Source organism: Aegilops tauschii, chromosome 4 (genome assembly GCF_002575655.3).
Source record: "Aegilops tauschii subsp. strangulata cultivar AL8/78 chromosome 4, Aet v6.0, whole genome shotgun sequence".
Classification (NCBI taxonomy): domain Eukaryota; kingdom Viridiplantae; phylum Streptophyta; class Magnoliopsida; order Poales; family Poaceae; genus Aegilops; species Aegilops tauschii.
The window spans coordinates 247,570,152-247,642,240 of record NC_053038.3 but is presented as its reverse complement, the minus strand read 5'-3'; the positions used below and the strand labels follow the sequence as shown (position 1 = coordinate 247,642,240).

General features: G+C 44.7%; 2 protein-coding genes across 2 annotated transcripts; both read right to left on the bottom strand.

The window, feature by feature from the left end:
- Positions 1-30,520: 30,520 nt before the first annotated feature.
- On the bottom strand, positions 30,521-31,038 carry LOC141021798 (uncharacterized). Its single transcript, XM_073497647.1, has 2 exons — positions 30,965-31,038; positions 30,521-30,863 (listed from the first exon to the last, which is right to left on the bottom strand). Exons 1-2 carry the CDS (start codon positions 31,036-31,038, stop codon positions 30,521-30,523), a joined length of 417 nt encoding a protein of 138 aa, XP_073353748.1.
- Positions 31,039-43,120: 12,082 nt separating this feature from the next.
- Positions 43,121-44,312, bottom strand: LOC109774640 (uncharacterized). Its single transcript, XM_020333385.1, has 3 exons — positions 44,030-44,312; positions 43,643-43,697; positions 43,121-43,550 (listed from the first exon to the last, which is right to left on the bottom strand). The coding sequence occupies exons 1-3, from the start codon at positions 44,310-44,312 to the stop codon at positions 43,121-43,123; spliced, it is 768 nt and encodes a 255-aa protein (XP_020188974.1).
- Between the last annotated feature and the right edge of the window lie 27,777 nt (positions 44,313-72,089).

Genomic DNA, 72,089 nt, shown 5'->3' with positions numbered 1-72,089 from the left:
TCTTTTTTTATATTTGATGGTGATGCAACTTATGTGTGGATGGAGGGTATTGTGGGTAGGGGTGTCGGACTGCTTTGCTCAACTAACAGGGCTGCATTCTTCATTTTAGCCATACTGCAATGGAGTAGAAAGAGAACTGCATTTCAGAAATAAGAATACTTCGTGCTTCCACATGATGAACTGCATTGTTGTACGTGGCGGACTGCATTTGTACGTTGACTTCGGGCTTCTTGCGTTTTATTTATTAGAGCGAACTGTAGTTTCTGGCAGTTCCCACGCATATTTGTTGTTGTTGTTGTTGTTGTTGCTGTTGTTGTTATTCATTTAAAAAATGTTTCTCATTTTTCTTTGATGTTTTATTTTTGTACTTCTTGTTTTTTTAGTGGGCTGTGTTATTTTAACTACTCTAGTGTTTGGGGCCTGTGTTTGGGGAGTGAAGACGCATTCGGCCCAAGTCAGCCTGTCAGCACGGCTGGTTCCCGGTGCGCTGTGTGTGCGCCCTAATGTTTGGTCGAACCTCGCCTACGGAGGGCGCGCTCGACCTGTTTATAAGCGCTGGCGAGGCATCCGTATCGAACTCCTCTAGTTACTTCTTTGGGCGCTTATAAACGGCGCTCGCTGCTCTATGCTCTCTGACCTGTGGGCCCATGTGTGCCCGGCCCCATGCATCGTGGCTCAGAACGACTCGCCTGCTGTGGGTGTAGACCTACTACGAGACTGGCTGGGGCCGGTTGCACCTGGGTGGTCAATTTTTTTAATATTTTCTCTCAGGTATTTTTCCAATGTAGGGGCGTGCACTTCTTAGTAAATCATATTGCACTGCATTCATCAGGTTTCTGTACTGCATGTGCACACATTCCGCACTACACATGTTTGCGCTACATTTTTGTGCACTGCATGGGTCTCATTTTTCTTTATTGTTTTTCTTCTTACGTATCCTTTTTCTAGTGTACGGGTGTGCACTGCTTTGTTGGGTCTGTGTGCACTGCATTCATCATAGTCCTGTGCTGCAGGTGTACACATTTTACACTACGTGCATCCTTTTTTGTGCCAAAGTTGTGACTGCTTATACCAACGTTGCGGACTCCATGACTTACATTTAAGGACTGCATCAGATGCACTACTTCTGCGTTGTGCACTGCGCGAAAGTGCTTCTCTTGTGCTTCATTTTGAGCATGTACAGCACTTCATGCACACATATTATGAACTTCCTGATATTACTTTGGAGAACCGCATTCACTTTTATTTAGAATGGTCTGCGGATTATAATTTTTTAGAAATAATTATTTAATGATCTGCGGTTAGTTCGTGGGAAATGCTGCAGTCAAAGTGCACCTTTTTTTGGGTACTTTTTCTTTGGTAACATAAGCCTTCATTGATTGTCCTTCATTCTTGGTAACATATTTTTCATTAACTCCCATTTAATTTTTAGTTTTGACCTTTTTGCATTCCACTTCTATAAATCTAGGCCAACTTCTACCCTTCCTTTTCAGTTCATTTCTCCTCTAGCCGCAACTTCTCTCCTTTCTCCAGCCTCTCTTTATTTTTTTCCTTTTCTTGGTTTTTGTTGCGATGGCTCCAAGCCCCTCCGCGAATCTCTCCTCCTGCCGCCATGATTGTGGTGTGCGGACGCACTGCGATTGCTCAGCTTGCTCGCAGGCCCGTCGTGCTCGTCGTGGGGGCAAGGTCTTGTGCTGAGCTGGGCGAGTGGAGCAGCTTGAATATGGCACAGTATTCACGGAAGGATTGGATATGGGCCACATCAACATTGCTGCGTTCTATTCCGCCCTGCTTTGCCGTGGCCTTGGCCGCACAAGTCCTTTTGTCCATCAGCTTACGCCAACAGATGTGGATACTCACTACAAGATGTTATTTTTTGCTTGATCTGATTTTTTCTTTGTGTTTTCTATTTTTTTGTATAATTCCATACTAGCTTGAACTTCTAGTTTTTTAGGAACACACTTATTTTGTTTTATTGAAGTGTACTGCACTGTGTACTTATATCTTGTTTTTATTTTTTTGCTTGTGTGCATGGAGCTCATGTTTTAGTTTGCATGGTTAGAATATGTGAACTTCTTAGATATTAGATGAGCACTACTAATTTGCACAATTTTCCCCGCTTGTACGGTGTGTACTACATGCAGGTAGCCTCAAGAACTTCATGATAGTTAGAAGCGTACTAAATATTTGCAAGTTCCGTACTTCATATTAGATTGCGTTTAACCTTTACTGCTTGTTGGACTGTTGTACACTTCATCTAGCTCGTGTCTGTACTGTGTGTAGGTTTTTACTGGTCTGTGCAAAGTATGAGAATTGTACTGCTAGTATCATCACCAAACAATTTTTTTTGCAGAAAATCCCCCAACGAGCTGTTAGGTATCTCCAGCTCAAGAAGAAGGGAATTATCCAAGTTGTTCTTGGTAATGGACACCTGAAACCAGCCAAGCACCGTGTAGGCGTTGACGGGCGGCTGTGTCTGCAGAAAGGCTGGAAGGAATTTGTCATTGATAGTGGCCTTAAGTCTGAGCAAGTTGTTGTCCTCAACTTGTTTGAACTCGAGGATCGTACGGTTAGAATCATGTTTGACGTGATTGGTTAAGGTTATGAGGTGTAATAAGTACTTTTGCGTGTCGAACGCTTCATCTTTTGATGTGTTTTGTAATAAGTACTTTTGTGATCTGAACCGCTTGAATTATTATTGAGAGCTTCGTGCTGGCAGTGAGCTAACTGCATTTTTTCATGGGTTGTGGATCAAAATTTGTCAATGTTTACTATAGACTGCTATATATATGGTATACACTATACATTATTTCTCTTTACATGGTTTAGTTGAATTACTCATAGTCAGCAGGAAATTTGTGTTTACACAAAATTTAAACTGATACATAAGTCATTCAGATAAGCAAACTTCTATTTATATGATTAATTTATTGAAGTTCATCTATTTGGTCGTTAACCTGCTGCTTCTTCGCGGTGACTGGAGCGTGTCTAATGTCGAACTTTCTTTTGTTTTCTATGGCGGTGTTGCTGGTTCTTATTTCCGCATCGTTGTGTTTGTAGCCCCTCGGGTGCTGGTTGATGGCGACTTTCGTTTTCCAGTGATGTGAACTGCATCCTTCTTTGCTCCTCGTGTGCTGATTGATGGCGGCTTTCGTTTTCCAACGCTGTGAACTGCATCCTTCTTTGCTCCTCCCGTGCTGATTGATGGCGGCTTTTCTTTTCCAGCGCTGTGAACTGCATCCTTTCGTGCTCCTACCTTGTTTTTTGAACGTGGTTTCGTTGTCGGTTGTTTTTGTATAGCAGCATTCCCTTGTGGTGGTCTTGTGGGCATTGTTTCTTCATGTTCTTCGTTGTCTTCACTCTCTTCACTCCCTTCTTCCTCCTCCTCCTCTTCTTCATATGCTTCTTCATAAGCCACTCCTTCAGTTTCTTCATGTTCTTCATCCTCTTCACTCTCTTCTTCCTCCTCCTCTTCGTCATCTGCTTCTTCATAAGTCATTTCTTCTTCAGTTGTGTCACCATCTTCTTCTTTGATTTCATCTTCTTCGTCTTCCTCGTTTTCTGATCTTGTTCTTTTGGGGCAGGTTCTTGAATTGTGTCTCTTCCTCTTTTTGCAGATGCTACAACGTCTCGGTTTTGTCCATTTCTTAGTGTTGTGAGTGGAATATATGTTTGGTTCTGCATCGCCATGTCCTCGGTTTTCTTGTTCATTTCTTTTTGTACATGTCCTCGAATTGTGGCCGCTGATTTCATTACATGTCTTGCACCTTCTTATTCCCAGTGGGTGACCATCACTGTCCAGCTCAGGCTGTGGCTTACTGTTTTTGTCATCATTTTTCTCCTTGCGTGCAACCTTTTTCTGGGTTGCGTCGCCCCCTTCCTTCTTTCCTCTTGTGTTTGAAATAGGAGGTGGAAGAATTGTTTCTTTTTTTATAGCACCAGGTGCGCTGTGTTCGGTATTTTCTACTTGCTCGGCATTATTGTCATGCTGGGATTTCTCTGGTTGCTTTAGTTTTGCTGCTGCTTCTTCTTCTTCTTTGTTGAGCACATCAACTTCCTCGATCAGTGCCCTCATACCAGACAAAGATCTGTGGCACCCAGCGTCGGACCTTGTCGCTCTGTTTGCAAGCTCCATTGCTTTTTCTGTCAGCTGTTTTCTACGGCAAAAAAGCGAGCTTCCATCTGGTGCTGTTTGTTCGTAGTCTCTTCTGTCAAACGTTGCATTTGATCTTGCATTCCGAGTGTATCTTTTCATGATGTACACCCCAGGAGTCTTGAGTACTCTCAAATGAGAAAGCATGCATAACACATGGACGCAAAAGAGCCCTGCAGACAACACATGATTTCTTTGTTTTGTAAGTGAACTTCATGAAAATAATAAACACATATTTTTTCGTTATTTGTTCATTTTAAGGAAGTGAACTTCACTTGGTTTTGTGAATTACTCATGCATGTGGACTTTTAAATTTCAGTAAGTGAGCTTTCGTGCATGACTATCACAAATTAGGAATTTTTTTGCTAGCGAGTCGCACCTGTGTATGTCCAGAGTTTGCACTCACATTCGTAGACACCTTTCTGTTCATCGGCGACCACTTGGAAATTATGCCTTGCCCAGTCAAATGCATCCGATCTGTTGTAGTGGTGTACGAGATACTTTGTCGGATTCTCAGGGCACCGTTCTGCTCTGAATGCAGTGCTACGGTAGAGTGTTTCTTTGAAATATGCAAACACTGCCCTTGTATACACTTTTGATAGCTGAACTTCGAACCCAAACTGGGTTGTTGTCTTTACCTCTGACTGCATGATCAAAATGCACTTTTACAAACCAGAGAAATGAAAAATTTGTTTGATTTTGTAGTTATATTTTAGCAGTTTTTGATGGACATTTTCTTAACCTCGTTTGCTACTGTCTCTGCGTGCCCGACGGCCTTCTTGGTCTGAATGCACTTGTCCACCTGCTGAGCAAATAGATGGAGATCATGCTTCTCTTTGACAAAGTTTTTCTTTAGTATGCGGTTCATGCTCTCACTTCTCTGCGTGGAAGTCATCCGAGCACAGAAAATTTCCTTGTAGTAAGCCGAGATCCACTCGTGCTTGTCATCCCATAGCGAATTCATCACTTTGTTGTTTTGCAAGTTGTATTTCTGAATGAGGTCCTTCCATGCTCGTTGAAATTCTGACGGCATTAGTGGGTGGTTCAGCACCGCATTGAGGTCATCCTTGAGTTTCTCGTGCGCCTTATACAGCAAGCCGAGGTGGTCTTTGTACTTCTTCATGATATGCCACCGATACAACTTATGTAGTGTATCTGGGAGGATAGTTTTTAATGCTGCCTTCATCGAAGAACACTGGTCTGAGAAGGAACAAATAGTGTTTTTTATTAAGTTGTGTGTGTGTGTAAGATAGATGGAAGAAATATAAGTGTACCAAACAAACGTAAGTATACAGGTGTTGTTTTTTTGTACCTGTGGGCATGCAGATTGGCGGCTTGTTGTTCATACACCTCAGAAATGTTTTGAAAACCCACTCGAACGACGGTATTGTTTCATCTCACACGAGGGCAACAACAAATATGTTGCTCTGTAGATGATGGTTCACTCCCACGAAGACTCCCAGCGGCATGTGGAATTTGTTAGTTTTATATGTCGTGTCAAACGTAACGCAGTTTCCAAAATCTTCATACGATCCTTTGCAACTTGCGTTGTCCCAAAAGACATTTCTTACACGGTTATTTGCATCAACGTCATAATCATAGAAGAATTCTAGGTTTATCTTCTGCATCTTCTCGAAGAAATCAAGAAGTTTCTTGACGTCATCTTGGGACTCTTCTCTGGCAAACTTCTGTTTCCTGCATTTCAAACGCAATGCAAACTCATCTCATGAAACAAGAAATAATTACCGACAAAATGCTCAAATGATATGCTCTGTGACATGCTTACTTGTTTACCCAGTCGCAGCTAGTATGTCCCATGTACTGCAGACCACCGGACATACGCGGCAGCGTTGACATCATCTAAGCGTGTGTGTGGTTGTCCAGTTGCATGTCCTTCACTAACTGGTCAATCAAAGGATCGTCTCTTTTGTGCGATCGCATGTGCAAAAGCATCCCGGGGCTTTCCAGCATCTTGTGATTGTGGTTGAGTTCGACCATTTCTATCAAAAATTTGCCATCCTTCCTCTTTTTGACTCTAATTTTTGCCTTGCAGTCAAACCTTTTTGATGTCTTGTGACGTTTCCGGTTATAATCTGACACAGTCTGCTTGTGCGACCCTTCTCTTGAGCAGACAGTGTAGGCATTTGTCCTGTGTTTTGCCCTCTTGCGTATGCCAAACCCTGCACATCTTGCATAATCGTTGTAAAAGTCCCATGCCTTGTCATACGTGGTGAACTTCATTCCAGCGGTAGGTATGAGGTTTAGCGGCATGTTTTTATCCTGCATTAAGTGCAATGCTCAATGAGATAAATTGTTATGTTATGTTTTTAAATACGAGGAGTGCATACGAGTTTAATAAAGCATTGCAATGTTCCTAAGTTTTCAAAAGAATCGACTGTATTAGATGTTAGGTCAAACTCACAAGAAATATCAGTGTCCACTGCAATGTTATCTGAATGGACTGCAAATATTTTTTTTTCTTAACATAAACTTACATGTGTGTAGAGTCATTCACCCCAGGTTGTATTGGACATGGCGGGGTTATAGCAGATCTGTGTAGTTGAGGATCTCGCGGCGGCAATAGTGAGGAGGATTTGTACCTGCCGTTGACTTTTGACCGAGGCACCCTTGGTGGTCGCAGTGTCGAAGTTGATGCAGCAGGTCCACTTGGAGCTCTGTTTTTAGGTGCAATAGGTGGACGCTGTGCTCTGTTTTGGGGTGCAGCAGGTGGACGTGGTGGTAATCCAGTGTTGTGACGATGACTCAGTGGATTGGTTTGAAAATTTTGTAGCGGTGGCACATCATCATAGTCATAATCATCATCTGCTGCAACATCATGTTCAACTGCATCATCATTGTCTATTCGGACATGCTGTCCAAATGTAGTGAACTCGTGCTTATACTCTGGGTTGAGAGCTGTTATTGGCTCATCTTCATCATCCCGTTGGTGAGTGCCCTCCCACATGAAGGTGACGTCATCGTCATCTTCGACTACCTCTTCTTCCTGGAAAAAATCCTCTTCCGGAGAGTATTGCACCCTGTTTGTTGTCGTGAAGAATCCTCGAGTAATCTTAGGGGTAACCCAGCCAGTATCTCTTTGAGAAGAAGCTTTACTCCTCTGAAAGTTGTTGTTCTCAGTGTTGTCAATTATGTGTGGCATTTTGTATCTGATGAACGTCATTTCCTGGACAAAATGACTGAGCTGCATTGTCTGGTTAAATGAACTGAATCGTGCGAACTGCAATGTGTTTGAAAGGGTACTGCAAAGTATTCCACACTGACTGCATCACCCCGCAATGTGAACTGAAGCAACTGCACCGCATCGTTATCCGTAATGAACCTATACAAGCGTACTGCACAACCGAGCAAGTGTCCTGCACAACCGAGCAAGTGCACTGCATTTTTCCCCACGATGAACTGAAGCAACCTCACTGCATCGTTTTTGGAGGCGTACTGGACTGCGTGCATGGCTTGGTCTGGAATAAGTAAACTGAGATGGTTGAGGAAGTGTACTGCTTACCTCGTGTTGTAGTGATTTTGTGACGCCCAGATAATTAGGATACAGTAATCCCCCGTTAATGATGCCACGTCACCTGTGTCACTGTAGTTAATCTCGGGTTAGTTCGAAGACCGATTCAAAATTCAAATTCAAAATCAATTCAAACAATTAAAGTTTTGAAATATTAAAACCTAAAATGTTCGGAATGAGCCAAATAATGCATAAGTAATTATGGTGGAGAAACCATAGTTTCATAAAATGTTCAAATGCTCAAATGGGAATGAAACAACGGCGTAGCCAATTTAATAAATGCCTTTTGTTAATTATAAAATGTTAAAATATTTTACTTAGGGATTTAAACTTTAGTAACAGAGATATAATTGGTAATACTGATTTTGGTACTACTTTTATGTTTTTATAAATTAGATAAGATGAGACTAAAAATGAAACAGTAAAGGTAAAATAAGTAAAAAGAAAAGAACAAAATAGAGAACAAAATAAAAGAAAAGGACCCCCACCTCACTGGGCCAGATGGCCCAGCTGGCCGGCCCAACCGGCCACCCCCACCACTACCTATACCCCCCCACCATGGTAACCCTAGCTCACTACTCCACCACTCGCACCCCCACTCCCCACGATCCCCTTTTCCCCATCCCGAACGGGATCGAGATCGGGCCAACGCCCAGTCGCCGCCGCCCCCAACGCCGTCACTCCCTGGCCGCCGCCGCCCTCCCCGTCGCTGACCACCGCTGACTGACGTCTCCGCCGACGCCGCCATCGCCCCGCGTGCCTCGGCCTCCTCCTCGTCCCATGCCGAGGCCGCCGTTCCTGCACCGCGCCCTCGACCCCGTCGCCTCGCCGGCGACCCGGACGTCGCCCCTTCGTCGTCCTCCTCCCGGTTCATGCTCTCACTTCTCTGCGTGGAAGTCATCCGAGCACAGAAAATTTCCTTGTAGTAAGCCGAGATCCACTCGTGCTTGTCATCCCATAGCGAATTCATCACTTTGTTGTTTTGCAAGTTGTATTTCTGAATGAGGTCCTTCCATGCTCGTTGAAATTCTGACGGCATTAGTGGGTGGTTCAGCACCGCATTGAGGTCATCCTTGAGTTTCTCGTGCGCCTTATACAGCAAGCCGAGGTGGTCTTTGTACTTCTTCATGATATGCCACCGATACAACTTATGTAGTGTATCTGGGAGGATAGTTTTTAATGCTGCCTTCATCGAAGAACACTGGTCTGAGAAGGAACAAATAGTGTTTTTTATTAAGTTGTGTGTGTGTGTAAGATAGATGGAAGAAATATAAGTGTACCAAACAAACGTAAGTATACAGGTGTTGTTTTTTTGTACCTGTGGGCATGCAGATTGGCGGCTTGTTGTTCATACACCTCAGAAATGTTTTGAAAACCCACTCGAACGACGGTATTGTTTCATCTCACACGAGGGCAACAACAAATATGTTGCTCTGTAGATGATGGTTCACTCCCACGAAGACTCCCAGCGGCATGTGGAATTTGTTAGTTTTATATGTCGTGTCAAACGTAACGCAGTTTCCAAAATCTTCATACGATCCTTTGCAACTTGCGTTGTCCCAAAAGACATTTCTTACACGGTTATTTGCATCAACGTCATAATCATAGAAGAATTCTAGGTTTATCTTCTGCATCTTCTCGAAGAAATCAAGAAGTTTCTTGACGTCATCTTGGGACTCTTCTCTGGCAAACTTCTGTTTCCTGCATTTCAAACGCAATGCAAACTCATCTCATGAAACAAGAAATAATTACCGACAAAATGCTCAAATGATATGCTCTGTGACATGCTTACTTGTTTACCCAGTCGCAGCTAGTATGTCCCATGTACTGCAGACCACCGGACATACGCGGCAGCGTTGACATCATCTAAGCGTGTGTGTGGTTGTCCAGTTGCATGTCCTTCACTAACTGGTCAATCAAAGGATCGTCTCTTTTGTGCGATCGCATGTGCAAAAGCATCCCGGGGCTTTCCAGCATCTTGTGATTGTGGTTGAGTTCGACCATTTCTATCAAAAATTTGCCATCCTTCCTCTTTTTGACTCTAATTTTTGCCTTGCAGTCAAACCTTTTTGATGTCTTGTGACGTTTCCGGTTATAATCTGACACAGTCTGCTTGTGCGACCCTTCTCTTGAGCAGACAGTGTAGGCATTTGTCCTGTGTTTTGCCCTCTTGCGTATGCCAAACCCTGCACATCTTGCATAATCGTTGTAAAAGTCCCATGCCTTGTCATACGTGGTGAACTTCATTCCAGCGGTAGGTATGAGGTTTAGCGGCATGTTTTTATCCTGCATTAAGTGCAATGCTCAATGAGATAAATTGTTATGTTATGTTTTTAAATACGAGGAGTGCATACGAGTTTAATAAAGCATTGCAATGTTCCTAAGTTTTCAAAAGAATCGACTGTATTAGATGTTAGGTCAAACTCACAAGAAATATCAGTGTCCACTGCAATGTTATCTGAATGGACTGCAAATATTTTTTTTTCTTAACATAAACTTACATGTGTGTAGAGTCATTCACCCCAGGTTGTATTGGACATGGCGGGGTTATAGCAGATCTGTGTAGTTGAGGATCTCGCGGCGGCAATAGTGAGGAGGATTTGTACCTGCCGTTGACTTTTGACCGAGGCACCCTTGGTGGTCGCAGTGTCGAAGTTGATGCAGCAGGTCCACTTGGAGCTCTGTTTTTAGGTGCAATAGGTGGACGCTGTGCTCTGTTTTGGGGTGCAGCAGGTGGACGTGGTGGTAATCCAGTGTTGTGACGATGACTCAGTGGATTGGTTTGAAAATTTTGTAGCGGTGGCACATCATCATAGTCATAATCATCATCTGCTGCAACATCATGTTCAACTGCATCATCATTGTCTATTCGGACATGCTGTCCAAATGTAGTGAACTCGTGCTTATACTCTGGGTTGAGAGCTGTTATTGGCTCATCTTCATCATCCCGTTGGTGAGTGCCCTCCCACATGAAGGTGACGTCATCGTCATCTTCGACTACCTCTTCTTCCTGGAAAAAATCCTCTTCCGGAGAGTATTGCACCCTGTTTGTTGTCGTGAAGAATCCTCGAGTAATCTTAGGGGTAACCCAGCCAGTATCTCTTTGAGAAGAAGCTTTACTCCTCTGAAAGTTGTTGTTCTCAGTGTTGTCAATTATGTGTGGCATTTTGTATCTGATGAACGTCATTTCCTGGACAAAATGACTGAGCTGCATTGTCTGGTTAAATGAACTGAATCGTGCGAACTGCAATGTGTTTGAAAGGGTACTGCAAAGTATTCCACACTGACTGCATCACCCCGCAATGTGAACTGAAGCAACTGCACCGCATCGTTATCCGTAATGAACCTATACAAGCGTACTGCACAACCGAGCAAGTGTCCTGCACAACCGAGCAAGTGCACTGCATTTTTCCCCACGATGAACTGAAGCAACCTCACTGCATCGTTTTTGGAGGCGTACTGGACTGCGTGCATGGCTTGGTCTGGAATAAGTAAACTGAGATGGTTGAGGAAGTGTACTGCTTACCTCGTGTTGTAGTGATTTTGTGACGCCCAGATAATTAGGATACAGTAATCCCCCGTTAATGATGCCACGTCACCTGTGTCACTGTAGTTAATCTCGGGTTAGTTCGAAGACCGATTCAAAATTCAAATTCAAAATCAATTCAAACAATTAAAGTTTTGAAATATTAAAACCTAAAATGTTCGGAATGAGCCAAATAATGCATAAGTAATTATGGTGGAGAAACCATAGTTTCATAAAATGTTCAAATGCTCAAATGGGAATGAAACAACGGCGTAGCCAATTTAATAAATGCCTTTTGTTAATTATAAAATGTTAAAATATTTTACTTAGGGATTTAAACTTTAGTAACAGAGATATAATTGGTAATACTGATTTTGGTACTACTTTTATGTTTTTATAAATTAGATAAGATGAGACTAAAAATGAAACAGTAAAGGTAAAATAAGTAAAAAGAAAAGAACAAAATAGAGAACAAAATAAAAGAAAAGGACCCCCACCTCACTGGGCCAGATGGCCCAGCTGGCCGGCCCAACTGGGCAAAGGCCCAACCGGCCACCCCCACCACTACCTATACCCCCCCACCATGGTAACCCTAGCTCACTACTCCACCACTCGCACCCCCACTCCCCACGATCCCCTTTTCCCCATCCCGAACGGGATCGAGATCGGGCCAACGCCCAGTCGCCGCCGCCCCCAACGCCGTCACTCCCTGGCCGCCGCCGCCCTCCCCGTCGCTGACCACCGCTGACTGACGTCTCCGCCGACGCCGCCATCGCCCCGCGTGCCTCGGCCTCCTCCTCGTCCCATGCCGAGGCTGCCGTTCCTGCACCGCGCCCTCGACCCCGTCGCCTCGCCGGCGACCCGGACGTCGCCCCTTCGTCGTCCTCCTCCCGGTTCATGCTCTCACTTCTCTGCGTGGAAGTCATCCGAGCACAGAAAATTTCCTTGTAGTAAGCCGAGATCCACTCGTGCTTGTCATCCCATAGCGAATTCATCACTTTGTTGTTTTGCAAGTTGTATTTCTGAATGAGGTCCTTCCATGCTCGTTGAAATTCTGACGGCATTAGTGGGTGGTTCAGCACCGCATTGAGGTCATCCTTGAGTTTCTCGTGCGCCTTATACAGCAAGCCGAGGTGGTCTTTGTACTTCTTCATGATATGCCACCGATACAACTTATGTAGTGTATCTGGGAGGATAGTTTTTAATGCTGCCTTCATCGAAGAACACTGGTCTGAGAAGGAACAAATAGTGTTTTTTATTAAGTTGTGTGTGTGTGTAAGATAGATGGAAGAAATATAAGTGTACCAAACAAACGTAAGTATACAGGTGTTGTTTTTTTGTACCTGTGGGCATGCAGATTGGCGGCTTGTTGTTCATACACCTCAGAAATGTTTTGAAAACCCACTCGAACGACGGTATTGTTTCATCTCACACGAGGGCAACAACAAATATGTTGCTCTGTAGATGATGGTTCACTCCCACGAAGACTCCCAGCGGCATGTGGAATTTGTTAGTTTTATATGTCGTGTCAAACGTAACGCAGTTTCCAAAATCTTCATACGATCCTTTGCAACTTGCGTTGTCCCAAAAGACATTTCTTACACGGTTATTTGCATCAACGTCATAATCATAGAAGAATTCTAGGTTTATCTTCTGCATCTTCTCGAAGAAATCAAGAAGTTTCTTGACGTCATCTTGGGACTCTTCTCTGGCAAACTTCTGTTTCCTGCATTTCAAACGCAATGCAAACTCATCTCATGAAACAAGAAATAATTACCGACAAAATGCTCAAATGATATGCTCTGTGACATGCTTACTTGTTTACCCAGTCGCAGCTAGTATGTCCCATGTACTGCAGACCACCGGACATACGCGGCAGCGTTGACATCATCTAAGCGTGTGTGTGGTTGTCCAGTTGCATGTCCTTCACTAACTGGTCAATCAAAGGATCGTCTCTTTTGTGCGATCGCATGTGCAAAAGCATCCCGGGGCTTTCCAGCATCTTGTGATTGTGGTTGAGTTCGACCATTTCTATCAAAAATTTGCCATCCTTCCTCTTTTTGACTCTAATTTTTGCCTTGCAGTCAAACCTTTTTGATGTCTTGTGACGTTTCCGGTTATAATCTGACACAGTCTGCTTGTGCGACCCTTCTCTTGAGCAGACAGTGTAGGCATTTGTCCTGTGTTTTGCCCTCTTGCGTATGCCAAACCCTGCACATCTTGCATAATCGTTGTAAAAGTCCCATGCCTTGTCATACGTGGTGAACTTCATTCCAGCGGTAGGTATGAGGTTTAGCGGCATGTTTTTATCCTGCATTAAGTGCAATGCTCAATGAGATAAATTGTTATGTTATGTTTTTAAATACGAGGAGTGCATACGAGTTTAATAAAGCATTGCAATGTTCCTAAGTTTTCAAAAGAATCGACTGTATTAGATGTTAGGTCAAACTCACAAGAAATATCAGTGTCCACTGCAATGTTATCTGAATGGACTGCAAATATTTTTTTTTCTTAACATAAACTTACATGTGTGTAGAGTCATTCACCCCAGGTTGTATTGGACATGGCGGGGTTATAGCAGATCTGTGTAGTTGAGGATCTCGCGGCGGCAATAGTGAGGAGGATTTGTACCTGCCGTTGACTTTTGACCGAGGCACCCTTGGTGGTCGCAGTGTCGAAGTTGATGCAGCAGGTCCACTTGGAGCTCTGTTTTTAGGTGCAATAGGTGGACGCTGTGCTCTGTTTTGGGGTGCAGCAGGTGGACGTGGTGGTAATCCAGTGTTGTGACGATGACTCAGTGGATTGGTTTGAAAATTTTGTAGCGGTGGCACATCATCATAGTCATAATCATCATCTGCTGCAACATCATGTTCAACTGCATCATCATTGTCTATTCGGACATGCTGTCCAAATGTAGTGAACTCGTGCTTATACTCTGGGTTGAGAGCTGTTATTGGCTCATCTTCATCATCCCGTTGGTGAGTGCCCTCCCACATGAAGGTGACGTCATCGTCATCTTCGACTACCTCTTCTTCCTGGAAAAAATCCTCTTCCGGAGAGTATTGCACCCTGTTTGTTGTCGTGAAGAATCCTCGAGTAATCTTAGGGGTAACCCAGCCAGTATCTCTTTGAGAAGAAGCTTTACTCCTCTGAAAGTTGTTGTTCTCAGTGTTGTCAATTATGTGTGGCATTTTGTATCTGATGAACGTCATTTCCTGGACAAAATGACTGAGCTGCATTGTCTGGTTAAATGAACTGAATCGTGCGAACTGCAATGTGTTTGAAAGGGTACTGCAAAGTATTCCACACTGACTGCATCACCCCGCAATGTGAACTGAAGCAACTGCACCGCATCGTTATCCGTAATGAACCTATACAAGCGTACTGCACAACCGAGCAAGTGTCCTGCACAACCGAGCAAGTGCACTGCATTTTTCCCCACGATGAACTGAAGCAACCTCACTGCATCGTTTTTGGAGGCGTACTGGACTGCGTGCATGGCTTGGTCTGGAATAAGTAAACTGAGATGGTTGAGGAAGTGTACTGCTTACCTCGTGTTGCAGTGATTTTGTGACGCCCAGATAATTAGGATACAGTAATCCCCCGTTAATGATGCCACGTCACCTGTGTCACTGTAGTTAATCTCGGGTTAGTTCGAAGACCGATTCAAAATTCAAATTCAAAATCAATTCAAACAATTAAAGTTTTGAAATATTAAAACCTAAAATGTTCGGAATGAGCCAAATAATGCATAAGTAATTATGGTGGAGAAACCATAGTTTCATAAAATGTTCAAATGCTCAAATGGGAATGAAACAACGGCGTAGCCAATTTAATAAATGCCTTTTGTTAATTATAAAATGTTAAAATATTTTACTTAGGGATTTAAACTTTAGTAACAGAGATATAATTGGTAATACTGATTTTGGTACTACTTTTATGTTTTTATAAAACTTAGATAAGATGAGACTAAAAATGAAACAGTAAAGGTAAAATAAGTAAAAAGAAAAGAACAAAATAGAGAACAAAATAAAAGAAAAGGACCCCCACCTCACTGGGCCAGATGGCCCAGCTGGCCGGCCCAACTGGGCAAAGGCCCAACCGGCCACCCCCACCACTACCTATACCCCCCACCATGGTAACCCTAGCTCACTACTCCACCACTCGCACCCCCACTCCCCACGATCCCCTTTTCCCCATCCCGAACGGGATCGAGATCGGGCCAACGCCCAGTCGCCGCCGCCCCCAACGCCGTCACTCCCTGGCCGCCGCCGCCCTCCCCGTCGCTGACCACCGCTGACTGACGTCTCCGCCGACGCCGCCATCGCCCCGCGTGCCTCGGCCTCCTCCTCGTCCCATGCCGAGGCCGCCGTTCCTGCACCGCGCCCTCGATCCCGTCGCCTCGCCGGCGACCCGGACGTCGCCCCTTCGTCGTCCTCCTCCCCGAGCCCGCTGCCTTGACCCCACGACCGTCGGTGAGGCCCCCGGCCCCTTCTCGCCTCCTCCCCGCGCCGAGCCTGGACCAGCGCCCCGCTCGCGGCCCCGCTGCTCGCCCGCGCGCATTGTTCCTCCTCGCCAACGCTGCTGTCACCTCGTCGGCCCGCGCGCCCGTGAACCCCCGCTCCGGCTCTACCCCTTCCTGCCCCACCATGGCCTGTGCTGCCGCCTCCTTGCCTCAGCTCTGCCACCCCCCTCCTTCTTGGTCTGGCCGCGCGCTGCGCGCGCCGCTCTGCCCGCGCGCTACCTTCGGCCGCTTCGCCCGCGCGACCCCGCCACCACCTCCACCGCTGCAGCTCGTGCCTGCCAGCGTGCGCCTCCTTCGCCCAGCCAGCCCCGCGCCGTTCCGCCACAGCCGGCGCCCGCCGCCGCGGTCGCGCGCCCACCCTGGCCGGAGTCCCCTTCCCGGGTAGACTCGGGCGCGCACCCGCATGCCCCTAACCGTCGCGCGCTCACCCGGGGTCGCCCTGATAGGCGTGTGCCCGCACCCGTGCCCAAAACCGCTATGGCCCCCCAGGGCCAATGACAAGTGGGGCCCTGCCCCTGGAACGTTTAAAAAAATGAATATAAAAAATTAAACCGTAATTAGATTAGTTAAACCATAATTAGACTAAATAGTCAATGACGAACGGGACCCACACGTCAGTTGACCAATCAACGCCTCTGTTGACTGCTGACATCATGCTGATGTCAGCGTGCACTGTTCTGGATAATGTTGGATTAAAATAATTAAACAAATGCTAAAAAATGATTTAAATCTTTTAAAATCAATATAAAATAAACCGTAGCTCGGATGGAAAAACTTTGTACATGAAAGTTGCTCAGAACGACGAGACAAATCCGGTTACGCAACCCGTTCGTCCACCACGCATCCCTAGCATAGCAAACACACAACTTTTCCCCTCCGATCCATCTGTTCGAAAACGTGAAACACCGGGAATATTTTCCCGGATGTTTCCCCCCTTCACCGGTATCACCTCATACCGCGTTAGAACACGTCTAGCTCTGCCTGTTGTCCTGTTATGCAGTTGCTTGCTATGTATTTACTGTTTCTCCCCCCTCTTCTCTTTGGTAGACCCCGTGACGATGCTGATGCCCCTGTGGTCGACTACGTCACTGATGACCCCTCCTTCTTGTCTGAGCAACCAGGCAAGCCCCCCCCCCTTGATCACCATATATTGCCTATTCTTCTCTATACTGCTTGCATTAGAGTAGTGTAGCATGTTACTGCTTTTCGTTAATCCTATTTTGCTGCATAGCCTGTCATTCTTGCTACAGTTGTTACCCTTACCTGCAATCCTAAATGCTTAGTATAGGATGCTAGTATTCCATGAGTGGCCCTACACTCTTGTCCATCTGCCATACTATACAACTAGGCCGTGATCACTTCGGGAGGTGATCACGGGCATATGATATATACTTTATACTATTACATTACTTATGATACTGTTCAGAGATGGGGGCTGAAGGGGCAGGTGGCTCCATCCCGGTAGAGGTGGGCCTGGGTTCCCGACGGCCCCCGACTGTTACTTTGTGGCGGAGCGACAGGGCAGGTTGAGACCACCTAGGAGAGAGGTGGGCCTGGCCCTGGTCGGCATTCGCGGATACTTAACATGCTTAACGAGATCTTGGTATTTGATCTGAGTCTGGCCACTGGCCTATACGCACTAACCAACTACGCGGGAACAGTTATGGGCACTCGACGTCGTGGTATCAGTCGAAGCCTTCGTGACGTCAGCGACTGAGCGGCGCGCGCTGGATTGGACTGGAACGCCTTCTAGGCTTGGTCTGCTTCCGGCCGCCCTCGCAACGTGCATGTGTGCAATGGGCGATGGGCCCAGACCCCTGCGCCATAGGATTTAGACCGGCGTGCTGACCTCTCTGTTGTGCCTAGGTAGGGCTGCGACGTGTTGATCTTCCGAGGCCGGGCATGACCCAGGAAAGTGTGCAAATGGGATCGAGCGTGTTGGGTTATGTGGTGCACCCCTGTAGGGAAGTTTATCTATTCGAATAGCCGTGATCTTCGGTAACAGGACGACTTGGAGTTGTACCTTGACCTTATGACAACTAGAACCGGATACTTAATAAAACACACCCTTCCAAGTGCTAGATATAACCCAGTGTTCGCTCTCACACAGGGCGACGAGGGGAGGATCGCCGGTAGGTTTATGCTATGCGATGCTAATTGGTGAACTTACCATCTACTCTCTTCTACATGTTGCAAGATGGAGGCTGCCAGAAGCGTAGTCTTCGACAGGACTAGCTATCCCCCACTTATTCTGGCATTTTGCAGTTCAGTCCACCGATATGGCCCTTTACACATATACCCATGCATATGTAGTGTAGCTCCTTGCTTGCGAGTACTTTGGATGAGTACTCACGGTTGATTTTCTCCCTCTTTTCCCCCTTCCTTTCTACTCGATTGTCGCAACCAGATGCTGGATCCCAGGAGCCAGACGCCACCGTCGACGACGACTCCTACTACACTGGAGGTGCCTACTACTCCGTGCAGGCCGCTGACGACGACCAGGGGTAGTTTAGGAGGATCCCAGGCAGGAGGCCTGCGCCTCTTCCGATCTGTATCCCAATTTGTGCTAGCCAGCTTATGGCACATTGTTTAACTTATGTCTGTACTCAGATATTGTTGCTTCCGCTGACTCGTCTATGATCGAGCACTTGTATTCGAGCCCTCGAGGCCCCTGGCTTGTATTATGATGCTTGTATGACTTATTTTATTTTTAGAGTTGTGTTGAGATATCTTCCCGTGAGTCCCTGATCTTGATCCTACACGTTTGCGTGTATGATTAGTGTACGGTCGAATCGGGGGCGTCACAAGTTGGTATCAGAGCCGACTGCCTGTAGGAATCCCCCTTTCCAACTCCTTGGCCAAAGTTGAGTCTATCCTGAGAAAAATGTTTTACTAACTTGGCTGTGTGGCTTACGGGCCCACGTCGCCATTGGGTGGTAGTAGGATCTTTTATTCCTCGACCTATACTCTGGGACTCTGACATCTCTTCTATTCGGGTTAAACAATTTTCCTAGCTCTGACTCTAGGTTCTCGATAATACTTTCTCCCGGAGCGCTATACATTCCAGATGATCGCCTGCTTTATCAGAAGACTCCGAAGATACTCTCCGATGTTCTACCGAGAACTTGTGCTCATCGCTTTTGCAATTCCCCTTGCACCGCCAACCCTTATGGATAACTACATGCACTTGCCATTATTACGTTCATCCCCAGTTGGTCTTGTTATTACAAGATACTCGTCGTTGTTCCAAGAATCCCTTGTGCCACTGCCTTGCGGTTCCTTGCCGCAAAAATATTCCTACGATTTGTTTCTTCACACTTATCGAGGAACCGTTCATTACTAGTTGTTCGTAGGATTCACTAGATGCATTGAAATACTACCCGATCTTCCGGTACTCCTTTGCCAACTATTGCTCTGCAAATACTTGTCTTCTTGTAGTCTGGACAATTCCATTTGTCAAGCAATAACCATTAAAATCGTTGTGATTGACATTCTGATCCTGTTGATTCAACATGTGTGTGAATGCACGCAATCATCAGTTATTCCCTGAAAATTATTCTTCCGGCTCAGACATCATTTTAAAACGTGAGCTGGTTCTCAACCAATCCAATTGCCGTCGATTGTACCCCTAAGGCTATTCAACTTATCCATCCCTAATCAGAACATTGCTTCTGATCCCTTGATTTGAAAATCATAATTGCTTTACATTTGGTCTCTGGATTAGCCAGTTGTTTCTATAATCCAATGCCTTTGCATTGTTACTTCCTCTGGTTGTGTGCCGATGCTCACATCAGCTCCGTTATGGACCGGCAGATCCTTTAATGGATTTTATCCGACAACATCCTTCATATTCAATAACCTTGTGAGCCTTCCCTCGGATACATAATGCCTTTGGTAAATTGTATCCTCTGCTTTCTCAACCTTGCTCTGCTTTCGAGCTGGTGATATTTACTCTTGAAGCTTGTGGTATATGTTTCTAAGATGCCCCGATGGGCTGAACCTATACCTTCTCTAAAACAGTGTGAACCCGAAAGTTTTCACGAGTCATACTCTACTGTTGTTATGTCAGATAACATTTCAACACAACTTTGTTGAAGGCGAGAAGTGAATGAAAGGTTATGCATTAGAGAAGTGGGAGTCGACCTTGAACTTTGTGTTCATGCCCATGGACACGATGTAGATCATATCATGGAAGCTTCTTGTAATAATAACTATTTCCTTGATAAGTATCATCTGGTATCTGTGAATTGACCCTTTGGAACCGTGGATCTGACCATGATTGTTCTCCTTTGATTCTATTTCTCGGACAAGTTAAAGTACTTGCCTTCTGCAGATCAGTACGCCTTCCCAACCTCTATTTTGTCTACCTTCAAGTATTACCCCATGGTATCTCGAGGATATCAACCCATTGCACTTCATCTTATGAATTTCTGATGAAGTAGCACCCTTCCCCATCATAGTCACTCCACGGGTTCTGGTTGTCGTCAACCGAGAACACCGATTTGTGAATCGAATCAACACTTAGATTTAGTACTCTCAGTACTTTGTTGTTGAGAAGCTTAATACTCCATCATGTCACTCCTAGCCTGATCGGCTACATCATTATCGTGCTAATTTAACTATGCTACCTGGTCCTTAATCCCGGAGCACAACTTTCGATGATGAGCTAAGCTTACGTCGATTTCCTCGTCTTATCATTCCACCTCGAACAACAAGCTTGATTCCAAGTTGGTGTCGTATCCGTGGTTCAAATAATCTTTTGCTGCATCAGTCCTTTTACTTGATGTAGTCGATGTTCGAATGCATCTTCATGGAGCCTCCCGACAAAATTTGTCGTGATCATCATCAATATTTTGACTCCTTTCAGGATGTCAATTGAATTCATGATGAGACATACCATCCTTACCCCTTGATGGTTTGCGTTATCATCGACAACTTTATTGCCTTCCCACCAACACAAGCTTGTTCCTGTTTGGTGTTATACCTTGAGTTCCTTGCTATCCAGCAATTGTTCTTCTTTACCTTGGAACATTACCATCTCTTATGTCATCCATGTTGTGAGGGTTTCACCACCTCTTAAGAATTCGTGATACAGTGATGCTTCTCGCCATCACCATTCTTTTCTTGGTCCCCGTGTTGAGTGAACTCTGTTTTGCAAATTTAATATCTCTAGCAACCCTATTGCTTCAGAGTTATTGGACAATAATTCCAATTTGGTGTGTTGGTTGCCCAATCGCCATTCCGACGTTGGTCATGCAACCCAGCCCATATTTCGGGTGCACCTTTCAACCAATGTTTAATTGTGTATGTTTTCGTCCAGCATACATCATTAAGTCATTTGATCTGGCTAATGTTATCTCCTTGATCCCATATTTGTGGAAATCCATCTTTTTGGAAATCTCAATGGATTGTCGCTGAGTCAATCAGTCACCTCCTCACCTCTCCTTGATTTAATGATGAACTCTTGTTTTGGAACTCGCTTCCATGGTTTAATTCCCGAGAATCTTACAAGGTCACCTCGACAATTTGTGTTGCACCTTTCTTCTCAGGCATCCTGAGTCTAAGGTATCCTGACACCAATCAGATCTGAATCTCGGTCAGATATGATGGTTGGAACATATTTTCAAGAGTTATAACATTGGTCCATATATGACCCGGTAAGGTGATGTCATGCCTAGCACACCTGGCCGGAGGACCTATTGTTATAGTATCCTTTTTAACAAGTTTAGCCATTCTTTCATGAGGAAATTGTAAGACTTATTCTATAAGTTGTTCCTGATGGATCCTTTGTGAATCAAAAGTCTGATCTTTACCCAATGACCATGTCAATGCTATCTCGAAGCATGTCTGTGGTACTCCAGTTTTCATTAAAAACATTTGAAGCACAATGCTTAATTTCCTTATCAATTATCCAAACACTGTTGTATGGGTAATGTCATGAAGTTCCTCTCCCCATACCTAAAGGGTTTTCTACGTTATATCCTGTCATGGATATCATGCTCTGCTTGTACTTGGGAAGGGAATACCCCTAGTATATGTGTAAACACATTTTCCTTTCCATTGTTCTGTTTGATCTGATGATCACATTTTCCTTCCATTGATTTGTTTAACCTTCCTTGTGATCCATATGATCTAAGCAGTAATATTCTTCTGCTTATGTAAACACCTTGGTGTACAACCGTGTCAGTAAGACCCAGTTGCATTTGTCGATAGCATTCCGGTAACCACCAATGGATGAGAACTTTGCTTATTGGTCCACCTCGTTCAACAAGCAGGAAAATGGTTCTCTTCGTCCCTCGCCCTTGGTATCGAATTGTTGCCGACATAACTGACAGGCTACCCTCTAACATGCCTTGCTATCGTGACCGTGCAAGATGTCAGCCCCTTTCTACTTTAAACCACATGGTGGGCCCATAACCCGCAGTTCCACACGATCGAAACCCGACTCTCCTGTAGACCTTATTGCCAAAGTTATTCCTCGAGCTTGACTTCATATGTAATTCACGGGCCACCTGCCTAGTGATCTATTCTGGTATCAGACGCAATACTTATTCTCGTGCCCTGAAACCCATTCACCTTCTAATTGGGCATCGAACGATTGCCTATCCGCTTGATACTTCTTACTATACCTTCTTGCTTGGCTCTCGATCTGTATCATTTGACCAACTCGAGAGATACCCCTATGTTCATTCATGGGATAACCCCCAATGGTTAACCCTTATAGCATTCTATCATTGTCAAACTGCCCCTTACCTATTCGTAAGTACGAGACACACCCTGAAGAAAGGATGCGACTTCGTCAAGATGACCTGAAGTAGGGAAATGAAGACATCAACGACAGGGGTCAACTTCTTCACGAAGAGCAAGCCGGGATGAGAAGACCCGCTAGATTCGTAACCAAAACCGTTCCCCCTTTCACTACCTCTTAAATCTCGGGACGGGATTTCTTGTAGTGGAGGAGAATTGTGACGCCCGAATAATTAGGCTACAGTAATCCACCGTTAATGATGCCACATCACCTCTGTCACTGTAGTTAATCTCGGGTTAGTTCAAATACCGATTCAAAATTCAAATTCAAAATCAAGTCAAACAATTAAAGTTTTGAAATATTAAAACCTAAAATGTTCGGAGTGAGCCAAATAATGCATAAGTAATTATGGTGGAGAAACCACAGTTCCATAAAATGTTTAAATGCTCAAATGGGAATGAAACAACAGCAAGCCAATTTAATAAATGCCTTTTGTTAATTATAAAATGTTAAAATATTTTACTTAGGGGTTTAAACTTCAGTAACAGAGGTATAATTGGTAATACTGATTTTGGTACTACTTTTATGTTTTTGTAAAACTTAGATAAGATGAGACTAAAAATAAAACAGTAAAGGTAAAATAAGTAAAAAGAAAAGAACAAAATAGAGAACAAAATAAAAGAAAAGGACCCCCCCCCTCACTGGGCTAGAAGGCCTAGCTGGCCGGCCCAACCGGCCACCCCCACCCCTACCTATACCCCCCACCACGGTAACCCTAGCCCACTACTCCACCACTCGCACCCCCACTCCCCACGATCCCCTTTTCCCCATCCCGAACGGGATCGAGATCGGGCCAACTCCCGGTCGCCGCCGCCCCCAACGCCGTCACTCCCCGGCCGCCGCCGCCCTCCCCGTCGGTGACCACCGCTGCCTGACGTCTCCGCCGACGCCGCAATCGCCCCGCGTGCCTCGGCCTCCTCCTCGTCCCATGCCGAGGTCGCCGTTCCTGCACCGCACCCTCGACACCGTCGCCTCGCCGGCGACCCGGACTTCGCCCCTTCGTCGTCCTCCTCCCCGAGCCCGCTGCCTTGACCCCACGACCGTCGGTGAGGCCCCCGGCCACTTCTCTCCTCCTCCCTGCCCCGAGCCTGGACCGGCGCCCCGCTCGCGGCCCCGCTGCTCGCCCGCGCGCGTTGTTCCGCCTCGCCGACGCTGCTGTCAACTCGTCGGCCCGCGCGCCCGTGAACCCCCTTTCCGGCTCTGCCCCTCCCTGCCCCGCCATGGTCTGTGCTGCCGCCTCGTTGCCTCAGCTCCGCTGCCCCCTCCTGCTAGGCCTGGCCGCGCGCTGCGCGCGCCGCTCTGCCCGCGCGCTACCAGCGCCCATCCCGCAAGGCCTTCACCCCGCTTCGCCAGCGCGACCCCGCCACCACCTCCACCGCTGCAGCTCGTGCGTGCCGCCGCGCGCCTCCTTCGCCATGCCGGCCCCGCGTCGTTCCGCCACAGCCGGCGCACGCCGCCGCGGTCGCGCCCCCACCCTGGCCGGAGTCCCCTTCCCGGGTACACTCGGGCGCGCACCCGCACGCCCGTAACCGTCGCCCACTCACCCAGGGTCGCCCAGACGGGCGCGTGCCCGCACCCGCGCCCAAAGCCGCTATGGCCCCCCAGGGCCAATGACAAGTGGGGCCCAGCCCCTGGAACGTTTAAAAAAATGAATATACAAAAATAATTAATTTATTAAGTTAATTAATCCTATTTAATTAATCTAATTAACTAGTTAGTTTAATTAAACAATAATTAGACTAAACAGTCAATGACCCCGTGACGATGCTGATGCCCCTATGGTCGACTACGTCACTGACGACCCCTCCTTCTTGTCTGAGCAACCAAGCAAGCCCCCCCTGATCACCAGATATTGCCTATTCTTCTCTATACTGCTTGCATTAGAGTAGTGTAGCATGTTACTACTTTTCGTTAATCCTATTCTGCTGCATAGCCTGTCATTGTTGCTACAGTTTTTACCCTTACCTGCTATCCTAAATGCTTAGTATAGGATGCTAGTATTCCATCAGTGGCCCTACACTCTTGTCCGTCTGCCATGCTATACTACTGGGCCGTGATCACTTCGGGAGGTGATCACGGGCATATGATATATACTTTATACTGTTACATTACTTATGATATTGTTCGAAGATGGGGGCTGAAGGGGCAGGTGGCTCCATCCCGGTAGATGTGGGCCTGGGTTCCCGACGGCCCCCGACTATTACTTTGTGGCGGAGCGACAGGGCAGGTTGAGACCACCTAGGAGAGAGGTGGGCCTGGCCCTAGTCGGCATTCGCGGATACTTAACACGCTTAATGAGATCTTGGTATTTGATTTGAATCTGGCCACTGGCCTATACACACTAACCAACTACGCAGGAACAGTTATGGGCACTCGACGTCATGGTATCAGCCGAAGCCTTCGCGACGTCAGCGACTAAGCAGCGCACGCCGGATTGGACTGGAACGCCTGCTAGGCTAGGTCTGCTCCTAGCCGCCCTCGCAACGTGCAGGTGTGCAATGGGCGATGGGCCCAGACCCCTGCGCCATAGGATTTAGACCGGCGTGCTGACCTCTCTGTTGTGCCTAGGTAGGGCTGCGACGTGTTGATCTTTCGAGGCCGGGCATGACCCAGGAAGTGTGTCCGGCCAAATGGGATCGAGCGTGTTGGGTTATGTGGTGCACCCCTGTAGGGAAGTTTATCTATTCGAATAGCCGTGATCTTTGGTAACAGGGCGACTTGGAGTTATACCTTGACCTTATGACAACTAAAACCGGATACTTAATAAAACACACCCTTCCAAGTTCCAGATATAACCCGGTGATCGCTCTCACACAGGGCGACGAGGGGAGGATTGCCGGGTAGGTTTATGCTATGCGATGCTACTTGGTGAACTTACCATCTACTCTCTTCTACATGCTGCAAGATGGAGGCTGCCAGAAGCGTAGTCTTCGACAGGACTAGCTATCCCCCAGTTATTCTGGCATTTTGCAGTTCAGTCCACTGATATGGCCCTTTACACATATAGCCATGCATATGTAGTGTAGCTCCTTGCTTGCGAGTACTTTGGATGAGTACTCACGGTTGCTTTTCTCCTTCTGTTCCCCCTTTCCTTTCTTCTCGGTTGTCGCAACTAGATGCTGGAGCCCAGGAGCCAGACGCCACCGTCGACAACGACCCCTACTACACTGGAGGTGCCTACTACTCCGTGCAGGCAGCTGACGACGACCAGGGGTAGTTTAGGAGGATCCCAGGCAGGAGGCCTGCGCCTCTTTCGATCTGTATCCCAGTTTGTGCTAGCCAACTTATGGCACATTGTTTAACTTATGTCTGTACTCAGATATTGTTGCTTCCGCTGACTCGTCTATGATCGAGCACTTGTATTCGAGCCCTCGAGGCCCCTGGCTTGTATTATGATGCTTGTATGACTTATTTTATTTTTAGAGTTGTGTTGTGATATCTTCCCGTGAGTCCCTGATCTTGATCGTACACGTTTGCGTGTATGATTAGTGTACGGTCGAATCGGGGGCGTCACAGATTTCTTGCGTTTGCAGGAGGAAGTTCCCTTCTTGTCCATCTGCAGAACTTTTACATTCACGCGTGTAGTCCACTTGCCCTTCAGAAGTTCATGAGCGGTCTGGACGTTGCTCAAGGTGAACAGAGATGGAGGATTTGCTCTGAAGGTCGTTGCAGATTTAATCCAAGAATCTGTCGTGGATAAAGGAACCTTGCGCACAGTCCTCCTTGCTCGAATTGGTTTGATGTCGAGGCAGCACCAATCCACATCTGATGAAGTACAGGTAATTGAAGGCCCGGAGGAGTTCGGTGGCGGTGCTACTAAGCGGCTGCCGCGGAAGAACGCCGATATGCGAGCGGGGGAGGCCTTGCTCGGTTGCTGCCGATGAAGAAGGCCGAGAGGCTACGGGCGGCGGCGCTGCTTGGCTGCTGCCGCTGAAGAAGGCCCGGAGGGGAGGGACGGCGTCGCTGACGGTCGCCGCCGCGGAAGAAGGCCGGGAGGAAAGGGGCGGCGCCGCTCCTAGGCCACTGCCACGGGAGAAAGCGGGGACGGGAGGGGCGGCATCACTCCCAGGCCGCTGCCGCGGAAGAAGGTTGGGAGGGGAGGGGCACCGGCGCTCCCAGGGTGCTGCCGTGGAAGAAGGCGAGGAGGGGAGGGGCGGCGGCGCTCCCAGGGTGTTGCTGTGGAAGAAGGCAGGGAGGGGAGGGGCGGCGGCGCTCTGGTAGGGGATGTGCAGAATAAGGTAGGTATTATTAGAATAAGACTCTTAAGTGGTGTTATCATAATAGACCCACCCTATTCTGCTAATATTAGCAGAATGGTTATTCTGCTAACACTTCAACACTGCACGCTCAACGGAAGCGAACTGCATCCTTTGTACGATGAGCACTGCAATGCTTCATGGGAGAACTGCTTCATTTTCTGGCGGCCTGTCCGCGTTTTATTGTGGAATCGGGTGTTGCAGGATGATTTAATTTGTTTCTAGATCTCATTTGACCTTTATTCTTTGTTATTTATAGGAAAAACGACTAGAATCTTTGCAAATCGAGCGATTTGGCGGACGAGCTTTCTCTGTTCATTCGTGTTCGTGTCGGATGTGACTTCTTCGTGCTCCGATGTTGTTTGTTAGTAGGAATTCTTTGATTGCGTTCGTTTTAGTTGGTCCGTGTACTCTACAATTTGTCTAATTTTTAGGAGTTAGTTATCAATTTCTGCGAAATCGATTGTCTGGTCGTGTGAGCTTCGTCAGCTCGTCTGTTCTTGTTGTTTTTTTGGATTTTGTGCGTCGATGCGTTTTTGAATCTTGTTATTAGTTTCTCTTTTTCGTTTGAATTTACTGTATTGCCCATCTAATGTTCGTCTTTTTGGTGTGCATTTTTAAAGAATAGCTCATGATGTTCATCGTAGAGGCCGTTGGTTTGATGTATTTTTTGGTGGGTAATTGTTCAAATTTGAGTGGTTGCGCAATGTTTTGGCCACTTATCGAACTGCGAGTGGAATTGCACCTCTATTGGTCTCCTACATGTCTGGATCTGTACTGCTTTGATTTTACTGATGCAGTTCTAGCATATGTTTTTAGTGTGCTGCATTTTGTTATGTAGTGGACTTCAATGTAACTATATTATAGTGGGCATGATAGCTTATGAGATAATTCTTTTTCTTACACTACATTCTGTATTTTAGAGAACTGCATAGTATGCACTTTCGTACTGCATTAGCAGGATAGTTATACTGCTATTTCTTGTATTTTATGTCAATTCTTCTGAACTCCATAGCATGAGAATTCTGTTGAACAGCATATGTTAAGTACAAAGTTTTTGACCATTGGCATTGCATTGTTATTGTTCAGAGTACTGCAATTTTTCATATAAGGACTGTACTATGTGTATTAGAGAACTTCATTTCTGTCAGCAACAACTTGTCTAAGAAGAGTGATAAAATGATGCAGATGAGGTTGCATAATTTAAATAGGCATTGTTCAAGCCTTCTAATGGACATAATTTTAAAAGCATACAACATAAGCAAAGCATTTATGCCACTGATAGCTTTAGCTTTTATCCTAGACAACCTATAGTGCAAATATTGGAAACTTGAGGGAGTCTTCTTCTTTGTAGACAAACACCATGGCCACTTCTCCAGCCTCAAAGCCTTTCTGGGAAACAAAATCATTCCAGCCAGTAGTTATGTTGATGCACTCTTCAGAGTCAATGTGGTAGTCAGCTTGCATGTCTGCATACCCATTCTTGTGTTGTATCTCCAAGGTAACCATCCCTGAACTCGGAGCAGGAAATTTTATTGTGGATGGCAGTTTCTGCATTTTGGAATGGATGGAAAAAGAATGTTTATTAGTAAACAACAAATGTTTTTCGTTATACTTAGGATGGCATGTTTATGTTGACTTAAATATGTACATATATATGACTATTATTTTGGTAAAGTAGTTGCAACATATGCACAAACTTATATACGACATTGACCTCCAGTTTTACTAGGATATATATTATACTGTAACATGTTTGTACTGCAAGGTCATTTACAGTGTACTGCGCTAGCATGTTAAGAGAACTGCAACACTGATCTATTGACCCTCTTTCTTGTTCGTGTGTTGGGGTTCTGATCTAACTAGTGTCGATACCTGGTGTGGTACTGAAGAAAAATAGGTGGAAGCATCTAGTCTTAATAGCTAACAAATCTGAACAACAATACAAATTTTGTTTGTATTTTTTACACTACTGAACAAATTGATGGAACTATATATACAGATGTGGATTTGCAGCCTGGATTATGTCGAAAATTGTGAGGGGGGAAACATACCCAACTTCCTGCATATCTGCGGGTGTGAGGCGATGAAGAAATGGTGCACGAAACCCCCTGTTGGGTATCATCGGGCACCCGAGCATGCGGCTCCAGTCGGTGTTGGTGAGCTCTAGACCCTCTGCGTAAACGCATGTGTCGGCTACCGGTGCCATCCTTGCTAAATACCTGCACTTATAGTCCATGGCGGGTTCAGTGGAATTCCAGAGAACAGTTGTGGATGGGATGAACCCTAGATCTATGATTTGAAGAAAAAGAGGAACGGGGGGAGGAGTTGTGTCAGTCTGGAGCAGAAATGAATAGGTTTTTATGCAACCAATTGAGAAACGGAAGTAATAAATGTTGTGGTTGGTGTTAGGTGGTGGATTGATTCTGATTCAATGTACGCGAATGCATTTGAGAAGCAACAAGACTACTTACTTGAATATAGCGAACTGCATTGTCATATCACAACGAACTGCGGAACGCGTGGTTGGACCTGTGTTTGTGGAGTGGCATGTGGGATTTTTTATTTTCAGCAGCCTCTCTTTTGCTTGTTGGGCCTGTGTTTGTGGAGTGAAGAGTTATTCGGCCCAAGTCGGCCTGTCAGCACGGCTGGTTCCCGGTGCACTATGTGTGCGGCCTAATATTTAGTCCCACCTCGCCCGCGGAGGGCGCGCTCGACGTGTTTATAAGCGCTGGCAACGCAGCCGTATCGAACTCCTCTGGTTACTTATTTGGGCGCTTATACACAGCATTCACTGCTCTATGCTCTTTGACCTGTGGGCCCATGTGTGCCCGGCCCCATGCATCGTGGCTCAGAACGACTCGCCTGCTGTGGGCGCAGATCTACTACAAGACTGGCTCGGGCCTGGCTGCATGAGGGTGGCCAAATTTTTTTCTTTGAATTTTTTGTCTTGCATATTTTTTCAAATGTAGGGGCGTGCACTGTAAATCATTCATGCACTGCATTGATCATGTTTCTGTACTGCATGTTGACATATTCCGCACTACATGTACAGTTCATATTTTCTTTTCGTGTTTTTGCTCTTATGTATCTTTTTCAAATGTAGGGGCGTGCACTACTTAGTAAATCATTTGTGCACTGCATTGATCATGTTTCTGTACTGCATGTTCACATATTTCGCATTCCGCACTACCTATACATGTCGCATTTTTCTTTTCGTGTTTTTGCTCTTATGCACTGCTTTGCTGGGTATGTGTGCACTGCATTCGACAGAGTCCTGTACTGCATTCATACACGTTTTGCACTGCATGCGTCCTTTTTGCACACTGCATCTTCATCTGTTTTGTGCACTGCTCGAATCTAATGATACATAAGCAAACAACAGAAAACAAATGATCACAAGCATTCTGTATGACAAGTTCATCCTCAGCAAACTAAGTTCAACAGAAAGCAATCTAACATAATCAAAGTTCATCATTACAAGCGATTCTGCATGCCAAGCAAACTAAGTTCAGCAAAAGCAAATGATCACAAGCAAACTAACGATACATAAGCAAATAACATAAAGCAAATTTGATGATAATTCTAAAACGATGCTAGCATTGTTGGCTCTTGGTCAGCAACATCTGCTTCTTCACCAGTTAGCATCTCCCCATCCCGAGCTGCTCCTGGTGCGCTTGTTGGGGGCTGCTCCTTCTCCAGCATTGCACGGCGAAGCCCGTCCTAGGTGAGGGTGATGCGGTTCCATATCTCGTATGTTGCGTAGGCGTCCTTTGCCGCATACTCGATGTGCCTCATGGACAGAGGGAGGGTGGCCCAGCGCCTGTGTTCGTCGTCGGTGATCTTCTTCTTCATGTTGTTGTAGTAGTCGTCGATGAGCATGTCGGAGACGTCTCCGAGGGAGTCCAACTCCATGGTTGCCTCGGGCACCCTCCACTCCTTCTGGATGTCGACGAAGTTGGCGACCTCCAGATTGATGCGCTCTAGCCTGGTTTGGTCGCCGTTGATGGAGAAGCCTGCAAAGGTGTACCTGGGGTCGGCGACGAAGTTGTCGAAGACGGTGCACCTTTCAGTGGCACTCAGTTGGAAGAGCAGCACCAGCTGAGTCTTGCCGACGGAGAGTTGGACGGGGCGGGTTTCTGCATCGCTTCTGGCTCGTTGTTGTACTCGAGATCAATACCGATGATCTTGTGGCGCTGGAGGCTGAGGTGGCGCTCGTACTGCGCGAGGGAGATCACCATCTGCTTCTTGTCGTTGGTGTGGATGACTTGCAACTTGGTGTTGCCGTGGGCCTCCACGCCCTTGTACTCGTGGAGAACGCCATCGCCGGTAGTAGGGCTTGGTGTTTTCTGGTGGCAGCGCAATGGATACTTGTGTTGTTGTCGATGAGAAGGCCTTTGGCAGGGGTCTAAATTTAAGGGGAGGGGCGGGGTGGCATGGCCACATCGGATGAACTACACGATCTCGCTGACGATGCGGTTGTGCAGATCGTGGGTTGGTGTTGCGTCTGTGATCGTGGGTTAGTGGTGATGGAACCGCCTAGATTGGGTGGTTCTATGCGAACGTGGTTTTATTTTATTTTTTATCAGTAATTTTTTTAACCACCACTTTTTGTGCGAACGGGCATTTGTCACGTTTATATGTATCCTACGTGTTCACGGAACTGCATTGGTTATCATACCGCACTGCATCGTTTATCAAACAGAACTGCATTTTGTCTATAGGTGCGTACTGCACCATTTTTTGCATGTCCTTGATGTAGCCCCTGGAAAAAAGTACAATGTATTCCGGAATTTTACAAGTATTTCGCTGTGGGCTGGACCGTGTATTTATTCATGTAGGTAATCCGAAACTGAATTGCATATTATAACGTACTACTTCATTTAACCAAATGCACTGCAATTTTCTAGAGCTGCGTACTGCATCTGTTTTTGCGTGTACTTGCTGCAGTCCCTAGCACAGGAGGGTGGGTTGGGGGCCCCCCAACATTTTTTTGTCGTGTCACTTATTTGAAGGTAGACTTTTTTTTCGGATGCGTTCTCTTAACACGCACGTTGTTTTTTAATTTAACTCTTTTGCGAACTGCATGTATTTTATTTTGTTTTACTGTCTTAACTTCATTGTTCTTCACAGAGAACTACATCATGTGCGTTTCGATGTAGTCCGTCTTATTTAGCCAGGCCGTTTTGGGCCGGCCCGTTTTATGTAACCCTTTGCCACGCGGGCCTCCTACGTGTCCCTCCCAGGCGATCCCGCGCTCCGCTGTCAGGGAGGGAGACCGAGAAGAATCCCCTCTCCTCTCTCCCTCGAGCAAAACCGCCGTCGCCCGCGGAACCACTGCCCTCAAGAGGTCCTTATTCCTGCATTCCGCGTCGCCGTCCGCTCCGCCAGCCCTTCCCGCTGCGCTCCCGCAGCCCTTTCCCGTCCGTTCCCATCGTCCCCCTCCACCCCCGCCGCCGTTCGTCCGCTTTTTTGTGGTATGTTCCCCTTGTCCACGGTCTTGGTCATCCCCATTGTATAGTTTTGTGATTCTAGTAGTTGCTGTTGCGTTTTTTGCTTATGTATTTTTTCCCTAAGTAGGCGATTTTATCTTGATTTTGAAGTCGATACTCGTGTGTGCTCTGTAGGCAGTGCAAGGTGCATCTAGGGTTTCGTCAGATTTCGCCGATTTTGTTGCTTATATCTGTCAGTTTGTTCTTGTGGTGCAGGCAAACGCCATGTCTTCGCCGAGCAGAGTGGGAGGAGGAGTTCAGGGTATGTGGAGTGCTTATTTTTGGCTTTGTTTATTTTGTTTGATGTTTATCTATTTTCCTAATTCATCCTGCATTTCTTATGTTGTGTTAGTTGTCAGCGTTCCTTTGCATTATTTGTCATGTGATGTTTTATAATTTCTGTTTCTGTTTTTTTAATCCAGTAGGTTATTGTAGTGGTCATAATGATAAACCAATTGGCTCTCGTTGTCCTGGTGGTAAGGATCATGTTGATGAGGGAGGACATCAAATGAATTCGCCAATTGAATCTTCTCCCATAAGTGTGGCCCCTCCTTCTGGTATGTGAATGTTTTGTTTATTTCGTGTATGGTGCTTACTTGATGTTGTACAAATTGGCGTTGCCTTGCTGTATCTAGTGCGGCATTTTGTTGGGAACAAACATGAAGTTAGTGTATGCAGCACTACATTTATTTGTATATGTGAACTCCACTATATGTATGTGTGAACTGCATTGTTGTTTTATTCAAGTTTTTTGTACAATGCATTGATTTTATTTAGCTTATGATTGGAGCACTGCATTTTATATATCCAAGTGTACTGCATTTGTTCTTTTTGTGCACTTTTTAACTACCATAGTTAAACTTCATTTTTGACGCAGTGTCTCTTTTCTATGCTGGGGCACCTGGGTTTGAGGAGGTTACTCAATTTATTGACCATTATTTTGCAGGTCTCGTCTTGTCTGAAACACAATCGCAGTCTGTTGATGGTACAGAGGAAGTTACACATGAGTGGATGGTCTAAGAACAGCTTCGTGCATATGAATTGAAGCAAAGCAAGAAGAAGTTGAGGTTTGAAAGTGACTCAAAAGAGTTTGCGGAGAAGGAGAAGCAGAGGAGAGCTGCAGATGGTGCCAAGGGTGCCAAATTTGTTAAAGTGAAGCATCCTGCTTTGCAGAAGAAGAGGATGAGTTATGTTGCTGAGGAATGTGGTACTCCTCGGCGGAGTCCACGTGTTTCTGACATGAACAAGAATCTTGGTAAGAGAACTACTGAAGCTGGTGGAAATGATCCTCAGCGCAAGCGACTACATGTCAGTGAAGGTCCCAACTCTGACGATGACGAATTTATGCTTGCTGATTCTGTGAGGGATGTTCATACTAGTAGATACAAAGACTGTGGTTCAACTAAGAGTCTACCCAAGCGTGCTCGTGATGATGGCGATGAATGTGTTGGTGCTAACTCTGGCGAGGAGGCGGATGTTGTTCCAAGGATTGTTGAAGTGGACTGCATTTGTTTCCTTCATTGTTATTCTATGTGTGTTTTCTCTGTCTCTTTTTTATGGCTAATCTTCTAATGTGGACTGCATTTTCCTTTACACGGAGGAAGAAGTCTAGTAAGAGCAATGCAACTGAAGATGATGCCGAGGGATATGATTCTCGATTTACCAAGACCGTACGTTTGTCGCTTCCCACTGTTTGCAAGGTTGCTGCTTTATTGAAAGACGCACACTGTAGCCATGTTTGGGATGCTGGATTCAATGTTGTCTTTGAATTGACAGTAAAGAAAAATGTGTTGCGCATTCTTATGTGCTATCTGATGGGAGTGATTGACCCTGCCACCATGATAATGGACTTTGGGAATGGCAGGGTTCTTGAAATCAATCGTGATGCAGTTCATCACATTTTTGATTTACCTATGGGACGTCACACTGCACCCATGCCTGCTGCCAGCGGCCATGATGACTCGTTGACCGCCCTCAAGGATGAGCTTGGATTTGACCTTTCAAAAAGTATAGGTGTGAAGGACTTGCTTGAGAAGTTGAAGGTGTTGGTGGAGGAAGATGATCATGTGACTATTGATCTTGCTGTGAAGGTGTTCTTCCTGATAGTTTACCAGAATTTGCTGTGCCCCGGGCCTGCAGTTCGTTTGGGTAGAGTTGCTGCAATGGTAGAGAACATGGATTATGCGGCTATGGCGCAAATGGACTTTTGCCAGCTTGTTGTTGATGAGTTGCATGCAGCTGTGGTGAGGTGGCAAATAGAAGGCATCAAGCAGAATTGTGCATAGCATTGTGCCATTGTCCCCCTGATTATGTATCTTGATTGCTTGAAGCTTCACAAATTTTTAGTTATGCACACGTTAACGCCACGATTGTCATACCTGACGACCAAGGACCTGATGAAGTTATACAATGAGGATGTGCTTGTCAAGGCAAAGATTTACTTGGAAACTGACAAATTTGGGAAGCTGCCGGTTAGTGCTTCTGAGTTTTGAATATCTGATTTAAAAAAAGGTGCATTCTTTATAAATCTGAACTTTCTAGTACTCACATGTGTACTGCTCTTCGCTTCTTGTCTTTTTTGCAGTGGAAGGCGTCAGGTGATATTGTGTACAACCGTCCTGCTGCAGTTGTATGTGGCAGCTCTGATGCGGGGCCTAGCACTCATGCTAGGTTTTATGAGCCTATCTGTTGCCAGCTTCCTGCCTGTGATGATGAGGTGCCACGTACTCGTGGTTTCATGGCTCGTCAGATGTTTGATAATAGAAGCTCTTCTAAACAGACATTTGTTGGCGGCAAAAAACACGAGGAGATTGGTTAGCTTCTTCTGAAGGTTTTGAAGTTGACTGAAGATTTGCCAACCTCTGGTGACAGGTTGAGGATAGTTGCTGGTTTTTTCCCTGATGGCCATGGCCCATGGGATGAGATATTGTTGCTGCTCACAATTTTGATTGTGGCATGGTTGAAAGCCTGAAGATTGCAGTGACGAATATTCGGTCTTCGTATGCTCAGTTGAGACATTCACAGGAAGAAAAATGCGGTCGATATGAGAAGGATGTTGAGCATATTTTGGATGAAATGAACCGTCAGGACGCTGGCGTCGGCGCTGATAATGTATGTTCTAGTTTTTTTGTGCCTTTGAATCTCTTTTATGTATTATGTGGACTGCTCATTACTATTTTTGTTTTTTGTGATAGGCTGGAGTGGAATCTTCTGGTGTCCATGGATCTAGGGACGATGGAATTGGTCAGGTACAAGTACTTCTGCCATGTCTGTTCTGGCATACGTCCCTCTTCTTGAACTTGCATTTTTTGCTTTCCGTTTTATTGTATTTTTTGTCTACTTCATGATTTGTAAAGTGTGTACTGGTTATGCATAGTTGAAGTTTTTTTTTCTTTTTTGGTCGTTACCATCTTATTTTCGTTTTTGGTTTGTTCTATGCCTGTAGACTGGAGTTGCTGCTTGTGATGTGCACAAAGATTACTACGATGGCTCTGGGAAGGATGAGGTCTTGGCTGATGCATCGTCCCCTCCGGATGTTGTAGCTGATAAGGTATAGTTGAATTAGTTTTTCTGTTAGTGGGTTGTAATATAATTTTTTGTTGTTGATATAAACTTGATGTACGCTGTTATGTTCACTCGTATGCATTTCATTTTACATATGTGAGCTGCAATAGTTTTACATGTGTGAGCTTCAGTCTTTGACAGAAGTGAACTGCAGTACTTTTCGCATGCGTGGTCCATAGTCTTTTACATACGTAAGCTTTAGTATTTAACATAACTGAACTGAAGCGTTTGAAAAGTGAACTGCAGTTCTTTTTACATATATGTGGGTTGAAGTTGTAGTTGTTTTGACACATGTGGGTTGCAATTGTTTTGCATATGTGGACGGCAGTTGCTCTGCGTATGTTGTCTGCAGTCTTTGACATAAGTGACTTGTGTGTTGTTGTGTTAATTATCCCCACGCTTATTTGTGTTATTTTGTCTTTTTAAAACTTTTCATAGCCTGGAGAAGAAAACGTAGAAGTTCATGTTGATCTGAACCAGGGGGTTGTGTTGTTGATGGTGGTGGCAGTGTTGATGCTTCTACATCGGTTGCCGTCGACGGTGCAGATCCTTCTGTAGCTCAGGAATCCATTTCCCCTAGTCAGCATGAAGATTCTGATGTTGGCATTGAAAAGCCGCTGGAGAATGTCATTCCTGCTGGTAGTGTTGCTGCTTCTCCTGTTTGTCTTGCGGCCAACGATGTTCCTGAAGTATCCAGAGTGGAACCTCATGTAGCTGAAGTATCTAAGGACGTTGCGATTGACCAGACTGTTGTAAATCCAAAGAATGCTTATGTTGCTACAGAAGGGCAGTCCAGTGAGGTTGTGGTGGATTCATCGCAACCTAGCCACGTAAATGTTTTGGTCAGCTCTGAAGAACAACAACATGAAGACTTTGGCACTGAAGGCAAGAATTTTGTTTCAAACAGTGCAGTTGAAGTTTTTTCTCATTCATTTTGTTTAATTACTATGATAGGTGTATTAGATGTCTAATGATAAGTGAAACTTGATCTTTTGTTGATGATTTTCAAAATAGCTAGCAGAATTTCCTTATCTTAATATTTGAACTTCATTCTTTGCATAAGTGAGCTTCATCTATTTATTACAGATGACGAACTTCCTGTTGTGACACCGTCAAGCATTGATCCAACCCTTCTGAAAAGATACAATGAGTTGTACACTGCTGTTACGAGGGCTCGGAAGGACAAGAAGAAGTATGGCTTTTTAGAAATTGTTTTGTTCATATGTATTTTCTAATTTCAGTATTTTACCCTTTTTCGTTGTTGTTATTTTTTTTAGTATCTTATGTTTCAGTTTTTCGTAAAAAATTCAGGGACATGGTTGCTTTTAAAACTGGAATGGCTAATATTACCATTGGCGAAGTTGGTCAATCTTTTTGAGATAAAGGGATGCTCACTACAGGCCTTGTAGATCTTGGGGTTTCTTTGCTGGTAGATAAGTTTAAGGGATCTCCGACGATGGTTGTCCCGTACCATATTTGTGTAAGAATGCAGAAATTTTTGTTTAATTTTATATTTTCTTTTTTGATTTCGTGTGACGACCTATTTGCTTGAGCACTATTTTTTTGGTTTTGTTTTGGCGGACAAGTATTTGGCATGGTGGTACTGTAGGCACGAGTGTTAAAATGATGTTCTCTTCAAAAGCCGAGGAGCGTGTTGATAAAAAAGATATGGTGAGTACCGTTTTTATGTGTCGAAAACCATATTTTGTGTGTTTGTTTTTATAGTGTTCTGTTTCTTCTTCTTATAATAATTTTATTTATTTTTCGTGCTCCCAACAGGTCCTGTTTACAACAGTTGATCCACCAGAGATGAGGGATGGCGTTGGTCATTATTGTGTAGTTCCCTTAAATGTGAAAGACAGGCGGTTTGAATTTCTTGACTCGCTCAATTAACCTGGCAGCCCTGATGCGATCAGGGTTTTTAGGAGGATGGTTAAAAATATCAAGCGTGCATGGAAATAAGGTAGCTCAAGTTCTGATGAGCTGCTAAATCCTCCTACACTTGATGGATTTGTGTTGAAACATGTCATTGTCCCAATGCAGCCAAATGGGTGTGTTCCGTACAGCCCCTCTCCACCATACTGCTCAAGTTTTTTTTCATTTGGTGAAACTGATGTTTTTTATTCTTTTATTGCAGGCATGATTGTGGATTCTATATGTTTGAATTCTTGCATACTTGGGATGGTGCTCGAGTTGCTCAGTTTGGGGTGGAGCACATTGGCTACATCAAAAAGGCCATGCTCTATAGTTGGCTCACATCGAGAAAGTGTTGACTTGATATAACATCACTTTTAATTTTTGCAGATAAAGGTTGTGTTAGTGAGCTGCATTTGTTGTAGACAAGTTAGCTGCATTTATTTTGGGGCAAGTGAGCTTCATTGTTCTTTATAAGTGGGCTGCATTGTTGTAGAGAAGTGGGCTGCATTGTTATAGGCAAGTGGGCTGCATTGTTGTAGAGAAGTGGGCTGCATTCTCTTCTTTAGTGAACTGCATTTTTTATATTATTGAGATGTATTACATGTTTTTTGGTTTTGTATTTTGTGCTGAGTGTTTTCGTGTTTTTTCTACATGTTTTTAGGTTTTGATGGGGGGCTTCATGAAGGCTGTACGTCACTGTTTGAGTCCCAGGGTTCTGATGTGGTTATGCAGGATTGTGCCCTTGAAATCTCTCCAGATAATTCTGGTTCTTTGGCTGGAGATGGTTTGAACACAGATGTGGCGCCTCGACCTGACGGTGGAAGTCTTTCTCGACATAGCTCTCCACACGATATATTTGATGTTGATGATGATGATTTTGTTACGCCGTGCCCACGCGTCACTAGGACTAGGAGTGCATCAATTAATCGTCCTCCTGTGGATGAGGCTGAAGTATTTTCGAACAAGAGGGCGGGTGAGAGGGCTTTTAAGTTGAGATGCTCTATAGAGAAATTGAAGCCTCTGAGGTTCAAATATATTGATGAGGCGAGGAAAATAAAGAATCTCGTTCTCAGCAAAGATTTTGTAACCAAATACCACGAGTAAGTTTTATGTGTGTGCCCTTCATCCTTTTTGTGTGCTTTGTTTTTAATTTTAATTTTATTGATCCCATCTGTGTATGTTTACTACAGGAACGCGTTCTTTATGGTGAATAGTCCTTTTGGTGATGTTGACAATTACAATGTTGACTATATCTATAATACATTTGGCAAAGGAGCTTTAATGGACTCATATCTCATGGATTTTGTCATCAATTACTGGAAGCAAGACCCTGAATTGGGTTTAGTTTATCGTTCTAGTGAACGTGTGCTTCTTTCACCTTTATTTATCACGGTAAACATGTGCTGCCTTTTTTCTCTTGTACTGATTTTTTCATGTCCATGCGTGCATGCTTGTTTTATTGTTTTTTCATGTCCTATTTTTGTTATTTTTCTGTGCAGTATGTTCTTCAAATGGAAACCTTTGTGAAGAGAGATGATGAATTAAACCCTGTGTTGCCAGTTGTGCATAGCCCGTTTGTTTTAGAAGATGCAGTTAAGCAGTTCAAGGTTTTTGTGAGCGTCGACGAAAACCTGTTGGACGCACAACTGGTAAGTCCATTGTTTTGCGTCATTTATTTTCTGGTTTGTTGCATTTCTTTTTATAGTTATTTTTGGAAAGTGGTCCTAGTGCTACGTGTCGAACGAACTTTTCATTTCATTTTGTTTTTTTATGTGGCAGATTATGATGCCGCGCTCCAAGGATGGTCATTATTCCTTATACACGATGAACCAGCATCGCCAGACGATTGATATCCATGACACTAGGAAGTATACTGGCCATCCTGATGTCATGACAAAGTGGCGCAGGACTGACTACCACTCAGATTGCACTGAAGTGGTATGTCATTTTTTCTAGCCAAGTGCAAAGCTTTTTTGTGTTTCTCCTACTGCATCTTTTTTATAAACTGCACATGCAATGTTAGCACACATAGCACCACACTTTTTTATATAGTGCAGTGCAACATATGCGTGACAGAACTGCATTTTCTCACACACCCCCAATCTGTGTAAAATATCTGTGTAAAAAAGTGATAAAAGGAAATGACCTCAGGTGCATTTAAAAGATGGACTGTCTAGACGTTGAGAAGAACTTTGTATTTTTCGGTTCGTCTAAATAGTTATTTGATCAGTGACGTGTGTTATTTTACTTTGTGCTTCCTTTTTTGCCAGATGAGGAGGATGACTCAGCTGCTGAAGGCGATTTATGGTGAAATTTTGTATAAATCTAAGAACCACCCTAACTTGGTTAAATTGGAAGAGAAGCCCACTTATCTGGTCGTGCCAACGCAGGGAACAAACGAGTGCAGAATCTATGTTCTAATGTTGACGCAGTTGTATGACGGCCAACGTCTAGTCGAGAAGATTGTCAAATCCGACGTAATAACTTCTCTGTTTCTTCTTTTCTTGTTACCTTCTTTATTTTTTGATTTTTTTAACTTTTTGTTCTTATGACAACCTTTTTTTAATCACTGGTCTGCATTTTTTAATTTTCTTTTCAGCCTGCTGTTGAAGATTGGAAGGCAGAGTACATGTTCCAGTTGTTGTTCAATCCTTCGAACATGTTGTATTATGAAGACATGCCGCCTGAGCTATGAGATCTGATTGCAAACTTCGGGCTTACTTCCCTGTCGCAGTCGCAGCCGCAGCCGCAGACGCAGTAACAGTCATTTGGCATTTGTTTTTCCTGGGTAAAAGCCCATGTATGGACAAGAACTAGGGTTCATGTTGTGTACTGTGTGCTGTCTAAGGTAGATAATGTATGAAAATATATTTTTCTGTTGTTGTGTTTCGTTTGCTTTTTGCAGAGCGAATATGGACAAATTTGTATGTGTATTTTATTATATATATATGTATATATTTTTTATTTGTTGACGACCATGTTCTGTGCGAACTAGCATTTGTCACACTTATATGTATCGTACGTGTCCCAGAAACTGCATTGCATGTGATGCCGAACTTCTTCGTCCAACAAAAAACACTGCATTTGTCTACAAGTTTGTACTGCACCTATATTTTTTGACCCTGCATTCATGTGTGTATTCCGAAACTGCATTGCTTATGATACTGCACTGCTTTGTCTAACCAAAGGCACTTCATTATCTAAAGTTGCGTCCTACAATTAGTTTTTTTTGTTTGTAGGGTAGGGGGAGTTGGGCCCCCCATTTTTTAGTTGTCTATAGGTTTGTACTGCATCTGTATTCCTATACTTAGCGCACTACGTGCGTTACCGCGAGGCCTTGCAGGGGGTGGGAGGGGGTCGTGCGAGGCCGAGCCCGGAACGAGCCGGAGCAAGCGGCGACGCGTCGTGCCGCGGTGCCGCATGCGTATGCATGTCCGTCACACCCCTCCGCCTAGATGTCTATCTTAGGGGTGTGGCTCTGGGGTTGCGTTCGTCCTAGGGTTGGAAAAACAGAATGTCCGCACTATGCCTGTCAACTAAGCGCACTGCGTGCATTAGCGCGAGGCCGAGCAGGGGGGTGGGAGGAGGCCGAGCCTGGAACGAGCCGGAGCAGGCGACGACACGGCGTGCCGCAGCGCCGCATGCGTAGGCGAGTCCGTCACACCCCTCTACCTCCCTCCCTATCTTAGGGTGTGGCTCTGGGGTTGCGTGCGTCCTGCGGTTGGAAAAACAGAAAGTCCGCACTGCGCCTATCAACCAAGCGCACTGCATGCGTTAGCGCGAGGCCGAGCAGGGGGGTGGGCGGGGGTCATGACCCCCCTCCCCACCCGCCCTGCGAGGCCGAGCCTGGAACGAGCTGGAGCAGGCGGCGCGCGGCGTGCCGTGGCGCCACATGCGTAGGCGAGTCCGTCACACCCCATCGCCTCCCTGTCACACCCCGTGCGCCTGTCAACCAAGCCAGGGTGTGACGGGGGATTCTGCCGGTGTAGTCAAGTGAAAAGATTCGCCAAGTGGAGGAGGCGGTTTGACTCGGCTAGCCGTGGTACTATTCCTGATTGGCTGGAAAAAACAATCATCTAAGCGAACTGCAATGCTTTATTGACAGCACATCTTCCGTCCCATGCCTAACTGCACATCGGACTGCATTTTTTTAGGTGGGAGGGTATTGGAGTTGCTTGCTAGTTGTGCATCGTTCGGCTTGTTTGTTTTGGGCTATGAGAATTTGTTGGGTCCGTTGGGGTGTAACACGCATTCGGTCCAAGCCGGCCTATCAGCATGGCTGGTTCTCGGTGCGCTGTGTGTGCGCCCTAATGTTTAGTCCCACCTCGCCCTCGGAGAGCGCGCTTGACCTGTTTATAAGCGCTGGCGAGGCATCTCTATCGAACTCCTCTGGTTACTTCTTTGGGCACTTATACACAGCGCTCGCTGCCCTTAATTCTCTGACCTGTGGGCCCATGTGTGCCCGGCCCCATGCAACGTGGCTCCGAACGACCTTCCTAATGTGGGTGCAGACCCATTACGAGACTGGCTGGGGCCTGGTTTCACCTGGGTGCTCAAAAACATTTCCGTATCTGAGGCATTTTTTCTTTTGGAGTATATATATTTCGTGGTAGTACAAATGATGTCATTTGTACTGCTTGCACCAACATTGCGAACTTCACTGCATGTACCAAGCCTGTGTGTTGTGCACTGCACGAAAGTGACTACAGCCCCTCTCATTCTTCATTTAAGCATGTACTGCACTTCATGTGTACACTTTGTGAACTGCTTTATATTTCTTCGATGAAATGTATTCATCTTTGTTTAGAATGGTCTGCCGATTATATTTCTTTGGAAATATTAATATTAATGGTCTTTTTTCTATAATAACTCTTGTGGACTGCATGTGGACACATGTGTACTGCTTATGTTTACCATTGTGAACTGCATTCATCTTTCTTTTTTAGGTATGATTTGTAGTCAGAGTACTTAATTTTTTTTGTTTAACGTTGTTTTTAATATGTTTTGTATCTGTGTGGTATGTTTTGGTATCACACATTAAATTTTTCAAAGTTGTCTAGATACTTGTTCTAATACGAACTCATCAATCATTACCTAGTGCAAACTAAGTTAAAAGCAATTCTGCATAACAAGCAAACTAAGTTCAGCAAAAGTAAATGATCACAAGCAAACTAACGATACATAAGCAACCAACAGAAAGAAAATTTGATGATAATTCTAAAACGACATTGTTTTTACAAAAGAAACGTTTGATATGAAGCAACAGACATAATCAAAACCTTGCTGGCATGAAACAAGGAACAACACAACTACTAAAGTAAAATGAAACTAAACATAGCCCTGATTATTTCTAGTTGATGTATTGGATTACAGCCATGTTCTTCTTCTTCTTTGCTTCTTTTTCTCTTTTTGCCCTGTCCAGAAACATTGTGACATCGTATATGATTCTCCATGACTCATATGTTGTGAATGCATTTATTGCTGCATACTTGATAAGCTTGTCTGGCAGCGGGCAAAATCCCCACAGAGTATGGTCCTCCTTGCGGTTAATTTTTTTCTTCATGTCATGGTAGTGAATGTCTATCATCCTGCTGGCAACATCAGCCAAAGACTCAAACTCCTTTTTATTGTATGGGTCTCTCCATTCCACCTGAATATCAATGTAGTTGTCGGAGTTGATCTCCAAGCCAGATAGCTTTAGCTTGCTTTTGTCTCCTTCAATGGCGAATCCGACGAAGGTGTACTCAGCAGTCATGAGGAATTTGTCTAGTTCCATTGGCCTGCAAGATGTTTGTATAGACTGAATATAGTTTATTTTTTAGAACCAGCAATGTTTTTTGTTTTTTCTAAAACTGAAGTGCAATATGAATACCTGAATCTGTTGCAGTGAGTAGCTGCTAATACTTTGTATAACATAACTAGTAAATCTGATAATAGATTGCATAAACAATGCATGTTTGTGCATGTTTGTATTCTTGAATTGAATTTCATACATGTTTTATATAGTAATTGTGCAGTTTTCTATTGTTCAGGCAAATAATTTGTATTTGGTAAAACAAAATAAAACTGTGTGTATCGCTAGATCATATAATTCAAGAATTGAACACATGAGTTACATGGAGCCAGATGAAAACTATCAATGAATTCCTATGCCATGCATTTTAAAAATGAGAACCAAAGTTTAAATAATGGCAATTGCGATGAAGAAAATTTAAATCAATATTGACAAGCAATAGTACAGATTGATAGTTATTCTGACATGTTTTAGCTGCAGAGATGTGGTAGACAAGGCATTCTTTTTCTACGCATCGCTGGAGCACTGCTGCCCGCTGTGGCTTCACGTAGTGCGTGTACTCGAGATCAACACGGACTAGTTTGACGGGCATTCTGTCGAGCTTCCTCCCGAGCGTGGACAGCATCTTGTCCACGTCTTGACCCTTGCTTGTGCAAACAACGTGGAGCTTGTGGTTGCCGTGGAGGTCGACGTCGTGGAGCTCCCTGGTGTACCTGCGGCGCTGCTTGTACAGAGGTGCATCCGCCATGAGTCTCTTCTACTCTCTCGTGTTTGTTCCGGAGAGGGAGGTTAGTGAAAGGAAGATTGGAGAAGAAGATGCAATGGAGTTTTTGGGGGGACGAAGCAGTTGTGTTTTCTCCTCTGCTCTCCTCTGCTCTCCATGACAGGACGTGGGAGTGGTGGAGCGGGGTGGTAGCGTGGTGGGGCTATGTTTTTAGTTACATGGCAACTGCAGAGAGGTTCTCCTATGAGGAGGCTGTCTTAGTGCATTGGAAATCTGGAACGTCGTCGCCTCTTTTTTCGTGACAAGTTCAGGTATGCACGCAACTGTCAGAAAATGTGATGATTGTGTTTTTGGTGAATTGTCCTAGTAAGTGCACTTCTTTGCTATCACAACAGAACTGCATATGTCCACATAGTGTACTGCATGCAAGTGAAATTTAGTTTTCGTATACTTAATTATATTGGATCATGATTCATACAGATGTACGCACATTTCGTTTTTTATGGAGTTCTTTCTTTTTTTCTCTTTTTTATATTTGATGGTGATGCAGCTTTTGTGTGGATGGAGGGTATTGTGGGTAGGGGTGTCGGACTGCTTTGCTTAACTAACAGGGCTGCATTCTTCATTTTAGCCATACTGCAATGCAGTAGAAAGAGAACTGCATTTGAGAAATAAGAATACTTTGTGCTTCCACGTGAAGAACTGCATTGTTGTACGTCGCGGACTGCATTTGTACGTTGACTTCGGGCTTCCTGTGTTTTATTTATTAGAGCGAACTGTAGTTTCTGGCAGTGCCCACTGACGGTGTCCTGGACTAGGGGGTACTCACCACGTCATCTCCCGATCTGTTAGATTGGGCCGAGGACCCCCATGGTCGTATACTCATGGGCCAGTTCGGACAGCTGCCGCATACAAGGAAGATTCCACAAGACTTGGTGATCAAGACAAGGACTCCTCCCCACAGGCGTATTCGGCTAGGACTCTTGTTATCCTAGGCCTCTGGTGCATTATATAAACCGAGGCCAGGCTAGTCGATAGACATAACAACAATCATAATCATAGGCTAGCTTCTAGGGTTTAGCCTCTACGATCTCGTGGTAGATCAACTCTTGTAATACTCATATCATCAAGATCAATCAAGCAGGAAGTAGGGTATTACCTCCATCGAGAGGACCCGAACCTGGGTAAACATTGTGTCCCCCGCCTCCTGTTATCATCCGCCTTAAACGCACAGTTCGGGACCCCCTACCTGAGATCCTCCGGTTTTGACACCGACATTGGTGCTTTTATTGAGAGTTCCGCTGTGTGATCGGCAAAAGGATCAATGGCTCGACTGCAGATCAACTATGACATTGGCTTCTTTGTCACCGGCTCGACTGGTCACCTTGGCTGGACCAAGGGCTGCACCCTACCTCCGATCGTCATGTTCGGAGGAGGGCCTTCATCAACATCAACTCCGATCTCTATCAAGATCATGGAGGAATCATCCAGGGAGCCCGGGGGCTCAACGTCAACATTGCCCTCGGGCGACCGTGTTATTTTTCTGGACAGCAAACTTGTATCCGCCACCACCGCCTCCTCAAGTGTCGTTTTAACGATTGCTTTGGTGGAATTGTGTGGAATTGAGTCTTCAACAACCCTGGAAAATTTCGTCGAGTTCCGATGGAGAAATCTCTGGCAATCCGCGATATATCGGAGCCCTGTCAAAACTGGACGGGAATCTGGACGAGTTTAGGGCGTGGTGTCCAGCTTCTAGCTCGGACCTCCTTTGGAAGATCCAACCGTTGATCGGCTGAGGAATTCCTATATCTACCACCCCTCAAAATTTCAGCTCGATCCGACCGTCCAAAACTCCGGGAACCTTCTGATTAGTGCATCACTTTTCGGATCTGTTTTCTGCGCGAGGACGAATCCGACCCGAATTCATCTTTTTTATGAACGGGATTTCGGACATCCTTTTTGAAGGAAGTTTTGTATGGGGTATTGTGTTTTGTTCCCAAAGGCATCCCGCTAATTTTGAAGTCTTTTCCAATATGATATTCACCATCGTGCTGGTGTCAAACCAGCCCGACAACGTTGCTCTACGGCTACCGACCTGCGCTAGACACGTTGTCACTTTATTGAGCCGAGCTCAACTTCTTCAGACCATCATCTCGGCAAGCCGAACAAGAGTTTGGCATCGCGAAGGATAAATCATCACCAACATCGCCGCCCCACGGATTACACGGAGCGGGCACACCGGCATCGCCGCACGGTCACTTCATCAAGCCGGCATTGACCACGTCACGACCGACATCGACAGGGCCGCACTGTTGCTTCTTCAAGCCGATGTCCCTCACGCCGACCTACTTCGACTCATCGGCTGACATCGAGGCTTCGACATCTCGGCTGGACCGGGGGCTTCGCCATCTCTTCATAAACCTACTCCGGAGACTTCAGCGTCACTAGCCGACCAGCTTCGTCATGTTAGCTGGACCGAGGGCTTTGCCTCGGCAAGCCAACCTTTGCCAGCATCGCCATGCCGTCGCTTTATCGCCCATCAGGCAATGGGTGTGCGGATCGAGTCCCAATTTTGGGAGTCACCTTTCTTCGGATTGCTACAACAAATAAACCAGGTGCTATTAATCCTAGTAATTTTTGCTTGTTTGGGTTAATTTTTCCCAAGAAATTATTACTCTGGTTTGTTCCATCATCTGTACACAGGTCTATCGAATGATGGCCGCACTAACGACGGTCGCATGGTGGTTCGGTCAGGTTCCGTACATAGTCCGGCGCACGTCGCATCCGGACCTCGGACCGACCTATGAATTCAGGCTTTGCCACGCCTTTACCACATCACGCCGACGCCCTGCATCGACGTTCACTTCGGCGCGCAGGCCATATTTTCTTTTATTACTCACTTTGCATAAATTATTTATTATGCAATGATAATTTTTTATTATTATTACTATTATCTCCGGTTTGCACTATTTTTTGTGCATAGGAAAATGATCCGGGTCGGGCAGTATCGTCAACTCGGTGTACTGACATACCACGTCACGTCGGCTGGACGGGGGGCTTCGTCAACACTTCATTACCCCACGACGGGGACTTCGGCGTCACTTTGCCGGCCTGCATTGGCCGTGCTATGTCACCACTTCGAAGTGTCGAGCTCTTCGCTGCGCCACCTCGGGACCTGCTTGGGGGATGGAACCTTGTCACGCATCAAGCTCGGACCGCGTCATCAATGCCGAACACATTAACCAGCTAAGTTGCCTTCATGCTCAAAGTTTAAAATTTTTAACTTGTGTTTGGTTTGACCTAGCATTATACGTTTTTGGAAAAAAAATTGTGAAAAAAATTCCTTGTCATAACCTTGTTTGTGACACACAAATTCAAATACCCAGTTCACTTGGGGGCTTCCTTCATGAAGCCTTTCCTCTTGCATATGATTATACTTGTACGGCTTCGTTCCTTGTTCGTGTATTACGCCACAATATGCACCATATTGACTTAAGCGATTTGCAAGCTGGGTTGCCTCGCTCCTGTGTTTACCCCTACCTTCCCGATTGTTCGGCTAGGGAGTAAAGGGAGCACCTCTGCGATTGTCACGATCGGGTCATCCGAGCTCGGACCTCAGACTGGGTGAAGCCGAAAGCTAGCGCTCTTATTGTTTTCAATTATGGTCAGCACACAACGGAACTCATGAGTACAAAAAATCTATTGCACAAGTCTCATAGTAACAATGAGAAACCGAAGAAAGGTATCGGTGGGGGTACTATTTTCTTCGAAGATGCTTCTTACACTTCGTCAGTAATATAGCATAAGTTCCCTGAGCGCGCTTTGTCTGTTACAGCCTTATGGCTTGATTGCCTCGTTATCGGAAACACCGTCGATATTTTCGACAGGTGGAGTACATAACACTTTTCGGTCCTTGACCGAAGAGGCAGAAGCCGACGGTCGGTTGAGACGCGTTTAAAGTTCGGGCGAACAATGATATGATATTAGTACTTTGGTACATACAATCATTATACATAAAATTCTTTTACCCAAGTCACTTGGGGTCCCTTAAATTTATATGAGCCGTTTTATAATAAGTGTTCTTCTTCTTAGTCGTTGCAAAGTTTTTTATTATTATTTACCACTCCCTTTTTCGACAAGACTGTGCAGTCACTAGCCGGGGAGCCTAGTTTCTCTCACAAAACCACTAGAGATCAGTTTACTAAACTGGCCTAACGAGAAGTACTCCGCCTTCGGGATAGGAGGTTGAAGCCATAGGCTGACCCGCTTGAAGTCTTGAGATAGGATGTGTCATGTTAAAGCACGACAGAAGCACCTTTTTTTCTAAGACCAATTTTTGATTTGGCACCAAACACTTGTTGTAGTTCGGACGTCCAGTTTTTACTGAAGTTTTTTTTGTTGGTTTTCCAAGCCTATGGCACTTTTAAACTATTTGTGTGTTTCCAGCATAAGTCTCGCAGTGCAAAGCCGGACACCTTTTGAGATTCGGCAGAAACATTCTCGGACACTACTATATATGCATTGGTTTTGAATTGTGTCTTTGGTCAATAGTTGGGTTGCCCAGCTCCTGTGCTTGCCTCCTACGTTCCGCTTTGTTCGGCTAGGTGTGCAAAGGGAGAACCACTGCGATTGTGCTTCCAGTTCGCATGGTTAAGCACCTCAGTGGAGAAAGACAAAAACTGACTGTCACAATAAGTTTAAACTGGTCAGCGATCCGATGACTATGTTAAATGACGGACCGTTCATAACATTGGCCGAAGTGTTTACGGCTTGACCTCGGATGTCGCCGAACACTAACCGGGGGCTCATAGCTAGCTTCCCCAGTTTAAAGCTCCTATGACTAAGCGAAAGTTATAAAGCCCGCATATCTGATTGCCTCGTTTCCGCTAATACAACCGCCTTCGGGCACCAAGACGTCGGCTAAGGGTTCTCTTGTTATTGTGGAAACACCCTGCGTAGTATCTACAAAGGGGTAGAAGCCGACGATGGGCCACTTTCAACTGATAAACGGACGCAATGGAGTCAAAATAATGATGTAAAGTACTTGGATACATAGAATTATTACACATAATCTGTGATTTTAGTCTGGATATCGATCCTTAATTCGGCCACCCGTGCCCACATTAAGGCTCGGGGGCTACTGGGCTTTGCGCTCATTATTTACAAATATTAAAGGGGCACATCGATCCCCTGATCTGGTGTTGCCACCCGACCAGTGTCTCGGGGGCTACTGCATTGCCTATTCAATGTAGAAATTTCAAAGGGCTTCGGCTTAATCGAACTATGGGAAAGCGCGTCTTCAGACAACAATAAGTACCATCTGGACCTATCTGGCATCAAGCTAATATATCACTGCGAGTTCTCACGACCCTCTCTCAGGGGCCCGTCCGCTGATCATTATTATTTCTAATATATTACACTGCGTTTCTATTCCTATGTATGCTGCCGAGCTAGGAGTTGATCCTTAGGCCGATTTCGCAAATCGACCTGAGTCTCAGGGGTACTAGGATCAGCAGTTATATGTTTTCCTTCAGGTGCATCTCAGGTTTTAGACCGACACAGACCTTGAGGGCTACTGGATATACATATACTGGCTATATATCTGCAAAGAATAAATTGCACCAATCAAAAATATTCACAAAAAATCAGCCCGCTGTCGGGTGGTGCACCACCTCGGAAGCAGTCCGGCATAAAGCTCAGGCGCCAGTGGCTGGCTCCACAGAGGGCATTTCCGGCATTAAGCTCGGCTAAACTCCTTCAACTTTTTTGAACCAAGCTGATCTATGACACCTCGGATATAGTCCGGCGTTGGAGCTCGGATACAGTCCGGCGTTGGAGTTTGGACATAGTCCGGCGTTGGTGCTTGGTTGCAAAGGATACCTCGAATGTAGTCCAGCGTTGGGGCTCGGATGCAAGAGGACACCGCCGCACGGGAACAACTTCAAACCCGAGGCGTGGCATAAAAATAACAAGGCATTGATAAAGGCTGAAGACTTAAAGGGCTTCTCGGATACCCGACGTATAAACTTGTCAGATTTAGGTTGGCAATCCTCAATACAGATGATGGGAAAATTTGTTGAACCAGTTTTCAAGACCGACGACCGAAGATGAAGAACAGTTCGGAAGAATCGAGGAGCGTCCCTAACTTGAAGACCGGTTCAAGGGGCTACTAACGGTGTCCTGGACTATGGGGTACTCACCACGTCATCTCCCGATCTGTTAGATTGGGCCGAGGACCCCCATGGCCGTATACTCATGGGCCAGTTCGGACAGCTGCCGCATACAAGGAAGATTCCACAAGACTTGGTGATCAAGACAAGGACTCCTCCCCACCGGCGTATTCGGCTAGGACTCTTGTTATCCTAGGCCTCTGGTGCATTATATAAACCAAGGCCAGGCTAGTCGATAGACATAACAACCATCATAATCATAGGCTAGCTTCTAGGGTTTAGCCTCTACGATCTCGTGGTAGATCAACTCTTGTAATACTCATATCATCAAGATCAATCAAGCAGGAAATAGGGTATTACCTCCATCGAGAGGGCCCGAACCTGGGTAAACATTGTGTCCCCGCCTCCTGTTACCATCCGCCTTAGACGCACAGTTCGGGACCCCCTACCCGACATCCGCCGGTTTTGACACCGACACCCACGCACATTTTTTTGTTATTCATTTAAAAAATGTTTCTCATTTTTCATTGATGTTTTATTTTTGTACATATTGTTTTTTTAGTGGGCCATTTTATTTTAACTACTCTAGCGTGTCGGACCTGTGTTTGGGGAGTGAAGATGCATTCGGCCCAAGTCGGCCTGTCAGCAAGGCTGGTTCCCGGTGCGCTATGTGTGCGCCCTAATGTTTAGTCACACCTCGCCCGCGGAGGGCGCGCTCGACCTATTTATAAGCGTTGGCGAGGAATCCATACCGAACTCCTCTGGTTACTTCTTTGGGCGCTTATACATGGCGCTCGCTGCTCTATGCGCTCTAACCTGTGGGCCCATGTGTGCCCGGCCCCATGCATCGTGGCTCAGAATGACTCGCCTGCTATGGGCGTAGACCTACTACGAGACTGGTTGGGGCCGGTTGCACCTGGGTGGTCCATTTTTTTAATATTTTCTCTCAGGTATTTTTTTCCAATGTAGGGGCGTGCACTTCTTAGTAAATCATATTGCACTGCATTCATCAGGTTTCTGTACTGCATGTGCACACATTCGTATTACACTTGTTTGCGCTACATTTTTGTGCACTGCATGGGTCTCATTTTTCTTTATTGTTTTTCCTCTTACGTATCCTTTTTCTAGTGTACGGGTGTGCACTGCTTCGTTGGGTCTGTGTGCACTGCATTGGTCACAGTCCTGTGCTGTAGGTGTACACATTTTGCACTGCGTGCATCATTTTTTGTGCCAAAGTTGTGACTGCTTATACCAACGCTGCGGACTGCATGACTTACACTTAAGGACTGCATCAGGTGCACTAATTCTGCATTGTGCACTACGTGAAAGTGCTTCTCTTGTGCTTCTATTTGAGCATGTACTGCACTTCATGCACACATATTATGAACTTCCAGATATTACTTTGGAGAACTGCATTCACTTTTATTTAGAAAGGTCTGCAGATTATAATTTTTTAGAAATAATTATTTAATGATCTGCGGTTAGTTCGTGGGAAATGCTGCAGTCAAAGTGCACCTTTTTTTGGGTCCTTTTTCTTTGTAAAAAAAGCCTTCATTGATTGTCCTTCATTCTTTGTAACATATTTTTCATTAACTCCCCTTTAGTTTTCAGTTTTGACCTTTTTGCATTCCTCTTCTATAAATGTAGGCCAACTTCTACCGTTCCTTTGCAGTTCATTTCTCCTCTAGCCGCAACTTCTCTCCTTTCTCCAGCCTCTCTTTATTTTTTCCTTTTCTAGGTTTTTGTTGCGATGGCTCCAGGCCCCTGGGCGAATCTCTCCTGCTGCGGTCATGGTTGTGGTGTGCCGACACACTGCGATTTCTCAGCTTGCTCGCAGGCCCGTCGTGCTCGTCGTGGGGGCAAGGTCTTGTGCCGAGCTGGGCGAGCAGAGCAGCTTGCATATGGCATAGTATTCACGGAAGGATTGGATATGGGCCACATCAACGTTGCTGCGTTCTATTCCGCCCTGCTTCGCCGTGGTCTTGGCCGCACAAGTCCTTTTGTCCATCAGCTTACGCCAACAGATGTGGAGACTCACTACAAGATGGTATTTTTTGCTTGATCTCATTTTTTCTTTGTGTTTTCTATTTTTTTGTATAATTCCATACTAGTCTGATCTTCTAGTTTTTTAGGAACGCACTTATTTTGTTTTATTGAAGTGTACTGCACTGTGTACTTATATCTTGTTTTTATTTTTTTGCTTGTGTGCATGGAGCTTGTGTTTTAGTTTGCATGGTTACAATATGTGAACTGCTTAGATATTAGATGAGCACTACTAGTTTGCACAATTTCCCCCGCTTGTACGGTGTGTACTACATGCAGGTAGCCTCAAGAACTTCATGATAGTTAGAAGCGTGCTACATGTTTGCAAGTTCTGTACTGCATATTAGATTGCATTTAATCTGTATTGCTTGTTGGACTATTGTACACTTCATCTAGCTCGTGTCTGTACTGTGTGTAGGTTTTTACTGGTATGTGCAAAGTATGAGAATTGTACTGCTTTGAATGCGAGGATCGTACGGTTAGAATCACATTTGACGTGATTGGTTAAGGTTAAGAGGTTGATTTGTAATAAGTACTTTTGCGTGTCGAACGCTTCATTTTTTGATGTGTTTTGTAATAAGTACTTTTGTGATCTGAACCGCTTGAATTATTATTGAGAGCTTCGTGCTGCAGGTGAGCTAACTGCATATTTTCATGGGTTGTGGATCGAAATGTGTCAATGTTTACTATAGACTGCTATATATATGGTATACACTATACATCATTTCTCTTTACATGGTTTAGTTGAATTACTCATAGTCAGCGGGAAATTTGTGTTTACACAAAATTTAAACTGATACATAAGTCGTACAGATAACCAAACTTCTATTTATATGATTAATTTATTGAAGTTCATCTATTTGGTCGTTAACCTGCTGCTTCTTCGCGGTGACTGGAGCGTGTCTAATGTCGAACTTTCTTTTGTTTTCTATGGCGGTGTTGCTGGTTCTTATCTCTGCACCGTTGTGTTTGTAGCCCCTCGCGTGCTGGTTGATGGCGGCTTTCGTTTTCCAGTGATGTGAACTACATCCTTCTTTACTCCTCGTGTGATGATTGATGGCGGCTTTCATTTTCCAGCGATGCGAACTGCATCCTTCTTTGCTCCTCGCGTCCTAATTGATGGCGGCTTTTCTTTTCCAGCGCTGTGAACTGCATCCTTTCGTGCTCCTACCTTGTTTTTTGAACGTGGTTTCGTTGTCGGTTGTTTTTGTACAGCAGCATTCCCTTGTGGTGGTCTTGTGGGCATTGTTTCTTCATGTTCTTCGTCCTCTTCACTCTCTTCACTCTCTTTACTCTCTTCTTCCTCTTCCTCCTCTTCTTCATCTGTTTCTTCATAAGCCACTCCTTCAGTTTCTTCATGTTCTTCGTCCTGTTCACTCTCTTCTTCTTCCTCCTCTTCTTCATCTGGTTCTTCATAAGTCATTTCTTCTTCAGTTGTGTCACCATCTTCTTCTTTGATTTCATATTCTTCATCTTCGTCATTTTCTAATCTTGTTCTTTTGGGGAAGGTTCTCGAATTGTGTCTCTTCCTCTTTTTGCAGATGCTACAACGTCTCGGTTTTGTCCATTTCTTAGTGTTGTGAGTGGAATATATGTTTGGTTGTGCATTGCCATGTCCTTGGTTTTCTTGTTCATTTCTTTTTGTACATTTCCTCGAATTGTGTCCGCTGATTTCATTACATGTCTTGCACCTTCTTATTCCCAGTGGGTGAACATCACTGTCTAGTTCAGGCTGTGGCTTACTGTTTTTGTCATCATTTTTCTCCTTGCATTCAACCTTTTTCTGGGTTGCGTCGCCCCCTTCCTACCTTCCTCTTGTGTTTGAAACAGATGTTGGAAGAATTGTTTCTTTTTTGATAGCACCAGTTGCGCTGTGTTCGGTATGTTCTACTTGCTCGGCATTATTGTCATGCTGGATTTCTCTGCTTGCTTTAGTTTTGCTGCTGCTTCTGCTTCTTTGCTGAGCACATCAACTTCCTCGATCAGTGCCCTCATACCAGACAACGATCTGTGGCACCTAGCGTCGGACCTTGTCGCTCTGTTTGCAAGCTCCATTGCTATTTCTGTCAGCAATTTTCTACGGCAAAAAAGCGAGCTTCCATCTGGTGCTGTTTGTTCGTAGTCTCTTCTGTCAAACGTTGCATTTGATCTTGCGTTCCGGGTGTATCTTTTCATGATGTACACCTCAGGAATCTTGAGTACTCTCAAATGAGAAAGCATACATAACACATGGACGCAAAAGAGCCCTACAGACAACACATGATTTCTTTGTTTTGTAAGTGAACTGCATGAAATTAATAAACACACATTTTTTCGTTATTTGTTAATTTTAAGGAAGTGAACTTCACTTGTTTTTGTGAAATACTCATGCATGTGGACTTTTAAAGTTCAGTAAGTGAGCTTTCGTGCATGACTATCACAAATTAGGATTTTTTTTGCTAGCGAGTCGCACCTGTGTGTGTCCAGAGTTTGCACTCACATTCGTAGACACCTTTCTGTTCATCGACGACCACTTGGAAATTATGCCTTGCCCAGTCAAATGCATCCAATCTGTTGTAGTGGTGTACGAGATACTTTGTCGGGTTCTCAGGGCACCGTTCTGCTCTGAATGCAGTGCTACGGTAGAGTGTTTCTTTGAAATATGCAAACACTGCCCTTGTATACACTTTTGATAACTAAACTTCGAACAAAATGTCTTTACCTCTGAGTGCATGATCAGAAATGCACTGTTACGAACCAGAGAAATGAAAAATTTGTTTGTTTTTGTAGTTATATTTTAGCAGTTTTTTATGGACATTTTGTTTACCTCATTTGCTACTGTCTCTGCGTGCTCGACGGCCTTCCTGGTCTGAATGCACTTGTCCACCTGCTGAGCAAACAGATGGAGATCATGCTTCTCTTTGACAAAGTATTTCTTCAGTATGCAATTCATTCTCTCTCTTCTCTCTGTGGAAGTCATCCGAGCACAGAAAATTTCCTTGTAGTAAGCCGAGATCCACTCGTGCCTGTCATCCCACAGCGAATTCATCACTTCGTCGTTTTGCAAGTTGTATTTCTGAATGAGGTCCTTCCATGCTCGTTCAAATTCTGACGGCATTAGTGGGTGGTTCAGACCGCATTGAGGTCATTCTTGAGTTTCTCGTGCGCCTTATACAGCAAGGCGAGGTGGTCTTTGTACTTCTTCATGATATGCCACCGACACAACTTATGTAGTATATCTGGGAGGATAGTTTTTAATGCTACCTTCATCGAAGAACACTGGTCTGAGAAGGCACAAATAGTGTTTTTTATTAAGTTGTTTGTGTGTTAGTAAGATAGATGGAAGAAATATAAGTGTACCAAACAAACGTAAGTATACAGGTGTTTTTTTTGTACCTGTGAGCATGCAGATTGGCGGCTTGTTGTTCATACACCTCAGAAATGTTTTGAAAACCCACTCGAACGACGGTATTGTTTCATCTCGCACGAGGGCAACAGGAAATATGGTGCTCTGTAGATCATGGTTCACTCCCACGAAGACTCCCAACGGCATGTGGAATTTGTTAGTTTTATATGTCGTGTCAAATGTAATGCAGTATCCGAAATCTTCATACGATCCTTTGCAACTTGCGTTGGCCCAAAAGACGTTTCTTACACGGTTATCTACATCAACATCATAATCATAGAAGAATTCTAGGTTTATCTTCTGCATCTTCTCGAACAAATCTAGAAGTTTCTTGACGTCATCTTGGGACTCTTCTCTGGCAAACTTCTGTTTCCTGCATTTCAAACGCAATGCAAACTCATCTCATGAAATAGGAAATAATTACCGACAGAATGCTCAAATGATATGCTCTGTGACGTGCTTACTTGTTTACCCAGTCGCGGCTAGTATGTCCCATGTATTGCAGACCACCGGACATACACGACAGCGTTGACATCATCTGAGCGTGTGTGTGGTTGTCCAGTTGCATGTCTTTTACTAACTGGTCAATCAAAGGACCGTCTCTTTTGTGCGATCGCATGTGCAAAAGCATCCCGGGGATTTCCAACATGTTGTGATTGTGGTCGAGTTCAACCATTTCTATCACAAATTTGCCATCCTTCCTCTTTTTGACTCTAATTTTTGCCTTGCAGTCAATCCTTTTTGATGTCTTATGACGTTTCCGATTATAATCTGACAAGGTCTGCTTGTCCTTCCCTTCTCTTGAGCAGACAATGTAGGCATTTGTCCTGTGTTTTGCCCTCTTGTTTATGCCAAACCCTGCACATCTTGCATAATTGTTGTAAAAGTCCCATGCCCTGTCGTACGTGGTGAACTTCATTCCAGCGGCAGGAATGAGGTTCAGTGATACGTCTCCAACGTATCTATAATTTTTTATTGTTCCATGCTATTATACATTCTGTTTAGGATGTTTAATGGGCTTATTTATACACTTTTATATTATTTTTGGGACTAACCTATTAACCGGAGGCCCAGCCCGAATTGCTGTTTTTTTGCCTATTTCAGTGTTTCGAATGAAAGGAATATCAAACGGAGTCCAAACGGAATAAAATCTTTGGGAACGTGATTTTCGGAACAAACGTGATCCAGAGGAGTTAGAGTGGATGTTAAGAAATGAATGAGGAGGCCACGAGGCAGGCGGGCAAGCCTACCCCCTGGGCGCGCCCTCCAGCCTCGTGGGCCCCTCGTAGCTCTCCTGCCGACCTCCTTCGCCTATATATACTCATATACCCTGGAAACATCAGGTACGGAGCCAAAAATCCTATTTCCACCGCCGCAACCTTCTGTACCCGTGAGATCCCATCTTGGGGCCTTTTTCGGCGCTCCGCCGGAGGGGGCATTGATCATGGAGGGCTTCTACATCAACACCATAGCTCCGATGATGTGTGAGTAGTTTACTTCAGACCTTCGGGTCCATAGTTATTAGCTAGATGGCTTCTTCTCTCTCTTTGGATCTCAATACAAAGTTCTCCTCGATTCTCTTGTAGATCTATTTGATGTAACTCTTCTTTTTGCGGTGTGTTTGTCGAGATCCGATGAATTGTGGGTTTATGATCAAGATTATCTATGAACAATATTTGAATCTCCTCTGATTCTTTTATATATGATTGCTTATCTTTGCAAGTCTCTTTGAATTATCAGTTTGGTTTGGCCTACTAGATTGATATTTCTTGCAATGGGAGAAGTGCTTTGCTTTGGGTTCAATCTTGCGGTGCTCGATCCCGGTGACAGTAGGGGAAACGACACGTATTGTATTGTTGCCATCGAGGATAAAAAGATGGGGTTTATATCATATTGCATGAGTTTATCCCTCTACATCATGTCATCTTGCTTAAAGCGTTACTCTGTTCTTATGAACATAATACTCTAGATGCATGTTGGATAGCGGTCGATGTGTGGAGTAATAGTAGTAGATGCAGGCAGGAGTCGGCCTACTTGTCACGGACGTGATGCCTATGTACATGATCATACCTAGATATTCTCATAACTATGCTCAATTCTATCAATTGCTCGACAGTAATTCGTTTACCCACCGTAATACTTATGTTATCTTGAAATAAGCCACTAGTGAAACCTATGGCCCCCGGGTCTATTTTCCATCATATTAATCTCCCGTCAACAAGCTATTTATTTTTCCGTTTATTTTGCTTCCTTTATTTTTAGTCTTTACCATAAAAATACCAAAAATATTATCTTATCATCTCTATCCGATTTCACTCCCGTAAGTGAACGTGAAGGGATTTACAACCCCTTTATCGCGTTGGTTGCGAGGTTATTATTTGTTTGTGTAGGTGTGTGGTTCTCGAGCGTGGTCTCCTACTGGATTGATACCTTGGTTCTCAAAAACTGAGGGAAATACTTACGCTACTTTACTGCATCACCCTTCCTCTTCAAGGGAAAACCAACGCAATGCTCAAGAGGTAGCACAAGTCAGGACATACTAAGTACCCATCGCAAACTCTTATCCCTCGCATTACATTATTTGCCATTTGCCTCTCGTTTTCCTCTCCCCCACTTCACCCTTCTTCTGTTCGTCTTTTCGTTTGCCTTGATGTCTTACTTGGCTCGTTTGCTCATTTGGTTGGAATAATTGTGTATTTATTGCTAAACAGAGAACTTAAGATCTATGGATCCTCATCCTCTTGCCAATCTTTTTAAGAGATCCAATTATGATGAACTAGATTATCTTTATAAAGTTTTGCTTGAAATCCGTGAATCTGAAAATTGTGATGAAGTGCTTTATGAAGTTATTCACGATAGATCTTTGAATAAAAAGCATGATTGCAATGATGTTATTATAAATTCTATTGATGTCAATTTTGCTAATAATATGCAAAACCCTAAGCTTGGGGATGCTAGTTTTGCTATGTCTACTACTTGTTGCAATGATCATGATTGGGGTGATTCTTCTTATGATTTTGAAAATTTATTTAAGCCCCATGATGAATATGAGATTGATAATAGTATTTGCAATAATATTGAAAGTGGGTTTGGAAGAGTGTCAACTTTAGATCCCACATATTTGGAGAATTTTCAATCTTGTGAAGTTTTTGATAAAAGTGGGTTTGGAGAGGTCATGACTTTAGTTAATGTTAATCCCACTATTTTGGAAGAGCGTCAACTTTGCATACATGTGGATCGTGTTAAGAATATGTTTTGTGATAGCTATATTGTTGAATTTGCTTATTATTCTACATGTAATTATTATGAGAGAGGAAAATATGGTTGTAGAAATTTTCATGTTACTAAATTACCTCTCGTTATGTTGAGATTGCTATTGTTTCTTTCCGCTTCCTTGCATATGCTAGTTTTTGGTTGCCTTGATGATTTGTTCTCCTATAAGATGCCTATGCATAGGAAGTATGTTATACTTAGATGTGTTTGTCACGTGTTTTATGATGCTCTCTTTGTGCTTCAATTCTTGTCTTTCATGTGAGCATCATTAAAATTATCAATGCCTAGCTAAAAGGCTTTAAAGAAAAGCGCTTGTTGGGAGACAACCCAATGTTTTTCCTTGCTTTTATTCAATAAATCTTTGATCTAGCCTCTGGTTAGATGTATTTTTATGTTTTAATTAGTGTTTGTGCCAAGTGAAACCTATAGGATCTTCTTGGATGATAGTTATTTGATCTTGCTGAAAATTGCAGAAACTTTCTGTTCACGAAAACAATTGTTAAAAATCACCAGAATGTAACAAAATACTGATTCCAATTGTAGCAGATCAATAATCAAATTATATAGGTCGTCCTATTTTGGTATATTTTTCTGAGTTACAGAAGTTTGCGTTAGTTACAGATTACTAGAGACTGTTCTGTTTTTGACAGATTCTGTTTTTCGTGTGTTGTTTACTTATTTTGATGAATCTAGGGCTAGTAGAAGAGTTTTCAAACCATAGAGAAGTTGGAATAAAGTAGGTTTAACACCAATATAAATAAATAATGAGTTCAATACAGTACCTTGAAGTGGTGTTTTGTTTTCTTTCGCTAACGGAGCTCACGAGATTTTCTGTTAAGTTTTGTGTTGTGAAGTTTTCAAGTTTTGGGTAAGGATTTGATGGATTATAGAACAAGGAGTGGCAAGAGCCTACGCTTGGGGATGCCCAAGGCACCCCAAGGTAAAGCCAAGGACACCAAAAAGCCAAAGCTTGGGGATGCCCCGGAAGGCATCCCCGCTTTCGTCTTCGTCCATCGGTAACTTTACTTGGAGCTATATTTTTATTCACCAAATCATATGTGTTTTGCTTGGAGCGTCTCGTATGATTTGAGTCTTTGTTTTAGTTTACCACAATCATCCTTGCTGTACACACCTTTTGAGAGAGACACACATGATTCAGAATTTATTAGAATACTCTATGTGCTTCACTTATATCTTTTGAGCTATATAGTTTTTGCTCTAGTACTTCATTTATATCTTTTAGAGCACGGCGGTGGTTTGTTTTATAGAAACTATTGTTCTCTCATGCTTCACTTATATTATTTTGAGAGTCCTACAAAACAGCATGGTAATTTGCTTTAATTGTGAAATTAGTCCTAATATGATAGGCATCCAAGATTAGTAAAAACTTTCTTATAAGTGCGTTGAATACTAAGAGAAGTTTGATGCTTGATAATTGTTTTGAGATATAAAGATGGTGATATTAGAGTCATGCTAGTTGAATGGTTATGAATTTGAGAAATACTTGTGTTAAAGTTTGTGATTCCCGTAGCATGCACGTATGGTGAACCGTTATGTGATGAAGTCGGAGCATGATTTATTTATTGATTGTCTTCCTTATGAGTGGCGGCCAGGGACGAGCGATGGTCTTTCCCTACCAATCTATCCCCCTAGGAGCATGCGCGTAATACTTTGTTTTGATAACTAATAGATTTTTGCATCAAGTATATGAGTTCTTTTGACTAATGTTGAGTCCATGGATTATATGCACGTTTATCCTTCCACCATTGCTAGCCTCTCTACTACCGCACACTTTTCACCGGTATCATACACCCACCATATACCTTCCTCAAAACAGCCACCATACCTACCTATCATGGCATTTCCATAGCCATTCCGAGATATATTGCCATGCAACTTACCACCGTTCCGTTTACTATGACACGCTCCATCATTGTCATATTGCTTTGCATGATCATGTAGTTGACATCGTATTTGTGGCAAAGCCACCGTTCATAATTTTCATACATGTCACTCTTGATTCATTGCATATCCCGGTACATCGCCGGAGGCATTCATATAGAGTCATATTTTGTTCTAAGTATTGAGTTGTAATACTTGAGTTGTAAGTAAATAAAAGTGTGATGATCATCATCATTAGAGCATTGTCCCAAGTGAGGAAAGGATGATGGAGACTATGATTCCCCCATAAGTCGGGATGAGACTTCGGACGAAAAATGAAAAAGAAAAAGAAAAAAGAGGCCATAAAAAAGAGAAAAGGCCCAACTAAAAAATGAGAGAAAAGAGAGAAGGGACAATGCTACTATCCTTTTTCCACGCTTGTCCTTCAAAGTAGCACCATGATCTTTATGATAGAGTGTCTCTTGTTTTGTCACTTTCATATACTAGTGGGAATTTTTCATTATAGAACTTGGCTTGTATATTCCAATGATGGGCCTCCTCAAATAGCGCTAGGTCTTCGTGAGCAAGCAAGTTGGATGCACACCCACTTAGTTTTCATTATTGAGCTTTCATACACTTATAGCTCTAGTGCATCCGTTGCATGGCAATCCCTACGCACTCACATTAATATTTATTAATGGGCAGCTCCATAGCCCGTTGATACGCCTAGTTGATGTGAGACTATCTTCTCCTTTTTGTCTTCTCCACAACCACCATTCTATTCCACCTATAGTGCTATATCCATGGCTCACGCTCATGTATTGCGTGAAGATTGAAAAAGTTTGAGAACATCAAAAGTATGAAACAATTGCTTGGCTTGTCATCAGGGTAGTGCATGATTTAAATATTTTGTGTGGTGAAGATAGAGCATAGCCAGACTATATGATTTTGTAGGGATAACTTTCTTTGGCCATGTTATTTTGAGAAGACATGATTGCTTTATTCGTATGCTTGAAGTATTATTACTTTTATGTCAATATTAAACTTTTATCTTGAATCTTTCGGATCTGAATATTCATACCACAAATAAGAGAATTACATTGAAAATTGTGCTAAGTAGCATTCCACATCAAAAATTCTGTTTTTATCATTTACCTACTCGAGGACGAGCAGGAATTAAGCTTGGGGATGCTTGATACGTCTCCAATGTATCTATAATTTTTTATTGTTCCATGGTATTATATATTCTGTTTTGGATGTTTAATGGGCTTATCTATACACTTTTATATTATTTTTGGGACTAAACTATTAACCGGAGGCCCTGCCCGAATTGCTGTTTTTTTGCCTATTTCAGTGTTTCGAAGGAAAGGAATATCAAATGGAGTCCAAACGGAATAAAACCTTTGGGAACGTGATTTTCGGAACAAACGTGAACTAGAGGACTTGGAGTGGACGTCAAGAAACGAACAATGAGGCCACGAGACAGGGGGCGCGCCTACCCCCCTCGACGCCCCCACCACCCTCGTGGGCCCCTCGTAGCTCTCCTTTCTGACCTCCTTCGCCTATATATACTCATATACCCTGGAAACATCAGATACAGAGCCAAAACCCTATTTCCACCGCCGCAACCTTCTGTACCCGTGAGATCCCATCTTGGGGCCTTTTCCGGCGCTCCGCCGGAGGGGGCATTGATCACGGAGGGCTTCTTAATCAACACCATAGCTCCGATGATGTGTGAGTAGTTTACTACAGACCTTCGGGTCCATAGTTATTAGCTAGATGGCTTCTTCTCTCTCTTTGGATCTCAATACAAAGTTCTCCTCGATTCTCTTGGAGATCTATTTGATGTAACTCTTCTTTTTGCGGTGTGTTTGTCGAGATCCGATGAATTGTGGGTTTATGATCAAGATTATCTATGAACAATATTTGAATCTCCTATGAATTCTTTTATGTATGATTGGTTATCTTTGCAAGTCTCTTCGAATTATCAGTTTGGTTTGGCCTACTAGATTGATCTTTCTTGCAATGGGAGAAGTGCTTAGCTTTGGGTTCAATCTTGCGGTGCTCGATCCCAGTGACAGTAAGGGAAATGACACGTATTGTATTGTTGCCATCGAGGATAAAAGATGGGGTTTATATAATATTGCATGAGTTTATCCCTCTACATCATGTCATCTTGCTTAAAGCGTTACTCTGTTCTTATGAACTTAATACTCTAGATGCATGTTGGATAGCGGTCGATGTGCGGAGTAATAGTAGTAGATGCAGGCAGGAGTCGGTCTACTTGTCACGGATGTGATGCCTATATACATGATCATACCTAGATATTCTCATAACTGTGCTCAATTCTACCAATTGCTCGACAGTAATTCGTTTACCCACCGTAATACTTATGCTATCTTGAGAGAAGCCACTAGTGAAACCTATGACCCCCGGGTCTATTTTCCATCATATTAATCTCCCGTCAACAAGCTATTTCTTTTGCCGTTTATTTTGCTTTCTTTATTTTTAGTCTTTACCATAAAAATACCAAAAATATTATCTTATCATCTCTATCAGATTTCACTCTCGTAAGTGACCGTGAAGGGATTGACAACCCCTTTATCGCGTTGGTTGCGAGGTTCTTATTTGTTTGTGTGGGTGCGTGGGACTCAAGCGTGGTCTACTACCGGATTGATACCTTGGTTCTCAAAAACTGAGGGAAATACTTACGCTACTTTACTACATCACCCTTTCCTCTTCAAGGGAAAACCAACGCAGTGCTCAAGAGGTAGCATTCAGCGGCATGTTTTTATTCTGCATTAAGTGCAATGCTCTATGAGATAAATTGTTCTGTTCTGTTTTTAAATACGAGGAGTGCATACGAGTTTAATAAAGCATTGCAATGTTCGTAAGTTTCAGAAGAATCGACTATATTAGATGTTAGGTCAAACCTCACAAGAAATATCAGTGTGCACTGTAATGTTATGTGAATCGACTACAAATATTATTATTTTTTCATAACATAAACTTACATGTGTGTAGAGTCGTTCACCCGATGGTGTTTGCAGCTCGCCGGGTTGTATTGGACATGGTGGGGTTATAGCAGATCTGTGTAGTTGAGGATCTCGCGCCGGCAATAGTGAGGAGGATTTGTACCTGCCGTTGACTTTTGACCGAGGAACCCTTGGTGGTCGAAGTTGATGCAACTGGTCTACTTGAAGCGCTATTTTTCGGTGCAGCAGGTGGATGCTGAGCTCTGTTTTGGGGTGCAGCAGGTGGACGTGGTGGTAATCCAGTGTTGTGACGATGACTTAGTGGATTGGTTTGTTGGAGCGGTGGCACATCATCATAGTCATAATCCTCATCTGCTGCAACATCATGTTCAACTGCATCATCATTGTCTGTTCGGACATGTTGTCCAAATGTAGTCAACTCGTGCTTATACTCTAGGTTGAGAACTGTTATTGGCTCATCTACATCGTCGTCATCTTCACCATCCCGTCGGTGAGTGCCCTCCCACACGAAGGTGACGTCATCGTCATCTTCGACTACCTCTTCTTCCTGGAAAAAAATCCTCTTTCGGAGAGTATTGCACCCTATTTGTTGTCGTGAAGAATCCTCGAGGAATCTCAGGGGTAACCCAGCCAGTATCTCTTTCAAAAGAAGATTTACTCTTCTGAAAGTTGTTGTTCTCAGTGTTCTCAATTATGCGTGGCATTTTGTATCTGCTGAATGTCATTTCCTGCACAAAATGACCGAGCTGCATTGTCAGGTTAAATGAACTGAATCATGCGAACTGCAATGTGTTTGAAAAATGTACTGCGAAGTATTGCACACTGACTGCATCACCCCACAAGGTGAACTGAAGCAAGCGCACTGCATTGTTATCCGTAATGAACCTATACAAGCGTACTGCATAACCGAGCAAGCGTACTGCATAACCGAGCAAGTGCACTGCATTTTTCCCACGACGAACTGAAGCAACCACACTGCATCGTTTTTGGAGGCGTACTAGACTGCGTGTACTGCATTGTCTGGAATAAGTAAACTGAGATTGTTGAGGAAGTGTACTGCTTACCTCGTGTTGAAGTGATTTCTTGCGTTTGCAGGAGGAAGTTCCCTTGTCGTCTGTCTGCACAACTTTAGCGTTCGCCCGTGCAGTCCACTTGCCCTTCAGAAGTTCATGAGCGGTCTGCACGTTGCTCAAGGTGAACGGAGACGGAGGATTTGCTCTGAAGGTCGTTGCAGACTTAATCCAAGAATCTGCCGTGGATAAAGGAACCTTGTGCACAGTCCTCCTTGCTCGAATTGGTTTGATGTCGAGGCAGCACCAATCCACATCTGATGAAGTACAGGTAATAGAAGGCCCAGAGGAGCTCGGCTGTGGCGCTATCGAGCTGCTGCTGCGGAAGAAGGCTGATATGCGAGCGGGGGAGGCCTTGCTCGGTTGCTGCCGCTGAAGAAGGCCGAGAGGCGACGGGCGGCATCGCTGCTTGGCCGCTGCCGCTGAAGAAGGCCCGGAGGGGAGGGCGGTGTCGCCGCCGGCCGCCGCCGCGGAAGAAGGCCGGGAGGGGAGGGGCGGCGCCGCGGGAGAAAACAGGGACGGGAGGGGCGGCATCGCTCCCAGGCCGCTATCGTGAAAGAAGGTTGGGAGGGGAGAGGTGGCGGCGCTCCCAGGCCGCTGCCGCGGAAGAAGGCAGGGAGGGGCGGCGGCGCTCCCAGGCCACTGTCGCGGAAGAAGGCGGGGAGGGGAGGGGCGGCAGCGCTCCCAGGCCGTTGCCGCGGTAGAAGGCGGGGAGGGGAGGGGCGGCGGCGCTCTGGTAGGGATGTGCAGAATAAGGATGGTGTTATTAGAATAAGACTCTTAAGGGGTGTTATCATTTATATATATATATATATATATATATATATATATATATATATATATATATATATATGGCTTCTGCACAGCATCTCCATCATCATTATCAATACGTCCTACGCAGGTGAGTTAGGATGCACTTGATCCCAGAAAGGTATCTATCCTTCAAACCAGAGGAGTGCTTCAAACTAACAACAGTACATAATATCCAACAAAAGAGGGTCATGCTACAGCAGCAGGATACATGGCTCAGTCTAGATATCAGTACGAATCAAGTTGTGCATATTTGCTGTTGGTATGAACCACATCGCCGCATGTTGGGTTTGCAAAAGCTATCCATCGCATGGAAGCTTGATGCCTTTCAGACACTGAAGATTATCTGGCAACAAGTTGTGTCGACGAATCTCTAGATATGGTGATTCATGAAACCCATGGTATGATGTGTAAACACAGTTCCCCTGCCGAATGGAAGTTGCATAGCATGGTAATGATCATGGGTGATATGATCGATGATTGGTTGGATGATCGGATAATTGAGCCCGAGGAACATGGAGTGGTTGCCGAGGCTGTAAACCTGCCTCCAGTTGAATACGCCTGGCCCAACTGAGCTCGGATCTTTCTCGAACACGAAGCAGCCATAGCCATCACAGTCAAGAACGCCCCAGGCATTGTACTGCATGTGGTTTTATGTAATGGTTTGGTCAATTTGGTACATGCGAATGAGCATCAAATGACCGCCCTCAGCTGATTGAGCGATAAACCACCACCCATTGACTAGTATGATTCCAGGTCCTAGAATCATGAAGGCCAGCGCATTTGCGTCTGCTGCAACAAATCAAATTGGAGACCAAAAGGAGAAAATATACAATCATGTTCAGAGTATGTGTGGAATTAAGATTATTGTAACAGTGACACATATCATAGACAGAGAATTGCAATGCCGTGGTCATAATCATACCCCAAGTTAAAAAAAATAAGGCAATGGCTTTCATATTCTAGCAATATGCCATGGTTCAAACATCATGTAACAATGAGAGGAAAACAGCTATGACATGGCCTACTCATATTCTACCATAGCACTTACTACTGTTCTCATATCAACTCTAAGCAATAACATGCGTTGTTATAAAAATCTTAGAAATGAGAGTAACATATAGCAATCATGAGGTTATACTCATAATATCTATTCTAACAATCATTAGATGCCAATTGTTCTCATATCAACTCTAACAATAACATGTGTGGTCAAAAGATCTAGGAAATGAGAGGAACATATAGCAATGATGTGGTTATAGACATACTATCTATTCTAAATTTGGTAGTCGTATTCATAAGGTAAAGATGAGATGAGATAGAACAATTACACGATGATAGATTCCACCAGTATAGGCAGCCAATCTATGCGTCGACCGCGTAAACGATGCCATCATGCACTATAGCATCAGACAAAAATGTTGGCTCAACGAGATTGACGATGAGCCATAACCATGTATGGCGACCGGATTCCAGATAGACTAATCCCATGTTGAAAAAGGCAATGAGCTTGTAATCCATGTAGTCTTCTGATGGTGTGGGCACTTCGCAGATTACAACCTTCAGCAAACAGAGGTCGATCCAAAAGCTCGACACGTCTCGTGCGTAGTAGGCAGGACTGTCCGGCGGGCCGCGAGGCTCGATGGCGGCGGTATCCAATGATGGAAGGGTGATCTCCCTCTGGGTGTAGATCTCCACGAGACGCCACGGACTACCAGATTGGTGGATGAGGACGATCCAGTTGGCCTTCATGCCCACCCAGTAGTGGTCGTGCATGAAGGACAGGTGGACAGGTAGTGGTAGCATGTCGAAGGGGCACCACGGCAACCTCCGTAGGATCATGAAGTCGCTGTCTGGGACACATGCGAGGATCGGGCATCAGCAAGCAGGGTGTCTTGAAATGGGCCGGCCGGTTACAGACGGACGGTGCTGAGCAGGTCCATATGATTACAGATCTACTCCAAGAGAACATCGGGGAGGGAATTCCAATCACGGCACTGTGTGTCAGTCGGTTCTGCCATAGGGCTTTTTAGGGCGCTAAGTGATTGGGGTTTTCAGTGCCTGCGAGCCAGCGGGGAATTGGATTCGGGCGGGCGAGCGAAGAAGAGGGTGTGTGTGGCCGAGCAGTGAGCAGGGGGATATGGTACGCGCGAGCTACCAAGGAAGATGGCGCGGGCGGGCGAGCAGTGAGCGGGGGGAAATGGTGTGCGGCCGACGATGGGAAGAGAGGAGGAAGAAGAAGAGAGGAGGAAGCAGAGTGAAAGACAGGGAAGAAAGTGCATTAAATCTCAATTCTACTACTACTACTACCAGGATATACCATCCTTCGGAGTGTAAATAGTTATGCCAATGACATGTGGGTCTACCTCAAGAGGGCCCATATGTTGGTTAATGGAGGAGAGAGGTGTGTAGGCCTATTTGCGGAAGCGTGCTCCACTGGCAAACATGATGGCAGTACTATGTAAGGCTGATTTAGTAACACCAACACGTTGGTTCAGCTTATTAATTAAGTGTCCCATCTGCTGCAGCGTGTATTGTCACTTCATTGTGAAGACTAGTTGAATAGTTCTCTCTGACCGAGATGGGGAATAATGGATCACTAAGACTTCCTATCTAAAGTATCCCTATGCCTCTACGCTCATCATGTCCAACAAGATGAAACACTCACACGTACACATGGACGCACGCAACACTCACGCACCCATGCGGCACACAGCACACGACACAACACACACGCTCACACTCAAGTGCTCAACCTACTCCCTACGTCCGTGAAAGACTGTACATATAGATATTTACACATTGACAAGGGCATAATTAACGCCCAAAAGTAGCAGACTTATGGGCGCATGCGACCATTCAGAGAAGAAGATTAAATGAAGGTTGTTGCATGCTGTAATTAAGGATAGACATGTAGCCTACAGCTAGAGCACAAGTTGGTGCATTAGTCAATCAATATCGATTAGACTAAAGGCTAAATGCATTGGAAGTGTAGATGTGCACTCTTTGTTTTTTAGCCAATGTACACTCTTTGTTGGAAGACCGAGGGAGTACACGTGCATGCACTCACATACACAGCCAGGGTGGTTCGCGCGCAAGGGTTGGACTCCTGTCGCACCTGCGTAAAGTTTTGTTTAACTAATTTGTTTGCTCTGCCAACTGATAGGTGGGACCCAGAAACCATGTGTCAGTTTAACGAGTCAACAAAGTGCCACGTCGACTATGTGGCCGGTCAGTAGGGTGCAATACGGTGCTCTACGATGAGCTAGTGATCGTATAATCACCACAGAACTATATAGTGACCATAAAGAGCGTATTGTTACATACGTTGACCGCCAGTGTATTTTTCTCATGTTAACTGGAAAGGACGCAGTATGTACTAGTACTAGTACTGCTTTGATGTGTCCCGTCAACTTGTTGCACGAGGAGATGCTTGCTTACTACGCCCTCTCCCTCGCCCACGCGTGTGATGGCTTGCAGGACGAGGAGAGGGTTTTGACTAAAGAACCCTCTCCCTCGCCCTCGCCCTCGCGGTGGACGTGCAGCAGGTCAATCGGTGTCAGATTGCCAGAAGCATATTGTCCTATAGTATCATCATTGTTGGACCTTCCGAAGAGGCGAAGAGCCAAGTGCAAGGTTCACACGAGTATGAACTGTTGAACCTCCCGAAGAGGCAAAGAGCCAAGCGCAAGGTTTTATAGGAGTTGTCGTCCTAGTAGGAGTACTACAACTATAGCGAACGATGCTACTGTATGATGCTGCCACGTCAGCTATATCCAAAGTTGTGCCACCTTTTTTCTCAAAGAGCGTGTTGGAGTCCATGCAACAACCACACAAGTTGCACGTACACATAACACATTTACTAGTAATAAATTCTAAAGGACAAATGCCAGTATGCCACACAAGTTCATCTCCACTTCATGTGATAAATTTGTGCACGACTAGTCTATATATATTCACAGCGCTACCGTTCACAATTTACCATACTCCACTTACACGTTATACATGGGCTACATGTCCTCCTCCAGGTTCCAGTCCCAGGTGTTCTTCATGGATGGCACGATCCATAGCGGTGGGCAAAGAGAATCATTGTCACAGCTTTCTAGTCCGGTTCCACACGATGGAGACTCATCCAAGGTGAAGCGGCATAAATCAGGGATAGCGTGCGCCAGCATGCCGTTCATCCGGTAGTGCGCACTGAAGACACAACCATGCTTCATGAACGGCAGGCCTTCGGTGTCATGCAGGGAAGGTGGCATCCGCTTCACAATGGGGTAGTTGTCCCTAATGAAAAGCGAGTACTCTCCAAGAGTGTTCCTCGGCACCCCCGTAGCATCACGGGGGTCGAACTCGGCGTCGTTCATCTGGTACATGCGGCATAAGATCTGGACACATGGTGACGTACATAGTCAAGGTCCATGCATAATAATGTTGTGCTCAAATATGGTGGTCAGTAATATTGTGCAGCCAATAGTACTACTCCAGTATAGATGAAGTAAAATATCCGGCTTATTATATATAGCCACTCTTGGCTACATGGATGAGATAGTAAGACATGGAAAAACAAAAATGGTGGGAGCTAGTGGGTTCAAGTATTCAAGGGCCTAGCTAGCTATATGCGTCCTCCAAGGTAAAAAGTAATCCTACTAGTACTAGTAAGTAGTACAACAATGAAAGAAAAGGCGAGAGGGTTAAAAAATATAATACTAAATTGTACTACTAGTACAGTAAACATGTCCCAGTCAAGAAAAGAAAATAACTAACAACTACTACTCTAACACACAACAATGAGAAAATGGAATACCTGGGTAGATGGTGACGGTCCGATCATGGTAGATTGTGTGACCATGTTGCACATCAGTGGTACCATGGGTAACGACTGTTAAGATAGTTGATCCCAATATGCCAAAGTTAGCTACAAGGTTCCAGGTTAGACCAAATCGCGGATGCAAATGCACATCCAGGATCGGTGATCTTATTTTCATCGGGGGATGACCGGTCCCTGCAAAATAATGGAGTACCGTTAGGGATGCAACTGATGGTTTGTGCATTCTATTTGTAATCTCCCATACCGTAGGATGGCAACCAGATGAAACAAGTCCCCTAGCTTGTCACCGCGAAGATGCGGCCTAGATGGCGCACGGCGTCTTCGAATGTGTAGGGGTACAAATATGCTACGGCCAACATGCGCTAGCCTCTGCCGTTACTGCCTCTTGGATGGATGGCAATCCTTATGTCGAACACCGCGATGAGATAGTAATCGTCATAGCCGCGTCGCTTTGTCGGCGGGTCCGCAATTGCTATCTTCTTCAATCTCATGTAGGCATCATCATACGTATTCAAGCCCAACCAGTCCAGAAGGCTGATGCCAATGGTGGAGAAGGGGTCTACGGGAACGGCCGCACTGCTGTGGATGTTGTGCAAAATGATGGTGGTATCCGGCCAGAGGTATGTAAGCCAATCTTCGTTGGCACCAACCCAGACCTATATATAAGAGTTGGCAGCGGAGAAATAACGGGATGGAAATGGAATAACTAAGTACTACATGATCAAACTCCATGACTGACCTGCTCATCAGACAAAATCCGACTACCTCTCAACGTCGGCAACTCTAGCGGAGTCAACATGCAACCATGGCTAGGGAGCGGTGGATTTTTCGAAGGATTGTCCCATAGAAGAACCTTCTCCTCGAGGACGCATGGAAGACCAACAAGCATGGCCTTTTCCCAATCCTGTTTAAGCACCATCTTAAAAAAGTTGGTGCAGGAAGCACCGAGTCTTGTGGCGGTGAGGACGTTGGAGCGGCGTGCGATTTCTCCTAGAGGATCATCATCCAAGGTCTCCCATCCCCGACGAGGAGGAGAACCGCCTGGCGAATCCATGGGAGCAGCGACGAACTGCCTTCTCTTCGGCGGGAACTGGCGAGGAGGAGATAAGAGCGTAGTAACCGCAGGGCCTCGTCCCTTCCCACTGTAGCTCCTCGATCGTTCCTTAGCGAAGGGGTGAGGCTATTATTTACTACGTACTCGTATTGTAGCAGTACTAGTACTACTTTCTCAGCTAGTAGTGCAATGTACTATACTTCTAGTATAGTGCACCAGTTTTGAACTCTTGAATCTCAGGGCCAAGGAGCTACAGTTAGAAGTGGAGGGTACGACTGTTCTCTAGAACCA

What these genes read in the sequence shown, in the direction of transcription:
- LOC109774640 (XM_020333385.1), bottom strand. Translation starts at nt 44,312, where the DNA reads ATGGCGGATGCACCTCTGTACAAGCAGCGCCGCAGGTACACCAGGGAG. An exon ending in CATCTCTGCAGCTAAAACAT is followed by an intron (nt 43,698 to 44,029) that starts GTCAGAATAACT and finishes ATCTATTATCAG; the next exon opens with ATTTACTAGTTATGTTATAC. An exon ending in ACTCACTGCAACAGATTCAG is followed by an intron (nt 43,551 to 43,642) that starts GTATTCATATTG and finishes AACATCTTGCAG; the next exon opens with GCCAATGGAACTAGACAAAT.
- LOC141021798 (XM_073497647.1), bottom strand. Translation starts at nt 31,038, where the DNA reads ATGGTGATCTCCCTCGCGCAGTACGAGCGCCACCTCAGCCTCCAGCGC. An exon ending in ATCATCGGTATTGATCTCGA is followed by an intron (nt 30,864 to 30,964) that starts GTACAACAACGA and finishes TGCCACTGAAAG; the next exon opens with GTGCACCGTCTTCGACAACT.